The sequence below is a fragment of the Salminus brasiliensis genome, chromosome 20 (genome assembly GCF_030463535.1).
Source record: "Salminus brasiliensis chromosome 20, fSalBra1.hap2, whole genome shotgun sequence".
Lineage (NCBI taxonomy): Eukaryota > Metazoa > Chordata > Actinopteri > Characiformes > Bryconidae > Salminus > Salminus brasiliensis.
Genome location: NC_132897.1, coordinates 28,843,319 through 28,915,407, shown reverse-complemented (window position 1 = coordinate 28,915,407; position 72,089 = coordinate 28,843,319). Strand labels below are relative to the sequence as shown.

Below are 72,089 nucleotides of genomic sequence, written 5' to 3'. Positions count from 1 at the left end.
AATCGCTAGATATTTATTGTATATATAAAATTATTATATGTAAAATGTGAGACATGCTGAAGGACTGATCTACAGACTAGTACTCACTTACGTGTTCTGTCCTTCTTCATGTCTCGAGTCTCGGTTTCCATGACCTTTCCTTCGTTCACACTAGTTGCAGTGGAAATGATCCAACCCTTATTACTATTTAGGTTGATTGAATCGGGAGAAAGCACTCATTATATTTGCTAATACACCTAATTGGATTATCAATGGGGGTTTTGATTAGAATCTGGAACGTAGGAAAATCCAATGAAAAGTCAAATCAAGCTGTGTCTTTCACTAATTAACCCTTTAATGACATATTTTTGGTCACATGAACTGAACTGCTTCTGGCAATTTTTAGTCTCTAATTAAGAACCGGAAACCAGTAAGTAAAGGTACAACAATTCCCATAAAGATTTATTTTTAGAAAACTGAAGCTCTTCCACCTGCAGTGTTTCTCCACTCTGGAGTCCAAACCCATTCAACACCAACACCATCCAAACTCCACCCTAACCAGCTGTGCTACACAAGTCATTGACCAAACAGCCAATCATGTTAGCTAATTATCTAATCAGCCAATCAAGTCAAGTCAAGTCAAGTCAAATTTATTTGTATAGCGCTTTTTACAACTGTTGTCGTCACAAAGCAGCTTTACATAATTAGTACTTAATAAAGAACAGAGACAGAGAAGAAAGAAGGAATAACATGAAGCGTCAAAGACCCCCGTGAGCAAGCCAACGGCGACAGTGGCAAGGAAAAACTCCCTCAGAGCTGGAGGAAGAAACCTTGGGAGGAACCAAGACTCACAAGGGGGACCCATCCTCCTCTGGCCAGACTGTTTTAAACATTAATGATAAAAATTACCAAAGCAGATACAACAGAAAGTTAATAGTGGTGATATTAATAGTGTCAGACAGGCACGAGTCCATCTAGGTTTCAGCACGGCCACCAAACAGGCAGCAGCGGCTGGCGGGTGAGCCATGGGTGGTGGCGGGTTGGGGGGGGGGCCCGCTGGCCGGACTGGTAGGTGGCAGCTGGTTAGATGCAGGTAGAGGGGACCTCAGCGGGCAATCTTCCTGCAGATCGGGCTGGGTGGCCATTTACTCGGGGAAGGTAAAGAGAGAGAAGTTAGTTCTAAGAGGAATTTTATGGAGTGCAGAGAATGTTGAGAATCAGCATCTGGGTATGTCTGATGACTCCGGCAGGTCTGATTATCACAGCATAATTAAAAGGAGAGAGCCAGAAGGTAACACGGACACGGGCGTACCCTGAGAACACCAGCATCTATCTGCTCCACCATCAACAAACCTGAGTGATCGCGTGTAAGCAGCGAGACGACAGCTCCAGCATCTCAGTGTACTACAATTCCCTGGGTCCGCGAACCCCTGGACCTGCAGCCCTTATCTAAGAAACATTAATTACCAAAAGCTAAACTAAACATATAAGTTTTCAGCTTAGATTTAAAGATTGAGACTGTGTCTGAGTCCCGAACATTATCTGGAAAGTTATTCCAGAGCTGGGGGGCTTTATAGGAAAAGGCTCTTCCCCCTGCTGAGGTTTTCTGAATTTTGGGAATGCGCAAGAGGCCAGCACCCTGAGAACTAAGTCTTGATGGTTCGTAATATACTATAAGATCCTGCAGGTACTCAGGAGCGAGGCCATGTAGGGCTTTATATGTTAATAAAAGAATTTTGTATTCAATACGGAATTTAACTGGGAGCCAATGAAGTGCTGATAGAACTGGACTGATATGGTCAAATTTTCTAGTTTTAGTAAGGACCCTGGCTGCAGCATTTTGCACCAGCTGAAGTTTATTGAGGTTCCTGCTGGAACAACCTGATAGTAATGCGTTACAATAATCTAGCCTTGAGGTAATAAAAGCATGTACTAGCTTTTCTGCGTCTTGTAGTGATAAGGAGTTTCTTAGTTTGGAGATGTTCCTAAGCTGCATAAAGGCTGTTCTACTAATATTAGCTATATGTTGCTCAAATGATAAATCTGAGTCGAATGTGACGCCAAGATTTTTAGCTGCTAAACCAGGAATGATGGGAGAATCAGCCAAGTCTAACATTAAGTCTGATAGTTTATTTCTAGAGTCTTTTGGACCTAAAAGGAGAACTTCGGTTTTGTCACTGTTGAGGAGAAGGAAGTTATGTGACATCCAGAGTTTTATATCCTTTACACAGTCCTCCATTTTCTGTAATCTAAATTTATCGTCAGGTTTGGCTGATATATAGAGCTGTGTGTCATCTGCATAGAAATGGAAATTAACGTCATATCTGCTTATAACTGAGCCCAGTGGTAATATGTATAGTGTAAATAATAGTGGTCCTAAAATTCAGCCTTGCGGAACTCCATATCTTACTTCTGCGTAGTTTGAAGATAAATAATTTATGTTTACAAATTGGAAGCGTCCCGTTAGATATGATTGGAACCATGATAGGGCTGTCCCTGTGATTCCAACCATTTTCTCTAATCTTTCTAGTAATATAGAATGATCTATTGTATCAAAGGCTGCACTAAGGTCTAGTAGGACTCATAAAGATACGTAGCCTTGATCAGAGGCAAGAAGGAGATCATTCATAATCTTCACTAGGGCTGTCTCTGTGCTGTGATTTAGTCTAAATCCAGACTGGAATTTCTCATACATGTCATTTTTACTCAGGTATAAGCAGAGTTGTTGGGCCACAGCTTTTTCTAATATCTTAGATACGAATGTTAAGTTTGAGATGGGTCTATAATGAGATAATACGCTAGGATCAAGATTTGTTTTTTTGATTAAAGGTTTTATAACTGCTATTTTAAGGGTTTGGGGTACATGCCCAAGGCTAAGGGATGAATTTACAATTGTTAAAAGAGGTCAGATTATAATTGGGAGAATTTCTTTTAGCAATTTAGAGGGAATTGGGTCGAGTGTACATGTTGTACAATTAGCTGAGGATATAATTTTTTCTAGTTCTGGCTGTGGAAGTGGGTAGAAGGCTTCCAGCCTTTGTTCTACAACTAAGTTTTGTTCTAAAGCAACTACATCAGGTGACGGCCATGTTTGATTTAATAAGCAGGGTTGGATTTGTTGTCTAATATTTTCTATTTTATTATTAAAATAGTCCATAAAAACATGACTAGTTAAAGATGTTGGGATCTGGGGTTGAGTATCTGCCTGGCTTTTAGTCAGTTTAGAGATCTCATTAAAAAGAACTCTGGGATTGCTTTTGTTTTTCTCGATCAGCGAGGCCAGATACACTGAGCGAGCTTTAATGAGTGCCTTTCTATATTGATTAAGGCTGTCCTTCCACGCAGAGTGGAACACCTCTAGTTTGGTCGTCCGCCATTTACGTTCTAGTTTCCGCACTGTTTGTTTTAAGGTACGAGTTTGATCACTGTACCACGGTGCGAGCCTTTTTTGCCTCATCATTTTATTTTTGAACGGTGCTACTTTGTCTAAGGTTGATCGAAGGGTATTCTCTAGATCGTTATTTAATTTGACGAGCTCCGTTTGGTCTGACGGAGTGTAAGCTAAGGTCGATAGGGGTGGGAGATTTTTAGTAAACTGTACAGCTGTCATTGGTGTTATTGTGCGTTTTAGGCAGTGTTGGGGAGAAGAATTTACATTTTGCCTTAGATGTAGCTCAAAGGAGATTAGATAATGGTCTGATATTACTGAGCTTTGAGGTAGAATATTTAGCTGATCAATGCTAACACCCAGGGTCAGGACTAAATCTAGGGTATGATTACAGTAATGTGTGGGTCCAGTTACGTTTTGTATAATGCCAACAGAATCTAAAATTGATACAAACGCCTTTGTTAATGGATCGTCTGCTTTTTCAAAGTGAATATTAAAATCTCCTACTATTATAACTTTGTCACTGCACACTGCCAAGTCTGCAGAAAAATTACTGAATTCTTTTAAAAATTCAGAGTAGGGCCCTGGAGGCCTATAAATATTAATCAGTGAGAAAACATTTTTATTTGTGGCCGGATTTGATATATTAATGTAGATAAGCTCAAAAGAGGTGAAGGTGTTACAGTGTTTTTGATTAATCTCTAGTGTATTCTGGTAGATTATACATACTCCACCTCCTCTGCCTGATAATCTAGGGCTATGTACATATTTATAGCCTGTGGGGGTGGCTTCATTTAGAGCTATATATTGATCAGGTCTAATCCAGGTTTCGGTTAGGCAGAAAACATGTAGTTTCTGATCGCATATCATTTCATTTACGATCACTGCTTTTGAGGATAGTGATCTAATGTTAAGTAGAACAAGCTTTAGGTCTCAGGTGCTGCTGTTATCGTTGAAATGAGAGATTTTAACACTGATCTTCAATCAGGAGAGGTGTTGGAAGGAGAGTGACCCTAAAGAGAAAGAGGAAGAAGAAGGGCTCCATGTTCAGGTAGGCTGCTCCTACATTATCAAACCTGCAACTGTTCATGATTTAAATGTTACTGTGGAAAATATGAGCACAACAACTCCATAGCTGCTAGCATACATGTTAGCAGTGTTAGCGTTAGCATCTTAGCTCTCTGTGGGATGACCAACAAACTCCAGATTTGTAAAGGAAATGTTCAGATCCCGCCAAACCATCCATCACTGCCTCCTGGAGGTCTGGTGTTGAAGAGCAGCCCTTCTTTCTTTCTTTGCTGTAGTTCTTGTGTTGGTGCTCCAGACAAAGATTCAGTTCTCCAGATTAGAACAGCAGTCCAGCAGTTGAAGCTCAGCAGTGTTTCTTGCAGCTAAAAGTGTTTAATTAGTGAAGAACTTCACCTGCTGCTTGTGACGTTTCTGACAGACACGCCCATTAATAGTGAGACACGTGGCTCTGCTCAACTGCATTAGCTCAAATACACTAACAGTGTTAGCATTAGCAAGAAAGCTAGCTAAGCTGCATGTCCAAATGTTTATGGACACACCTTCTAATGAATGTATTCAGCTACTTTAAGCTGCACCCATTGCTGACACAGATGTGCAAATGCACAGACAGCTTGTCTAGTTGAGCAAGAATGTGTGGAATGATTATTCAGTGTTTTGGGGATGAGTTGAGGAGTTGGGGATTATGAGGTAGGGTGGTGTTCATTCAGCATTCTGACCTAACTTACGCTCTTTTTGCTGAATGCAAGTAAATCCTCACAGCAATGCACCAGAATCTAGTAGAAAGCCTTCTTCCCTGGACAGTAGAGACAGTTTCTCTAACAAAAGCAGGGTAATCTCTTCTTAATACTACTGATTTCTGAAGAAACATTGAATCCATATAGTCCATATAGTGTAGCTCATTAGCATTAGAGATAGTATCTGCCTGCATGAGACTCGTCCACATAACTGCTGAGTGTGTTCAGACAGACTGCAGACAGTTTTAACTCAAGCACTGACCAGGTAACCCTATCTAACAGGTTTATCTTAGGCCAAGACAGGCTAACACTAGCTAACAGGTCTAACCCACGCTAACATTAGCTAATAGTGTGATAGTTCATAATGTCCATCTTATTCCACCACGTCCGCTTTCAAGAGTTTGCCTCTTCTGCCGGTCATTTAGTTTCTAGTGGTTTAAAGTCAGATTAAAAGTGAATGCAGTCTGAAGCCGGCTACTGCTGTGGACACTGATCATAAAGGACCATAATGTGACTAGCTGTGCTAACCCAACATTCAAACAGGCTATTTCATGTTATTTAGAGCTATTTAGAGCAGTGTTTCTTAACCCTGGTTCTGGAGACACACTGCTCTGCTCATTTTAGTGGACTTCTGCTTTAACATCACTGCAGCTCTAAAAGGGCTTGATAATGAGCTGATTAGCTTTATCAGGTGTTGGGTGTTGTGGGGTAGTAACCACTTTCAAAAAAGACAAGGACCTGCATCTGTGATTAAAGTCCCAAAGCTTAAACATCCACCCAAACATTTAAACGTCTGCTCTTAACATTTTGTGGAGGAGAAACGTGGTTATGATTTTCATTACATTTACAGCATTTAGCAGACACTCTAATCCAGAGCGACTTACAAAATGCTTCACTATTTACTCAAGAAAAACCTCAGCTAGTTTGAAAAAACTAAAAATTCAAAGATACCTCTAAGCTTAGACACTACTAAACACAAGTTAATATGGATAGCACTCTATGGTCTCCATATTGGTTATGATGTTCTGGTGAGGTAGATGTGTCGGGTATTTCTGAGACTATCAGGTAAGATGTTAGCCTAAAAGCTAATTCACTAAAGAACCTCACTAGAACCTCAGTTATTTCTCTGGGTAAGGATGTTCTGCCGGTTGTTTGTCCTCCACAAAATGGTAAGAGCAGATGTTCAGATGTTTGGGTGGATCCTTTAGATTCAGGTCCTTCAACCACAGAGGCAGGTCCTCTTCTCTAGAAGGTGTTGGATGGTTATATGGTGTCACACAGCACTCTGATCTCTTTGTGTTATGTTAATAACGGCTCTGTTCAAGCAAAGTTCTCCTCTTCTTCCAGTTACTGTAACACCCTTTAACTGAGTATATTACACGACCCTACTGTATGTTCATTATCACTGTGATAATAACAGGTTCAATATATCTATAGAAACTGTTCATGTTCTTTTCTGCAGATTGTGTTCCTGCCTGTTCACTGATGCTTGAACATCAACATAACTCTGCAAATTACTTCAGCTCATTAATCTCATTAATACTCCGACATAAAAAATATTCAGTTTTACAGGGTGTGGTGATTGAGATCTTCAGTCTTTCCAGCAGTTTTGATGACTCTAATGCTGCATTTCTGTTTCAGGAACCTGGTTCTCGGCTGGATCTGGGCTTCTGGATCTTCATCTGCTCCAAAGAGTCCAGTCTAGAAGATCAGCCTGAGAACTCCATTACCTGAACTGTCAGCCCACAATGCAAAGCATCCACTACCTTGTCCACATTTTCCTATTTGACACACCTTTTTTGAATACGTTTGCATATTTAATGAGAAAACAGCCAATCAGGAGCAGCAATTAACATGCGATGTGACCAGTGTTCTCGATCGCTCCAGAAGACTGGAGCCGCAGACTAAGTCTCAGCAACGTAACGGAAAACCTGCTAGAAACTGTTTAAAAAATGTGGTGATTTTTTTTTCTTTTCAACTGAAAAATCTAATGGTGTGGATTTCTTTCTGCCTTTCAGAGAGGAGCAGTATAGTGCCCACTGCCTTAGTGTCTCGTTCTCTGCCCGGCCTGGGTCACTCTCTGATCCACATAGGATCTGAAGGAACCTCTAGCCCTACCCACAGGGGGCAGAGATTGAGATTAGGTTAATCTGGGTTTGCCTTGCTACTGCGCCCTTCTCAGTGGGTGGAGAAGTAAAAGGCACGCCATACATGCAATCCTTTCCCTAAACCAACCCACCCACACTGAGGTGAGAACAAGGCAAACCGGAACGACCCAGACATATCAAATATATAAGAGTCAAAGCTGTGACTATTTTAAAGCAGGGTTTCACTTTGATGGTTACTTTTACTCAGCTCCTGATTGGGTAAGGTGGGAGCATGCTAATTATCAGACTTACCATCAACGTGAAGTCTAGAGCATCAGCCTAGATTAATTGGACAGGGGTTAAGCTCTGTTTGTCGCTATGGGAACAGATAGTTACCTGCTTTGATGATCATCTCAATTACAGTTCTGTTTTGTGTTTTAATCACAGCCAGCAGCAACACAACCCACTGCTGCTCAGTTCTGTGTGTAAAGCTCCACCCACACTACAAACTATGTTACTTTAGTATTAAAGACTCTGGGTCTGTTCTGAGAGCAGCAGATCTAAACAATATTTACTTCCAGTAGAACACAGAAACATCCAGAACACATCAGTAATGCAGAGCAGTGCTTTATACACACACACACACACACACACACACACACACCTTATCACTCCAGATCACTTCAGCTCTTCCCTCACCTTTACCCTCACAAACTTGTCTTGACTGCTGAAGGGTTTTTCTTCCAGACTAAGCTCTTTGTGTAAATGTGTGGTTAAGAAACGTACAGTCAGAATTGTTCACAGTGATTGTGTTTAGAAGCAGAAATCTGAGTTCTTACACAGAATGTCTCCCTCTGCTGGCCTCAGTGGAAAACTGCTATCAGGAGCGCTAACTCTTTATGTAGTCTACTTTGATAATCCTGTACTTTCCCACTGTCAGCTGTGATCATTCTGAGAGTCTCAATAAATCATAGCGTGCGCTCCATATGCTGAAGAGACTACTTAAGAAAACAAGACCCCAAACAAGCAACAGCTGAATATATCTCCATTGTAGTGCAATGGAGAAATATTGTATATTGTATATGTAGTATAGTGTAGAACTGTAGTGCACTACTCCACCTCCTGAAAACTTTTTTTCAGGAGGTGAAACGTTTTAGTCATAATGACTAAAACGTTATATTAAAATATTAATGTTGAAAAATGTTGGGATGTACTAGGCTGCCTGATTCAGCTGCATATCTGCCCATTGAAAATGAATGCATTATAGTAATATATTCAAGGAGCATCTATGCGCACTACTGAGCATGAATGTGTTTCATGGAGCAGAAAATATGATGAGTAGTTTCCTATAGATGAAAAAAGTTAAACTTTAGAGGCATGTGATCAATAACCTTTACTGGAATGTAAATGTGGTGCTTAGTTGGGACATTTCTCTCGAGTTCTCTTGAGTCTCTGCCACAGACATCTTCATACTAGGCTACATACGTCTGCTATGTGCTTGCTAGAGTGTGACGTGACCTGTGCAGGGGCAATGTATCGCTTACAAACCAGGAATGAAAACAAATGGAAATGATATAGGAGTAACGGGGCTGTTTTTAAAATGTAAGAAGTAGAAAGGAGTGGAAGTAAAAAGTCGTCTGAAAAATATTTACTCCAGTAAAGTACAGAAGTATTTGTACTTCGTTATTTGGCACCTACTTCATTATTTGGCACCAAGGAATGTGTAGTTTAATCATATCTGGTTGGTTTGATTTGAAATGTTAAACTGTGCTTAAAGCAAACAAGGCAGGTGTTTGAGTACCTGCAGCTCCCCACACATGTGAACACACAACAAATGACAAGTGAAAAATTCCTGCATTTCTTTTATTGAGACAAAGATACACTGCTCTAAAAAAGTGCTGTTCTCTGATTCTCCCTGTTTCTCTGTTTCAGTTCAGTTCAGTACATTACAGTTCAGTTCAGCTCTGGTTCAGTACAGTTCAGTACAGTACAGTTCAGTACAGTTCAGTTCAGTTCAGTTCAGTTCTATTCTGGTTCAGTTCTGGTTCAGTTAGCCTACTTCCTATTGGACCATGCTGTTCTGATGTTTCGGGCCATAGACTTTAAAGAACTAAAGAATCTGAAGAGCTTTGAGGTTAAGGAGGGTTTCTTTGGCTTTTTCTCTGATGAAACGTCGCTCTTTGAATTCTTCTTCAGTTTCAGTATCTTGCTGATAAAAGGGAATTTCCTTTTCTTGGTTTTGCTGGTGTTGATCTCCACTCTAGACTCTAAGCATGTCCCACAGTAATTTGTTGTAATGGTCATGTCTACACCTTCCTGTTCCAGTTCCTTAGTCAGAGATCTCATGAGGATACAATCAAATGTAGAATCCTGAGCCCTCATGACTTCCCGGAGTAGCTGAGTTTCTCCAAATATGTCTGTCAGATTTTTATAAATGGTTTGACAGATCTGATGAGTCTTTACATCTTGTCCATCTTGAGCAGAGTCACCTGAGCACATGGAGAGGAACCGATGGAGGAGCTCATGTGCTTTGTGTGAGAGGTCAGGGCAGCTGTCCAGATACTGTTTATGGATTTTGGTCAGCAGCTGCACAATGAGAACATTCAACAAGTCAGTGTGCTCATCATCCTCAGCATCCACTGGAAGGACAGGAGGAGCAGAAAAAATGCTCCCACTCCTTTGTGAGCTGGGCAGAGCCACCATGTTCCTGGCTTTCAGTGCTAACTACAGGCATCTGCAGGTCTGAAAGTGCTGATGGAGATCCACTGGAATTGGTTTTCCCCAAGCTTTCCTGAGTTTCCATTTCACTGCTGGTAGAAGTTGCAGAGTTCTGTCTATCATGGCTAGACAGAGATGAAGGCTGGCAGATATTATTGTTATTGTTGTTATATCTTTTAAGTTCTCTTAAGTGTCTTACTTTTATTATTATACAATAATAATAGTAATTGTAATTAAAATAATAAAAAAATATATTTCCTGTTATTGTGGTTCTTTTGTTGCCTTGTATGTTAATACAATAAAAAAAAACCATCATTTAGCCATCATTTAGTTTCCTTTTCTTCCCACTTGTAATCTAATGTGTTCCTACAGAAATATTACAATTATTAGTTAATAAACAGGATTAAGAACACTGAAAACCGTTAGATGTCCATGTCATTGTAAAAGTTGTGATGATAAATGATCATTATAAATACAATGACTTTAAGGCAGAAGCAGCATTTCATTTAGTTCAACATAAACCCATATTTTTAACATATGAACTTACTTTCAGTTTTTCACTCTAAATACATTACTATATTCATCATTATTTTAATATGCTACTGTTTTTGTTATGATTTATGATTTACTTTATTAAATATCATCAGATTTTGGTCGAAACTCAGAAACTAGTGTGTAGAAATAGTTCAAACCCAGCGTCTGAAAATAAAACCTCCATCAGTTCATTATAACACAGAGCTGTTCCTGAAAGACCCCGAGTCCGACCTGTGGAGGTGGGCTTGGAGCACTGTGCTCTTCAACACGGGGGTCTTTATCCATCAGTGTCAGATCAGCATGAGGAGGTGGTCGGACAGACCATCGTGAGCGCGGGTCTCCGTGTGGAATTTAGCTCGAAGCTTTAGAGTCGACTCTCGATTCCCAAATTACTTGAATCCAAGAATCGACTCTTTGAGCGCCATCTACTGGCGAGTTCTGGTTTCAAATCTCTGCTTTTAGCTTCAAAGAAAACGATTTTTAACAACAACAGAATCAAATAAATATCAGTAGTAAAAGAACTGAGCTGATAAAGACTCCTTCAGCCGAGTCAGAAGAACAGATGTGGAAGTGGTTCTTTTTATGGAAATGTGGTTCTTATCAGTTCTGGATATGCCACTGCTGGACCCTAGAGGAACTGGCATGGACTAAGAGGACCTACATTGTAGCCTCAGGTCCTGATGTTTTCTGGGAACTAAATACGTACATTCTTAAATATTTGCGACTGTATGTGAACAGGGCTTGGATGTTATGTGGACTATATTTGTAATAAAATGCTCTGTGATCCATAGTGTTCTGCTGTATGGAAGTCTGGCCTAGCTTAAGCTTTTTAATTAAGCTTAATGTAGGGATTTTGTGACATACAATGTGATCTCATTTCATAGGAGAGAGAAGTATGGTAACACTACTGTATGTGGGAATGATCAAAGGCTTTAAGGTAAGACAGGTGGTAAGAGGCAGATGTGTGAGAGGGAAAGTGAAGAGTTTTTGACTGTGTCTAAGTGGCAGCTCCGCAGGCAGCATTTCTACAAGAAGGAACTATCCAAAGAAAAACTCACCCATTAAGATCTACAGACTGAGCTGAACTAAGATGTGCATAAATACACAGTGGAAATAAATGGAATTATTTTTGGATGCTAAAATATACATGCATCTTTCTCCAACTTTCTCCAAGAACAGCTTTCATCACAGATTTTAAACACTGCAAAAAAGATTTCCAGTTATCATTCACAATTTGTCTTTAGCACACACACACACACACACATTTACTGCTTAGCATTCCATAAACCACTGTGCACGGACACCTCTCACACCTACAGAAGAGACTTATATTATATAGCAACGACCTGTGTTAGCTTAATCACAGAAATTCAGCCTGTTTCTTTAAAGCCCACTCACCATGTTATGTTAGAATGACATGATAAGGACAGGGTTAGTAAAGTGACAAACGATACAGACAACACAAGCAATATCCCATACGTTTTTCCTAATGGGTAAAAAAATTACAAGAAACCTAATTAATATTTAACTACTTACTTCTAAACAACAGAATATAAGAAATAGGTTCCATCTGTGTTCAAGTGCAAAGAACTATTTATAGAACTTTTTTTGGCCTTGCAAAAAGATTTTTACTAACTTTTTACAACAATTCTTTTTTTGTTTTGTTTTGTTTTTTGGTGTTCCAATGAACTGCAACTTTTTTTTATATGAATTTTGGTGCCGCCCCAGTACTCCATTCCAACAGATCCATCTGGCCTACCCGCCTAACCCTAAGGTCATACCAGGCCCCACCAGTAATATTAATGCGTACTCAGTGCTGCTAGTGTGTAACCTCTACAAGCAAGTAAACAATGCATGGGTTTGCACTTCTTGACAGCTGATTTTCATTCATTTTCATTTCATCATCCATATTTTTCAGGAAATTATATAGCTCAGAGGTCTATGAACAGCAACAATGCTGACTCAGATGGGAGCTGTAATTCCATATCGTAACACCCTGCAGCCTTTAGGTGGCTTTTTACATACACTGCAACACCACCACTTTTCTGATTAGCCAAGTCTAAAAAATTGCTGCAAGAGACATTCCTGTTGTGTTTATACATGTTATAGCCTTCGAGTTGGAGATCCTCAGGAACAGCAGATCCAAACATGTGTGTTTCTGTGGGACATAAGACATCACCACGTTACAGTGTATCACAAAAGTGAGTACACCCCTCACATTTCTGCAGATATTTAAGTATACCTTTTCATGGGACAACAATGACAAAATGACACTTTGACACAATGAAAAGTAGTCTGTGTGCAGCTTATATAACAGTGTACATTTATTCTTCCCTCAAAATAACTCAATATACAACCATTAATGTCTAAACCACCGGCAACAAAAGTGAGTACACCCCTAAGAGACTACACCCTTAAATGTCCAAATTGAGTTTGCTTGTCATTTTCCCTCCAAAATATCGCGCGTTGGTCGTCCAAAGAAGCTGAGTGCACGTGCACAGCACCCAAATGCTGTCTTTGAAAGATAGGCGCAGAAGTGCTGTCAGCATTGCTGCAGAGATTGAAGCCAGCTCCGTGATGTCGTCATGGAGGAGTGGAAAAGCATTCCAGTGGCAACCTGTGAAGCTCTGGTAAACTCCATGCCCAGGAAAGTTAAGGCAGTTCTGGAAAATAATGGTGGCCACACAAAATATTGACACTTCAGGAACTTTTACTAAGGGTTGTACTCACTTTTGTTGCCGGTGGTTTAGACATTAATGGCTGAATATTGAGTTATTTTGAGGGAAGAATAAATTTACACTGTTATATAAGCTGACAGACTACTTTTTATTGTGTCTAAGTGTCATTTTTTCATTGTTGTTCCATGAAAAGATATACTTAAATATCTGCAGAAATGTGAGGAGTGTACTCACTTTTGTGATACAGTGTATGTGCAAGCCTTACTACTGAGAACTACACTAGAACACTAGAACACAGGAAATGTGTTCAAAAGGACACATACTGTGTAGATTTTAACACATTTAGCGAGTGTGCTTCGACACATGTTGTGTTGATTTAGACACATTAAGTGCGTCATCCATTTTTAAGGTGCACGTATTCGTCACTGTACAGTGTGGACTGTACAGCGAAATGTGTCCTCCGCATTTAACCCATCTGGTAGTGAACACACACTCACACACACACACGTGTTAGGGGCAGTGAGTACACACACACACCCAGAGCGGTGGGCAGCCAACTCCAGCGCCCGGGGAGCAGAGAGGGTAAAGGGCCTTGCTCAAGGGCCCAACAGTGGCAGCTTGCCGAGCCCGGGAATCGAACCCACAACCCTGTTATCGATATCCCGGCGCACACACCAACTGTGTCAGGCCAAGGAAGAAATGTGTCATTTTTTGCAAAAGTGTGTTGATCGTGTGTAATCAGGATAATTATGGTTTAATAAAGCAAATTTCCTTTAAAAAAAGTTGTTATTTAATAGTTATTACAAAAACAGAAGACATTCTTTTTTAAAGTATAAACAGTATAAAACAGTATAGCAATAAACATGTCTAAAAGTTAATTTTTTTTATGATACAAATGAAGACATAAGGCACATATACAAGGCTAAACTTCTAAAGCTATACAATCTTATATCTTGGATTAATAAGAGCTTAAATCAACTTTGGCTGCAAATGAGAGTGAAGTCCAGTCCCTCTGACAATGCATGTGTTTCACGAAGATGACAAATTAGTTTCTTTACATGTGAGTTGCGACTGTCAACATTCGGGGCATGTGTACATTATGCTGTGAATTAATGTACACCTTTGAGCTTGGAAATGAGGTTCAGTACCTTGGCATTCCTGCTAGTTAAGATGGGTATGTTGTAGTTGTGTTCAAAGAAGAACACAGAGCTACGTTGAGGCAGAGAAGACAGGTTGCACACACAGTAGAGCTTGAATAGCTTGTCCACAGCACAGGTCAGTGCCTCTTCAATATATATAATATATACACACATACACACACACACACACACACACACACACAGCTCAAAAAAATAAAGGGAAGACTAAAATAACACATTCTAGATCTCTATGAATGGAATATTCCAGTTGACAATCTTTATTCATTACACAGTGGAATGCTTTGAGAACATATATAACAAAAAATATCAATGTAAATCAAAATGATTATCCCATTATGGTTTAGATATGGAATCATACTCTAAATAAAACTGGAAAATCAAATTACAGGCTGATCCAACTTCAGTGGAAAAATTACTCAAGACAAGTTGAGACATGAGGCTCAGGCTTCCCTACAACCCCTGTGCATGGTCCGGATGAGGTGGTGGATGTTCTCCTGAGGGATCTCCCCCCAGACCTGGATTAAAGCATATAGCAAGTTATAGCAAGTTGGTGGATGGAACCAGACATGATGTCCCAGATGTGCTTGATTGGTTTCAGGTCTGGAGAATGGGTAGGCCAGTCCATAGCATCAATGTCTTAGTGTTTTCTTATAACTACTGTTGACTCGCTAATTTTACTGAAACCTCAAACCTTTGAGCAGAATAATGTTGGCAAATGAAAGCACTTTGGCAACGCTCCTTAAGCTTCGCCTTCTTACTGCCACTACTGGTCTGCTTTTACCTCCGTCTACATGCAGCCATTGGTCAAACTGGTTATTTAGTTTGACTTTATCTGATCATAATGTAAAAGAAGGTAAAAGTAAAACTTTGCTTTTCTATTATTGTACCTGAGAGACACTCAGGCTGAAACTAAAAGGAGATGATTTGGCCATATGGGCTATTAAGGCTCTTGGTAAATGATAAATGTTTATGTATTAATGTTCATTAACAAATTTTCCAAATTTTTAGAGATATTCAACTCCTTCCTACTCTTACACACATACACTGCCATGATCCAACATCTTAGGTCTACTTGAAGCCCTCCCATCCACAACATCCTAACCACAGTGTGAAGCTTTAAGAAATTTGACATTAGGAAAGAAAAAAGATTATTCAACCACTGACACCATACTTTTAGAATTGGAAAAAGAAAGAGTTTCAGACAATATGGCGATAGTGTCTATCTTCAGACAAGTGTCTGACTAAAAAAAAAGCTCCTCCAGCATCAACATTCCATCAGCCCAGAATCCAGCATGATCCAGCCAGATGAATCATCAGCACCCACTGTCCACTGTACTGAGGAGAGTGAGGACTCCCTCTGCAGCTCACATCACTCCTGTCCAGTTATTTACTCTCCTGAGGTGAAGAGTGAGACGGCCAGGAAACAGTTTAAACACAAACTGCTGAGAGAGAAGCCGGAGAGCCTGTTCTCAGACCTGTATAAGACGGGAGAAATTAGCAACCTTGTCTTCTACACAGATAGTCCAGGATCATGGCACAGGGCTCTAACATCTTACTACTTTCTATCTGTGAAAAAAGAGGGCATCTGTAATGGGTGGAAACTGACATATAAAAGACCCCTCTGACCACCATCAACATCTATAAAAATGGAACACTCACAAAAACTAATTCAGTTGCCTGAGAGAAGCAGCAGAAGAGGAAAGAATCAGAGACAACACTCTGCATGAGGAAGCGCCACCAACAGAGCACAACCATGCAGTCCCCAGCTCAGGAGCAGAAGGACAGTGAACAGGACCAGTTCACCCCACTCCACATCTCAATCACTCTCATACAGGGGCCTTTCACATGCCTGGAGGGAGAGGTGGTCCAGCTTCGAGAGATGATTCTTCAACTGCAAACCAACACCGATCAGATTCAGGAGAGGGAGGACTACAGAAAAGAGCCGACTGCACTGAGTAAACAACTAAAGATTCTTTAGATAGAGAGAGAGTCTGAAAGAACAGCTACACGATGGAAGAAAGACGGAATGCAGATCATATAGACATTGCATTACTAATCGACTCCAATGGGAAATTCATTGATGAGAAAAAACTCTTCCCAAGACACAGAGAGTGGCTAAGATCTGGTGCCCTTCCTCACAGAAAGCACTGCAGCTACTCACAGAAGCAAAACTAGGGTCACCAAGCCACATTGTCATCCACATGGGCACAAATGACCTCAGAACACAGCAAGAAAGAGTGTCCATGTCCCTAAGAGAAGTGATGGAAAAGGCCAGTTCAAAGATTATAATCTCCACCTTCATGCTCGAAAAGACTTCCACCCATACACCATCCAAACATCACAGAGTTCTCCAGTTTGCCAAGAAGTTAAAGGACATTACTTTATCCCAGGTTGTCATCCCAACGAAACACTGGACGTATCCCTAAAACCAGAGATGGAGCTCCTACACCAGACTACCCAGCAAAACTCAACAGACAGAGTCGTCGTCATGAAAACCCTGGCCCAGAGCACCAACAACTCACAGATACCCAGGCTTCAATTCTGCCTCAGGGCCTAGCATCATCACCCCTGGACCCACAGACCAGGCCAGGAACACTAACCTATGCTCAGGCCCTCAGCAGAACAACAAATACTACTGCATCAGAACTCAGAGACAATGTTAAACCTCATCTGCTCACATCTGATGGGACATTCTTTGTGGTAAGATACCTATATTACCACTGAGGTGACAATCAAATGATGATTAATCATTTATTTTATCAGTAATTTAACTATACCAAACTACCATTAACTAATTTCATAATCCTTTTTCATGTTTATTGTTATTACTCTGTGTTAGTAGCAATCTAGGAAAGGTCTCCTGCAGCATCCTCAACAAAAGAATAACTGATTTTATTACTCAACACAATGTCCTTAACAAATGTCAGATTGGGTTCCTCCCTAATTATAGAACATCAGACCATATTTTCACCCTCCACACCCTTATTAATAAATACATCACCCAAAATAAACAGAAAATTATCACTTGTTTTGTTGATTTTCATAAAGCATTCGACTATTACTATTACAACATACTGAAAATGGAGTGGGAGGGAAAGTTTATGATATCGTCAAATCAATGTACACAACTAGCAAATGTGCAGTGAAAGAGGGCTCTTTAAGATCTGATTTCTTCACACAGTCGCGAGGAGTCCCACAATGTTTAATATCTATATAAATAAACTGTCTGAAACGTTAGACAGACGTGATGATATTCCTTGCCTCTCTCTCCATGATCCTGTGAGCAGGCAGCATGTACCGCCAGCCGCCAGCAGGGGGCCCGGCCAGCAAAGTAGGAAAGCTGGTGGGGTTGGAGCAAAGAACTCCAAGCCCCAGAATTCCCAGCGGTAATCAACGCTGACCAGGCCCACCTGTGTGGCACGGTATAAATATATCCAGCCAAACACACTTCCCGTCGCACCTTTGTAGAGGGGCGAACGGTAACAGTAGGTTTATGGTGACAACAGACAACAGACAACAGACAACAGACAACAGAACAGAGAACAGTTGTGAACAGAAAAGAGAAAAGTTTAAGTTGGTAACAGTGAAAAGAGAAAAGCATTTGAGTTGTTGTCTTTAGTTTGAGTTAACATCACTCCTGGTTTTCCTTTGTTTGTTTTCCCGCCGTTTTTCTGTGTGGCTTATGATCAGTGTTTATACTGCCACCCCTCACAGTAGAAATTTCCATTTACTCATAATAAAACAAACTTAAACTGCACTTGAGTCCAAACCCCACACCACACCGTAACAGATCCAGTCATAAAATGTCTCCTCTACGCAAACGACTTAGTCCTGCTATCCCCCACTAAAGTTTAGACCTTCTACAAACGTTCTGTGAAACATTGTCCCTGACCAAAAAACACAAAATATTAATATTTCAGAACAAATCTAAAAATAACCGCAACAATCATGCTTTTACAATTAATAACACTAATATTGAACAAACAAATAGATATACTTATCTGGGCATAACAGTCACCTCTACAGGAAGTTTTGGCTTGGCTGTAAAGGAACTTCAAGAAAAAGCAAGAAGAGCACTTTGTGCCATTAATAAATCTATCAAATTTGATATACCAATCAAAATTAGGCTGAAAATATTTAAAACTGTAATAGAGCCTATTGCACTCTGCACAGCAGTGAGGTATGGGGGCCCCTAATGCAAAATGACTTCCCAGATCCTGCACACACAGTTCTGCAGAAATACCCTGCATGTGCAGAGGAAAAGCCCAAACAATGCCTGCAGAGCTGAACTGGACAGTACCCCCTAATATTAAGCATCCAAAAAAGAGCTCTTCTATAAGCACATCAAGAACATTGAGAAGAGTCCCCTCAACCAACTAATCCTAAACATCACCAACCCACTCAAACCCACTGACATCACACACTCCACACACCCCCATCACACACTCACCCAAAACATCAGACCCAACCAAATCATAACCCAACTAAAAGAACAGTGAGAGAGAGAGAGGAAAAGAAGAAGGCGGAAGGAAAGAGAAAAGAGGTGGAAGGAGAGAAAAAAGGTGAAAGGAGAGAGAGGGGAAGTGGAATCAGACCGAAGAAGTTGAATGAGAAAAACAAAAGAAGGGTGAGGGGGAAGGAGAGAGAGAGAAGAAATTGAAGGGGAAAGAGAAGAGGTGGAAGGAGAGAGAAAACAGAAGGAGGGAGAGAGAGAGAGAAGAGGTGGAAGGAGAGAGAAAGCTCTGCAGTACCAAGAGTTGAGCAAAGACAACAGTCCCCTCACACTCAACAAGCTCAGCACCAGAACATCCCTAAAACAATCAGAATAAACCAAATTACAGCTCACCTAAGAGACAAATATAACACCTATTGGGAAATTCAAACACAATCACAGAGTAAAATGCAGTGTTATCTGACCCTAAAACGCCAGTACACTCTGGCAGAGTACCTGAGCAGAGAGACTGATCTGAAACTGAGGACCAGGTACAGACTCAGACTCAGTCAGCACAGCCTGGCTATAGACTGGCAGACACAAGAGACCCTGGGTTCCTCAGGAGAAGAGAACATGCCAGCAGTGCCAACTCAACAGAATAGAGACAGAGCTGCACTTCCTGACAGAATGCCCCAAACACACCAAGACCCGCCAGCAATTCTACACCAAAACCAGCCACAAATACCCCAAATTCCTCAGCCTGTCCGACCCAGAGAAACTGCCCTATCTGCTAGTAGAGCGTTCTGCTCACTTGCAGCTCAGTGCACCCTCGCCTGCTACCGTCAGAGAGACAGTGAGTGACCATATTCACCTTCTACACACTGACACACACGCTGACACACACACACTGAAACACACACTGACACACACACTGAAACACACACTGACACACTTTTTTTTGATGGTAATAGTTAAAACTGTTCAGTAATGTTTAATCTGTTCACATTTCTCAACTTTCCTGTAACCTGTACAAATGTACAAATGTAGCTCTATTTGTCATGCCAATAAAGCCCACTGAATTGAATTGAATTGAACTGAAAAGGTGGAAGGAGAGAGAGAAGAAATAGAAGGAGAGAGAGAAAAGGTGGAAGGAGAGAGAGAAGAAAGAGAAGGAGAGAGAAAATAGTTCTGTACATTAATAGCTGTTTATTATTACTGTTGATTGTTTTATTTTTCACTGTTAATTTATTAATTTTATTTTTGATATTTTGTTCTTATTTAATTTTGTGTGCTTTGGCAACATTGTTGATGAGACAGTCATGCCAATAAAGCCCCCTGAATTGAATTGAATTGAACTGAACTGAAAAGGTGGAAGGAGAGAGAGAAGAAATAGAAGGAGAGAGAGAAAAGGTGGAAGGAGAGAGAGAAGAAAGAGAAGGAGAGAGAGAATAGTTCTGTACATTAATAGCTGTTTATTATTACTGTTGATTGTTTTATTTTTCACTGTTAATTAATTAATTTTATTTTTGATATTTTGTTCTTATTTAATTTTGTGTGCTTTGGCAACATTGTTGATGAGACAGTCATGCCAATAAAGCCCCCTGAATTGAATTGAATTGAATTGAACTGAAAAGGTGGAAGGAGAGAGAGAAGAAATAGAAGGAGAGAGAGAAAAGGTGGAAGGAGAGAGAGAAGAAAGAGAAGGAGAGAGAGAATAGTTCTGTACATTAATAGCTGTTTATTATTACTGTTGATTGTTTTATTTTTCACTGTTAATTAATTAATTTTATTTTTGATATTTTGTTCTTATTTAATTTTGTGTGCTTTGGCAACATTGTTGATGAGACAGTCATACCAATAAAGCCAACCTGAATTAAATTGAATAAAATGACAAGAGGTGTAATGAGAGAGAGAAAAGAGTTGGAAAGTGAAAGAGAAGAGAATCAGCTCTTTTGATGTACAGAGGCGATTATTTTATTATCATCATTAATAATAATAATAATAATAATAATAATAATAATAATCATTTAAATGTGCCTGTAATATCTTACATATTATTGTTGTTGCAGTTATTTATGTCACTGATGTTAAATTTACTTTCTTTTATTATTATTATTATTATTATTATTATTATTATTATTATTGTTGTTGTTCCCTTGTTGTTATTTTTATGTTAATAAAACTAAAAGAGAAAAATAGAAACCTTCAGATCAGCACGAGGAGGGGTATTCCCCCCATAGTGGAATTTAGCTCGAAGCTTTAGAGTCGACTCTAAAATGAGATTCACTTTGAGCGCCATCTACTGGCGAGTCCTGGTTTAAAATCTATGCTTTTATCTTTAAAGAAAACGATTTTTAACAACTACAGAATCAAATAAATATCAGTAGTAAAATAATTGAGTTGATAAAGACTCCTTCAATCGAGCCAGAAGAACAGATGTGGAAGTGGTTCTTTTTATGGAGATGTGGTTCTTATTAGTTCTGGATATGCCACTGCTGGACCCTAGAGGAACTGGCATGGACTAGTCCATTAATGAGCACAGCTCCAGTCTGCCAGTGTGGTCAGCATGCAGATCATGTAAAGCTCTAAAGTTCTTATAATCAGACATGGAAATGAGTCAAGTATCAACACTAGTACAAACACACTGAGATTAATCTTTTTTGCTTTGCATTACTATGGTTTTTAATAATATTACATATAATTGATTAAAAAGCTATATTTCCAACACCTGATTATGGATGCTAATATTGGTCTGCAACCTGATCAGATTTATACATGGCATCTGCTCCTCTATTTCAGAAACTTCAGATTCTTACTGTTTATGATGTTAATGTTGATCAAATATGTGTTTTTATTTATAATATATGCTCAAATAAAAATATTCCAGAGCAGTTCATTAATTACTTTACATCAGATTTAGATCTTCCTCCTCAATTTCTCACTTCTAGAGGTCATTTTATAAAAGATGCTTAAAAGACCATTTGACCAATGTGGTGTAACCTTTTCCCTATTGTCTGTAAATCTGTTTACTTTTATTTTTATTGTGGTGTTTTTGTTTAGGAGTTAGCATGTGTACATTAACTAACAGCTACGACGAGTGAGGCGTTCAGCAGAGTGAATCACTAGGATGGAGTTTCCTGACCTGCAGTCCATCTACAAGAAGCGGTGTTGGACCAAGGCCAAGAAGATTGTGAAGGACCCCAGTCATCCCAACAATGGACTGTTTTCTCTGTTGCCCTCGGGGAAACGCTTAAGAACCCTGAAGGCTAACACAGAGAGAATGAGGAGGAGGTTCTTTCCACAAGCCATCCGTGCCCTGAATGGGGACAGGGACTAGGACACTAAATTAAAATATCTACATACACAAACTGGACCCTCACTCACTACAATACACAACCATGGCTCGCGGAAAACACACTACGGACAATAACGAAAATATTTCTTTTTAACTCACACATACACTCACATACAGATAAATATGTACATATGTATACATATATATATATATATATATATATATATATATATATATATATATATATATATATATATATATACACACACACACACACAGACAAGCATTTCATCTGTGTATATATATTTGTATTTTTATTTATTTTTTGCTTATATTTCTATATTTCTATATTTTCATTTTTTATATTTTATTTTTTTATATTAACTTAAATGTAACTTATTCTATTTTTATTTTTTTATTTTATTTTTATTTTGCACTTTTGCACTTTACTTCATTAAGTTAAGGTTTAGTTAAGTTTAAATGTAGATCTTTATTGTATAGCTTTGATGTGGGCAGACATAAAAGCATTTCACTGCAAGTTATACTGTGTATGACTATGTATGTGACAAATAAAATTTGACTTGATTTGATTTGAGATGAACGTGATTATTATTCTTGCATACATATGCATGAAGATGAGTTCACACACAAACACAGTGCATATATATGTATACACTCTTCACACCAACTAATATTCATTTATTCACATTGATATTTCACAGTGTCTGTGCACAACTCTGTGTCATTGTTTTGTGATATCCTACGAAGTTGTATTTCCTAGTGCACCATCTCAAATATACAACCTTCAGATGAGCTTTCAAACGCAGTGCATTTACTTTGTAACATTGTAAAAAAAAAAATATATGAGCTTTCCCTTCATAACTAACGTAACTCAAACTAATATTCATTTGTTTTGAACTACAGGGTGAATTGTAATAATATTCTCAGTTTATGGATTTAAAGCATCATATGTTCATTATTAAGGTACATCATTTCCTGTAAAGATTTACTTTTAGAACTTTCAGAACCCAAAACACACTGTTCCCTCCCCAGTTCATTTAGTGCACTGTGTGGAAAGAACAGGGCAGTGTTTTCTAATAAAGTGGCCAGAGAGTGGAAGCACAAGGGAGCTGTTTCCACAAACTTTTAAACACGTATCATTAATCAAAATATTCTCTAAACCATGAAAACTGAATCTCTTCCACCTGCAGTGTTTCTCCACTCTGGAGTCCAAACTCAACACCAACACCATCCAAACTCCATCCTAACCAGCTGTGCTACAGGAGTCATTGACCAAACAGCCAATCATGTTAGCTAATTAGCAAATCATCCAATCAGGAGAGGTGTTGGAAGGAGAGTGACTCTAAAGAGGAAGAGGAAGAAGAAGGGATCCATGTTCAGGTAGGCTGCTCCTACATTATCAAACCTGGGAAAATATAAAGATACAAGAACTTCAGCACTAGAGTCGCTCACAGCTTCATTTCTAAACCTCTGGAGCTGCAACTGTTCATGATTTAAATGTTACTGTGGAAAATATGAGCAAAACAACACCATAGCTACTAGCATACATGTTAGCAGTGTTAGCATTAGCATCTTAGCTCTCTGTGGGATGAACAACAAACTCCTGATTTGTAGAGGAAATGTTCAGAATCCTCCAAACCAACCATCACTGCCCCCTGGAGGTCTGAAATTAAAAATCAGCCCCTCTTTAAATTCTGTAGTTCTTGTGTTGGTGTTCCAGACAAAGAGGAGAGGACTTCATCTCTCCAGATTAGAACCATCAACACTTCCGTCTTCCACCTGAGGTCTGTGGAAGCTCTGCTTCAGTCCAGCAGTTGAAGATTAGCAATGTCCACATAACTGCTGAGTGTGTTCAGACAGACTGCAGACAGTTTTAACTCAAGCAATGACCAGGTAACCCTATCTAACAGGTTTACCTTAGGCCAAGACAGGCTAACACTAGCTAACAGGTCTAACTCGGACTAAGACAGGCTACCATTTGCTGCCAGATTTAACTCAGGCTAACCCTAGCTAAGAGGTTTAACCCAGGCTAACGATAGCTGATAGTGTGATAGTTAATAGTGTCCACCTTATTCCACCACCCACTTTCAAGAGTTTGCTTCTTCCACCTCTGTGTTGGATTTCCCGGTCATTTCATTTCTAGTGGTTTATGGTCATATCGGATTATAAGTGAATGCAGTCTGAAGCCGGCTATTGCTGTGGACACCAAAATATGGCTAGCTGTCCTAACCCAGCATTCAAACAGGCTATTTCATGTTATTTAGAGCTATTTAGAGTAGTGTTTCTTGACCCTGGTCCTGGAGACACACTGCTCTGCTCATTTTAGTGGACTTTCACAGCTCTAAAAGGGCTTGATAATGAACTGATTAGCTTTATCAGGTGTTGGGTGTTGTGGGGTAGCTACCACTTTCAAAGAAGACGAGGACCTGCATCTGTGATTAAAGTCCCTAAGCTTAAACGTTTAACCAAACGTTCAGACGTCTGCTTATACCATTTGTGGAGGAGAATTTTCATTATGAGGTTCTGCTGAAGTAGATGTGTAGAAGGTTTTATTCGTTATTCGTTATGTCATTAACCTAAAAGCTAATAGTAAAGAACCTCATTAGAACCTCACTAAAACCTATTTTTTTTTCCCCCGGAACATATGCATGTACGGGTTTCTTGTGGCCTTTCAGTCAGGAACAGTGTCATTCTCCAGCTGCCTTAAGCACTCTCTGACCTACACAGGATCAGAAAGACCCTCAGGCTCCACCTACAGTAAGCAGAGAATGAGGTGCCCAACTATTTCGCCTCCCCTCTCAGTGGAAGGAGAACCAGAAGGCGCACCATACAAGCAGTCCCATCCCTAAACCCACCCACACTGAGTGTAGAACAAGCCAGATTGGGCCAACCCAGATTTATAACATACAAAAGATCCACAGCTGTGACTATTTTGAAGCAGAGTTTCACACTGATGGTTACTTTTACTCAGCTCCTGCTTGGGTAAGGCGGTAATATGCTAATTATCAGACTTACCATCAACGTGAACTCTAGAGCATCAGGCTAAGATTAACCAGACAGGGGTTTGGTACTATTTGCCACTATGGGAACAGATAGTCACCATTTTCAGCTTTGATGATCATCTCAATCTCAGTTCTGTTGTGTGTTTTAATCACAGCCAGCAGCAACTCAACACACTGCTGCTCAGTTCTGTGTGTAAAGCTCCACCCACACTACAAACTACTCACTACACACACTGACCCAGAGCTGCAAGTTTGCTGCTTATTTTGAAATTGTATGAATTTCAGTGCTGGTTTGCTAGTTCATGGTAAGTGCTCCTGATTCCCAGATAATTACAAACAGCTGTTCTGAAAATTAGATGTAAAATTCCTCAAAAAAAAGTTCTTCTGTTTATTAAAAAAAAAACAGTTAAGAGTAGAAATTTTATTTTAGGGGGGAAAGCTTTCTTTTTCACTGGACTACTTTAAGAGTATGAGCATTGTGAGACTAGTTTTCACAATGAGGGTACCTGAAATATGCTGAATCTGAGGTCTGGAATATCAGAAAAAACAGTCTGGAAATTTGGGGAATTTACACTGCTGGACCCATACTGAAGATAAATTTGCGATATTTGTTCAAAGGTTTGTGGACACTACTTCTCAATAGCTAACCCAATCAAGTAGCTTTAGGTGAGTTGTGTAACAGGACACTCCACCTAATGCTGGGTTTTTGGAATGACTGTAGAAGGTTTGTCCTTCGTTGCTTTATCATCTAACTTCCTAGAGCTGCAGTTCAGAAAGGTCTGCCAGTTACTTTATAGTAATGCTGTTCAGTCTCTAGTTTATAATATTGGTGAGAATCCTACCTGGTGCTTCCAATCTCTGACTAGACACAACATTTCAAGTAAAGAAGAAGTACCAAAAAAAAACAGGACTCTCTGAAGCAGATAAATATGGACCTATTGGTGCCATACATGGGCTAGAAGGGTATAAAGCCCCCCAGCTTTGAACAGTAGAACTGTGTTCTCTGGAATGATGGTGATCCATCTAATCCTTTTGGGATGGGTTGGGGATGATGAGGTGGGGTGGTGCCAATCTAACATCCTGCACCAGAATCTAGTAGAAAGCTTTCTTCACTGGACAGTAGAAACAGTTACTCCAACAAAAGCAGGATAAGGTTTTCCGACTCCCGGGTTCAAAGATCAATTTGATATATATTGCTCATAGAGAGGACATATCAGATATTAAACTGACTTTCTTACAATTTCATTTCATTTTATTTCATGGCTTACAATTATATTTTCATTTTGCAGTAAAAAAAAAAACTCATAAAACCAAAACACACACAAGAAACATTTTCTTCATCAAAGTCAGTAAAAACAATAAAATCAGGCATTAAAAGCTTTCGTGTGTGTGTGTAAAAGTCCGGTTTGGTTTTCTTTAAAAAAAAAAAACAATTAAAAGCCTTTACATGGTTCAATAAATAAATGGAATAATTAAGACAATAAATAAATAAATAAACAAATAAATATTCATCAAATAAAACCAGTTCAGAATAAAAGTCTTTACTAAAACAGTCTCTTTGTGCAGGACCGGGGTGAGCCACTATCAAGCTGGCACCACCTCGCTCCCCAGAAGTCACGATGCTTCAGTGTCAGGGCTCAGCGGAGATCCTCCCCTGTGCCCGCTGCTCCTTTCGTGAATTCGGTCTTGCCGGGTGCATCTACGGGAGCCAGCGACCGTGATGGTCTGGACCCCCCTGCGTGTGACCCTGGCCCCCTCCTCCGAATGTTGATGTGCGGTGACCCCTGCAGTGATGATGGAACCATTGCAGACAGTGTGTGCAGGGGCACAGTCACTCGTTTCCCCACCTGCAGGTTGCGGGCAGCTGGTAGTTTCTCAACGGCCTACCCCGTTTACCGCTAGCCGGTAAACCGACGTCTGGACCTCCCCTGCTAACAGGCTCGGGCATTTCAGGGGACCGGTTATGGCCCACAGGTCCCTCGCCACACTGCACTCCCAGAGCACATGCCGAACGGTCTCGGGTTCGCCACACACAGGCCGTGGGCATGTGGGGTTGGACGCCATTCCCCGAGAGTGCATCACAGCCCTGACAGGGAGGATCTCATGAGCCGCCATCCACGACAGGTCCTTATGCTTGTTCTGGAGAGCGGGGTGGGCTGCGTTCCTCCAAACCGTCTTGGCCTCACTTAGTGTAAGGCCGGGAACTGGGTTCACCTCTTCCCGGTCCTGCAAAAGAGAGACAAGTGAGTTCACATTTATTAAAACAGTAAAATCTTCTTTTTCTAAATTATATTTTCTTAAAAACTTTCTAATAAAATCATATTCTTTTGGCTGGTTAAAGGAGACTGGTGTTCTTAAATCAAGTTATAAAATCTTTAAGCATCGCAAGTATGACCCCATTCAGAACTTTGCCATTGCGGCGGTCTTGTTGTCTCTGGAGGGGTTCGTCGCATACTTTATGTGTAAAGCAGCGAACTTGCTTCCTAAAAACAGGTGGAGGTCTGGGAGCCCTTTCCCTCCGTTCTCCTTCCTCTTCTTCACCACCGTTCTCCTTAGTCTCTCCCACTTGGACCCCCACAGGAAATAAAACACTGCAAAAACTTTGTGGGACTAAAAACAGAACACAACAGTAAAAGCAAAGGTAAAATAACAGCTTTGATAATTAAAACCTTGCCCTCTATTGTCAGCTGTCTTAGTCCCCAAAAACCCAACCGTTGCCTGACTTTCCCTAGCGCGTCAGTCCAGTTGCCCCGTCCACCACCCTCTTCGTCGAATTTAATACCTAAAATTTTTATATCTTTGTCTTTAAAATCCAAATCCAAGTCTATGTTTTATGTTTTTTTTTTATGTTTTTAAAATCTATGTTTCCCCAAGGTCCAAAGAGCTGGGTCTTGGATTTGCTCCTATTGAGCTTAGCGCCCGAGGCCCCTCCATACCAGTCAGTCAAGTCCAGTGCTCTTTGGACCGATAAAACGTCGGAACATAAAAGCGTAACGTCGTCCATGTACAAAGTACAGGTTGCCATCAGTCTGCCTGGCAAGGCCAGTCCTTTGGTCCATTTGTCCTTTCTCAAGATCTGCGCCAATGGCTCAATGCACGCAATGTACTTGAGCACTTGGGGAGCGAGCCATCAGACCCACTCCCCTTCGGCACCGTGATCAGGAAGGAAGTACTTTCTTTTTCCTCTTGCTGCTGCTGCCCAACCATTTCCTTTTCCTGTGCTATTTGGGAGGGGGTGGCCTCCAGTTCCTGCTCTGACTCCGCCTGGATGTTAGCTCCACCCTCTGTTTCTTGGCCAATCCCTGGGGCTGGCTGGGGATTCAAATCTCCCGCCAAAAGCCCAGGGACCGCCCCCTCCTCCTCCCTTTCTTTCTCCTTCTCCTTCTTGTCTTGACCATGCTGCCTGGTGGCCATTTTGCTTGCCTTTAGCTTGTTGGCAAAAGATTTGGGGTAATCTCTGTAGAGATGGGTTGATTCTCCACAAAGATTGCACCGTCTGCCATTGGGACACTCCTCAAAAATGTGCCCAATTTCTCTGCTCTTCCCGCAAACTATTTCTTGGCATGCTTCAGCTAGATGCCCAAACTTGCCGCACTTGCGAAGGAGTTTGGGCATCCCTTGGTAATATATGTAGCCCTGATTTTCACCCAAAACTATCATGGACGGTATTTGCCTCAGGCTTAGGTAACTGCTTGGGTCTTCCCATTGTTTAATTGAAACTCGCCACGAGCAGTTCCAATTGCCGTCCTCGTCCAATACCTTGACAGGTGGGCTTTTGACGGTGCAAAATCTAGCCAGCCATGTCACAATGTCCTCTCCAGTTACAGTTTCATTGAACATTCTGACAATCACCACCTTGTGGGAATTGTCAAAGTTTTTCCACCTTAAACATGGAGAACTGTTCTTTAACAGTTTCAAGCCTTGTCCAGTAATCTTTTAACAGAGAAGCCGAGCAAAAGCTAACATCAAATCCTTTATTACCGGGCAGAGTCAAGAGGCAGTTAAGATCAGTTGGTTTAAAAGAGAGAGTTTTTTGGATAAGCTTCCTAGAGAAGTCCAAACGAGACATCCCCAGGAGCTTTCAATCAACTTCTCGAAATAAAAGGCGCACGCTGTGGTGCCTCCGCATGCCGGCACGAACAGCCAACATGCTTGGAGGCACCTAGTGGCCGATAAAACCCTTAAAACAATAAATACAAATAAATAGATAAAAACACTAAAACCAGCAAAGAAGAAAAAAAGATTGTACTTACCTTAAATGCATTGATAAATGAGCCCTAGAGCCAGACACAGAGAGTCTACGGTCAAAGACTCATGCAGCAAAAACCAGGGAGCCGTACAATCTACTCTCTAGAGTGAAGGACCAGGGTCACAAAGACCAAGATCTCGGGACGTGAGAGAGCCGACCGCTGTCTTAGCCAAAAGGCCGAGAAGCGATAACCCGAACAGGCCACCCCGTGCGAAGCCACCCTACCGTTAGTAGCTAGCTACTACACGGTCACGCCGTATAGTACACGGTCACGCCGTACAAACACTAGCAAGCCATCAGAAGCGTTCCACCACCCCACAGCTTGGCGAAAAGGAGCAGCCTTCCACTACTACTACAACTACTACTACTACTACTACTACAACAGACACAGATCTGACTTTCAAACATCAAGAGAAAGAGCAGCTCTGCTAAAAGCAGAGCCTTCCAAAAATAGGCAAAACTCAATCAGAAGTCAATGCAGAAGATGGAGGAGGCAGATCTGCATAAAAAGAAGATGCAGAGAAAGCAAAAGGAGCAGCTGCTTCAGAGTCCGGTAAATCATTCAGCATTGAGCTTTACGTGTATCAGAGGAAACTTCCGCTGGCCCTTGCCCACCGAGCTAGGTAGTATTATGCAGTGGGGGGGAGGGGAGATCTGATTAGAGAGGGAAATCAGACATGAATAATTTGGAAAGAAAATCAGGTAAAATAAATCCTTTCCACAAGTGTTTCTTTTCTACAATGATGTGTCTAAACTGTAGCGCTGTTTCCATCTCCTACAGGCAGAGTATTTTCACCAGCTCAGACTGAAATATCAACAGTCTGACAACGCTGACTTCCTCGAACCGAAAGAGGTCTGCACAAGCTTGTTTATAACCCCGCCCGCCTCAATGCATCTATTTATTAATCATCTTTACAGTGTGATAAAAAAAAACTACATCACCTCCAGCCCATGTAGATGTGTGACTTTATGGTGCTAACATTATCATAATAACGTGTGTGTGTGTGTGTGTGTGTGTAGGCTGAATCAGATCTCTGACGATGCTCTTCGTATCCAGCGTGAACTCCTGGAGCTGGACCTGGAAGAGCAGCGAGGAATGTCCCTGCTGGATCAAAGCCAGGACTCCAGAAAGGGAAAGCTAAAAGCGCTTGGCGTTTGGTAATGGCTGCAAAAAAGTTTGCTAAACAACACCGTAGCAAACGCCACTGAAGCAGCAGCAGCATCTTCTTAACAAATCCCGTAGGACAGCATAGAACTATGTGACACAGCTCAACTTCCACCAACATTGTCACCAAGCAGCTTTAAAGAGCATAGCAACCACGTATAACTGCATAGCAATGATGTGGAACAGCAGAGCAATACCCTAGTGAGCGCATTCCATCCACTTCTGAGACCAAAACAACTGCTTGGCAACAGCATTGCAACTGCCTCTTGGTGAGTGTAATGTGACCTCACTAGCGGGTAAGGAGCTATGAGCTGGTGCGGAAGGTTGAGAGATAGCAGCTGTATATAGCATATAGTTCTGTTCGCCTTCGCTCGCAGTCTAGGCTCCGCAACTAAACTCCTGAGTAGAAGATGGTCTCTCTCCTACTCAGAAGTTGCCCCGGGGTGAGAAGTGCCGGGTGGGTGCGGGGATACTCGCGTGTATCTGGTCTGCAGCCGCTCATTTGAAGTTTGTTCCGGTAGGTGGAATTCCGGAGAGTTCCACGTACTGACTTCATTCTTCTGCTGGGTGAACGGCTCCGGGAGCGGATGAGATTTGCCCAGAGTTGCTGAAGGCTCTGGACATTGAGGGTCTGTCTTGGCTGACACGCCTCTTCAATGTAGCATGAATCCTGGGAGCAGTGTCTCTGGATTGGCGAACCGGGGTGGTGGTTCCCAGCCTCTCTCAGAAAGTCTTTTCCAGGGTACCTCCAGGATTTGAACTATTCCTCTGATGGATAGTGGATGCGGAGTCCATCCTGCCCGTGGAACAGCAGAGCAGCTCTTCTCTCTCCGTCAGGTAGTTGAAGGAACGTGAGGATTTGCCGACCCGGTCTTCATGTGTTTTCTACACTCTGAGAAGGCTTATGATCGTGTTCCCCGAAACATCCTGCGGGAGGAGCTCTAGGAGCACAGGCTTGGCGGGTTTGCTAACGCGAGCCGCTCGTTCCTCGTACTCCCGGTGTCGGAGCTGTGTCTGCCTGGCTTCCACGTGCGGAGGCCTTCGGCGTGCACTTGAACTGTTTACCGGGCATCAGCGACTTTGGATGAGACCCCGAGGATGACCCAGGGCCCGCTGGATGGATTGTATTTCCTGGCTGGCCTGGAAGCATCTAGGGGTCCTGAAGAGGAGCTGGTAGAAGTGCCTGGGGACAGGGATGCCTGGGTCGCTTTGCTTGCCCTATTGCCTCTGCGGTCCTAAATTGGACTAAGCGGATCAGAAGATGAGAATAACGAATCACACATCTAATTCATGTGATTCATTCAATACTTCTGGGCAGTATTAGGCTCTCGTCTATGTATCCCTTAGTTATTTCTTTCATTGCATGCTTTTGTTGCGTGGTTTTGCTCTCCCGTGTCAACCAAAGGAGGATGGTTCCCCCTTTTGAGTCTTGGTTCCTCTCAAGGTTTCTTCCCCTCCATCTGAGGGAGTTTTTCCTTGCCACTGTCGCCGTTGGCTTGCTCGCTTGGGGCTTGGACCCGGATGTCTGCTGGTTTGTGACCATGCTTGTGCAGCTCTTAATGGCCTAACGACCGCATGGCAACCACCAAGAAACACCCTCGCAACCACATAGAAACACCAAAGCAGTTACAGAACCACCACCTAGGAATTGTTTCAGGAATTCTTTAGGAATCACTCAGTCACTATATTTATTAAAATTCAGTTATTGGACCATGAGGAACTGAAGGAAAATCGTGTGCCTTTTAGTCTTATTAATAGAACTCATAATAAATATTAAAGACATTCTTACCATGTCAGTACCATGCTCACGGATTATAGGGAGTAAAGGGTCAATCCCGGGTCTGTTATTATTGAATGTTCTTATGCTGCCGCTGGGTTAAAATAGTCTGGAAGCATGGTATCGACTTTAATTGCTATGCTAATGACACCTGTACTTCCAACAAGACCATTTGTCTCCAGAACAGAACAGGCTGTCCTAAAGACATAAAGAACTGGATGCCCCACAACTTACGGTTTGCTTAATCCAGGTAAAACAGAGGTATTACTTATTGATTCAAAGATGGGTAAATCTATTTATATTGCTCTAAATTTAGATGGATTCTCAGTCATAACCAGCACTACTGTAAGACACTTTAAATTCTGTCTCTCTAATCTACTTCTTTTACAGGAGGTACATCAGTCTATTCAAACTCCAAAACACTTCTTAATTTTCTCCTTTCTTTTCTCTCCCCATGTGCCGAGCTGCTCCCTGCTAGCCGCTGACGCCAGACCATTTGTGGTTGGATGCTCCTGTCTACCCATGGGATCCTGTCCTGCTGTATAAACCCCACAGATCATGTTGCTGCTCTCCTCCTGACCCCTTGTGTTTTTTCCTCCTTTCTGTTTTCTTTCTCTCTCTTTTCCATGTAATGAGATGCTCAGTTCCAACTGTTCCATCCCGGTACCGCCAGACCTGGCTCTCCACCACCCTGCTGCCTGATGTGCTGCTCTGGGGCCCAGCATTGATCCCTCCTCACCTCACCTCACTGCATGACTATGCAGTGATTATGAAATAAATTTGAATTGAACTGAAAGGAGAATTGAGTTGTGTAAGGTCTTGGCTTTGGGTTTGTTCTTCAGCTGGGTTCATGTACACTGATATCAGTAAACACTGATTGTGGTGTTAGCTCAATAATGCTGGGAGAGTTTGCAATAGGCAGACACATGTTTGTGGTAAATATGGACACATTTCATCAATGCTCAAGCTATTACTTTACTGTAAATCTGTAGTGATGAAGTAGATCTAATATGGTAGTCCTGCGAGTCTTGAAAAAGTTCAAATAATGAAAGTAAAAATGTAAATACTTGGGTTCTTTGACTCACAAACTGAAAACAGGCAGATATTAAATAGTCATTTTATTCTTTAAACATCTGGTTTATGATCTCACCAAACAGTTTATTAGGAACACCTTATGCAGTTCTCTTTATTAGCAGTGCAGGGTATAAAATCATGTAAAGACAGGCCAGCGGCTTCAGGTAATGTTCGTATCAACCTTCCCAATGAGGAGTAATAATAAAAGTAATCTTTGTGATTTTCAGCATAGTGTGGTTTTGTTGGGGTTACATGGGCTGGTTTTTGAGTTATTCTAGAACTGAGGAGATTTTCATGTGCAACACTCTCTAGAGCTCACTCCGATTGGTGCAATAAAGAAAACCCATCCAGTGAGTCGCAGTTCTACAGATGGATACACACCTTGTTGAGGAGCTGAAGACTACAGTACAACTGTGTACAAGTGTGTTGAGCAGAAAAGCCTCCGAAACCGCACAACACGCTGAACTGTGAGGCAGATGCACTACAACAGCAGACGAGCGTGTCGGCTTCCACTTCTGACAGACACATAAAGAAGGCTTAGACCAGACTATCTATTAGACTATGGAGTTTGACATGTTTCAAATGTGGACGATTAAAAAACAAGTGAAGTACATCATCCTGAGGGACACACACCAAACATCCCTGCAATATGTTGCATCATCATGCTTGTGTATTGATTTAGCTGTTTGTGCTCGGTCAGTCCGTTAAAAATAATAAAAATAAATAAATAAATAGACATAGATGGCTCGATGCAAGAACGTTTATTCAAACAAGGCTACACTCAGGAAGAGGCAGCAAAGGTACAGGGCCAAAGGATAAACCAAACAACAGGGACAAAGTAACGTGGGCAAAGCAAAGACACACACCTGAGGCTGGAGGGAATCCTGGAGCTAGGCTAGCGTACCGGGACTGAGAGGGATGCGCAACGATAACCAAGACCTACAGGCAGCGCCTGGGGAAACTGGGGGAAAGCAAAGCTGCGCTCGTCAGGCGCTAGGGAACTTACGTGACGTGAGAACGAGAGCTGAGAGATCAGCTGCAGAACCCAAAAGGTGAGTGAAAACAAGACAAACAATTCGGCTCAAACAGAAAAACATACTAATCCACAATAGTAGAGACAGTCAGCAGGAAAATAGATCTAAATAAAGCTAAATCTTTGCTCAAACTTCGCTAGGGAGTATAGGTATGCGTCTGCAACTGGGGGGTGGGGGTCCGTACACGTGGGTGTAGGAGTGTGTACGTGTATGCATGTGTGTGTGTGTGTTTACGAACGCGCGCGTCTGGCGCGCCGAGAAGAAAGGAGAGGTGTGAGGAGCGGCGGAGCTTTAGCGACTGTCCTTTGTAACCCAGTGATGTGTGTATGATCTCAAAAGGTGCGAGGCTTTATCCAACTCACGTGGCAGAGTGGAACAAAAGCCAAGCCCTCGGAGGGAGATTTAAACACACGGGATGGCGAGAAGAATCCACGAGCAATAGTAACCACGCAGCTCAGGCTAGAGAAGCGCGTCCACAGCTCCGCGAGGGGATCTAGCAGTGAGTTGGTCTAAAATAAGGCTTCTTAAGGGTCAGAGTCCCTTTAGATCAAAGCTCACCAAAGTCATTCGAAATCAAATGCTACAACCAAGTTAGTCGCGTGAGATAGGAGGACAAGAAAAGGCTGATCAAACGCTGTACTTCCTTTAGTCTAATCAGCGTAAACAACAACAACAATCCTACAATCTAGTGGATCACTGTTTTCAAGAGCACCAACATCCAATAATCTACTGAGTGCCTCCAACACTGCCCCGATTCACAGTCTTACTTTTAGAGGAGAGTCCGGCTCGCAGCTTGAGGAATTTCTCAGAGCGAAAGTTCCGACGAAACGCGTCTCCTGAAGGTCTCAGGCGTGCGGTCCGTAGTCGGAGGTTAAATCCCTGATCCCTCGTAGTTTGTCCCGGGGATGATTCTGGAGCTCCGGCCGTCAGCGATGTTCCGAGGTCAGCTGTTTTGGGTACAGATGAGGAAACTTGGCTAGCATCCAACACAATAACGCGTTGAAATGAGTGGCCCCCTTCTCTTGCGGCTACCACCAAGTGGGCGACGTGCCAGAAAAAGGGAACAATGGGTGGTCGAGGGATTTAAAGGTTTCACCTGGGTGACGTAGTACTGTAGGTACGTCCGGTTCTGTACAGTATCGGAAGGGAGCCCCCTGTCTGTGGAGGCAGAGCACTGACACGTTTAAAATGTCTGGATTATTTGCACGTTATGATCCAGCTCGTCAGGAGCCGGTAACACACCGCTCAGAGAACACTGCACGCTTTAGAGGAGAAGCCTGCGTGTTTTCCCTGCTGCAGCCTGGTGTAGAGCTCCATACATCAACATGGACTTCAGGGTTTACAGTAGTTCTATGTAAAAATGTAATAGATCTAATTGCTGTTCGTTGTCCATAGCAACACAAAGTACAGCAACATAACTATTATACAGGAGATGTAGAACATGGACTTTAAAGGGACTTGAAAGATGTGCAGCTCTTCCTCCAGGGGGAATTGTTGCTCATCTGTCTGGGACGCCGGGACTGGGGAGAAGAATTCAAGTGATTGCACAAAGAAATGGAGTTCTTGTTTTGTGGGCTGGTTCTTCAGCAGAGTGTGATGTAGAAATGAAAGGGTGGTTTCTAGCTGTGCAGCACACAGTTCAGCCTCGGGCGATTCCGAGCCGCCGCCCACATACGGCCCAAATAACGACTTCCGCCTTGTTTGGTTCTTTTCATGTGTATCGGTTCGTGATTCATGTTCATTTGTGTTCATGTTTGGTTCATTGTGTCGATTCAGTGGCTCGTTTCATGTTCACGTGTTTCGCCTGAGGCTGGGGGTACTTCAGGAGCCTCGACGCTTCGTTCGAGGCCGAGAATTGCGTGTTTGGAAGCTTGGGTAGCCCGAGAGGTTCCCGTTACTGCTCACGGTGTGTGTTTAGGCCAGCTTCGGCTCGACACCCTCGTTCGCGAGCTGGCCACCCGGCCATTCAAGGATTCAGCAAGGCTCGCTCGCCAAGATAGACCCGCGCTCACGCAGCAGTGCCAGGTTTGGTCGGCCTAGACGTTTTTGATTCTGCAGCTGGTCCCTCAGCTCTCTCTCTCCCCCCCCCCCCCCTTGTTAGTAGCCTCAGCGCCGGTCCAGCGCGTCGCTAGTTCTCCCCTGGTTAGCCCAGGCTCTGCCTGCAGGTTCTCGTTAGCTTCCCGCCCTTCTCACAAGCTCAGCTCCCAGAGTCCCCCAGTCTCAGGTGTGTTTTGTTGTCGCCCTCTGGTTTGTCAGGTTTGTGTTGTGTTCACATGTGTTGCCCTGTAGCTGCTGCTGCTGCTGCTGCTTTTGCCTTATTTTGCCCCCTTGTATTATCTTGGGTTGTGTTAATAAACTACTTGCATTGGACCCATTTCTGCGAGTGTTCTTTGTGTCCGGCCTAACCTGCCATGACAGACCCCCAATACTGAACAGGGGCAATCAAATGATGCTTCTTCCACTGCCTCTTACTAGGAGTGGAGTTGCTTGGACATTCAAAGCTAAAAAGAATGTACCATAGTCAACTTATTTACACAGAAAAGTGCACATAACGGCCGTAAAATGGCACCGAATGCAAAAAAGGGCAAAAAAGATGGAGAAACCACCAAATGTGTAAAAACGCATCAGGTGCGACAAAACGCACAAACCACGTTGCCAGAAAGTTACAAAAACGCACAGAATGCATTAAAACACATGTAGGGAAGTCCCTGGTAGTTGACTCCTCAGCAGCCCACACACAATAGAGATGGTCACTGAGCATGTTACTTACCTGGTGATCCTGGGAGAACGAGAGCGCTGGTGAGTGGGCCTTCTTCTTGGAGCCGACAAGATCCGTGGTTAACCTAGAGTGGGGAAGAGACACAGCCAATAACCCCAGGATAGTGCAAATAGTTATCGTTGCTTATCTTACCGGTATACATCAACATAGCCATAAACAAGACGTGTAAATAATACTGGTATAGAAGAGTGTAAATACTGTCTGTATGTTATCGTTCGTATTGTCATTGTTTATGTGATGACCCCTGTAGTAGACACAGCTAACATGCTTCAAGCGTACCCGTTGTAAATGATTGATCGTGTAAGCTTATGTACTTGTGTCGTTTAGGATCTGCTGCATCCTTGCCAGATCTAACCCTCTCTTTATTCCTGATGTGAAGACCCGCAGGGAGAGCTTTTATGGCAAAGCTCAGTTCTGTGAGGTGTTCAGAAAGGTTCAGAGACTATACGATAGGTCTCTAATCATTAAATGAATGGATGAGAGTAAGTGTAAAGATCATCACTCTTTATGTTTATTAAACACAACAAAGGCTTCCAACTCCAGTAACACTACATAGGTGATTTAGGTGAAAATGTTCTATAAACTATTTAATAAAATATAATTGGCCATAAATTACAACTTATTAAAAGATGACTTTTACAACAATATCTTAAAAAAAAAATAATTAAAAAAAAGCTAAATGAATGAATTTAAATGTGTGATATTTGATATTTACCTTCTATGAGACGTGCTGTCTGTATTCAATAAATCTACATTTATTATATTTGTGTGCAAAATTGTAGTGTTTGTGGGAAATACTGTTACCGTTCCCCTGACAACCCTTTTGATCGTCATACTGAATCAAATGAAGTGCTTTAGAGTGAATCGCCATGAAGCAGTGTCACCATTCTCACAGCTGAGCGCATTCCGGCCAGTGTGATGTCATAATGGTTCTGATTCTGGTCGTCATGGTGATGTGAATAAAAAGCCTGCGTCAAGGCTGGAAGACCACAGACAGGGAGACGTCGAGATGGAGGACAGAGGGGAACTGACCTCCAGCTCCAGAATGTAAAACTTCTACATTTTCTTGATGGATATTCTTTTCTATTTCTGCATCTTGTGCATTCTGCTTGAACAACACCAACTCTGCTGCTCTGTTGCGTCTTTGTTTGTGTGCAGGAGTAGACTTGGGTGTTATTTTAGGGCCTTCATGGTTCTAGTGGTCGTGCTGGACGCCGCGTTCATGGGTCTGGAAACAGACCGTGAACTTAAAGCTGCGTATTCAGCGTTGTTCGAGGTGAGTGAACTGAAGAAATTCCACGTAACCTAATTTTACGACATTTTATAGAGGAGAGAGGGAAGGAGGGCAGAGAGCATGTATGTGTGTGTGTGTGTGTGTGTGTGAGAGACTGGATCACAGTGCGTTTATTGTGCTTAATCTGTTCCTCAGGGGGCTGATGTGTTTTACTTGGTGGTCTTCATCTTGGAGTTCATGGTGAAGGTGTACACGGAGCCGTGCGGTTTCTGGGGAAGTGGAGCCAACATCTGCAACACCGGGTTCCTGCTGCTGTCGCTGATCTCCAGGGCAGACGGGTCATACTGGGTCTTCCGGATCCTCAGGGCTTTCCGGATCCTGAGAATCATCTTTATCATCCCCAGTATCCAGGTAAAGTGCATGATGGGAATGAAGGGTAGACAGTAGAAAGTTACTCAAACAAAAGCAGAATAGAAAGTCCACAAACATTTGGACATAAAGTGTATAATAGCACTTGTTTTCCATAATTCTAGGTTATTGATTATTATCATGTGCCATTAAGAAAACAGAAGACACATTTCCGATACTCTGACCGGTAGTGTAAAGACATGATGTGCTGTTTTCCAGGACCTGGTCTTGATTCTGTTCCAAGGCCTGAAGACAGCTGCGTACGTGACGGCCATGATTTTCTTCATCTTGCTCGTCTTTGCCGTCGCCGGAGTGCAGCATTTCGGGACCGCGGACCCCGAGAACTGGGGGGATATGGGTGTTGCGTTGCTCTCCACCTTGAGCGTAGTCACAGTGAGTCAAACACAGTCAGCTGCATTTACAGATACTGAACATCCAGAACATGCATACGTCTACATACGCTCACGGAGCACATTATTAGGAGCCAACTTGGACACCTGCTCATTCATGCCAGAAATGTACACGCACGCACTAGGCAAGAGACTTTCACGCTCACCTTTTCACAACAATCCACACATTTCACATTAGTCCAATTAGGGGATGAACTTTATTTCCACCATTATTACCATTAACGTTATTGCTCTATTGTAGATTTCAGGCTGGCTGGAACACCAGGACAGACTTCATAGTCTAGGGATTGCCTACAGTGAGCTGTTTTTCATCATCCTGATCCTGATAGGCAACTTCATGTTCCTTAACATGTTCACGGGATTGGTCATGGTAAGTCTCTCTTTTGTGGAGTTGTTTGACTTGTCGTTTACAGTCATTTGTTGTCTAGAACGTCTAAGGTCCAGATACCCAGATTAAGCCAAAGCATAGACAGAAGAGCCTTTTTAACAGTGAAGCATCAGTGATGATACAGTTTAGTTCAAGACGATTCACTGTCATCTTAGAATATTCTGAGTGAAAACATGCTCTTTAATGCTTGAGGTGTCGAACACATCGTTGGAAGAGAAGAGTCTTTCAAAGGGTTTTTTTTTTGTTCCGAAACTAATGGTATGTTCTGAGAAAAGCTTTAGCTTTAGTCTTTGTCATCATTCATGAACTGTTTATTCTCTCTAATTTCAAACAGCAAACATCTAAGCATATAAAGATGCAGAAGATGGAAGAGGAAGATCTGCAGAAAAAGAGGATGCAGAGAAAGCGAAAGGAGCAGCTGCTTCAGAGTCCGGTAAGTCATTCAGCATTGAGCTTTACGTGTAACTTCCGCTGGCCCTTACCCACCGAGCTAGGTAGTATTATGCAGTGGGGGGGAGGGATCTGATTAGAGAGGGAAATCAGACATGAATAATTTGGAAAGAAAATCAGGTAAAAAAAAAATCCTTTCCACAAGTGTTTTTTTTCTACAATGATGTGTCTAAACCGTAGCGCTGTTTCCATCTCCTACAGGCAGAGTATTTTCACCAGCTCAGACTGAAATATCAACAGTCTGACAGCGCTGACTTCCTCGAACCGAAAGAGGTCTGCACAAGCTTGACGTGGATCAACCTGTATCTGACCACGTTAGAGAAGCAGGAGGAAGACATGAGAAAGTAGGCAATTGGAGAGCATACACACAAATATATACACACACACACACACACACACACACTCATTCAGGTTTAATAGATGTTTTGGTTTTTTAAAGTGAGGATTTGTTTGGATCTTTGATATTTTAGAAGGTAAAACTGTCTCTATTCTATTATAGTGATCTGATAAAACAGTGGAAATGAACTCTGAACAATACAACACCAGATAAACTGCACTAGATGTGTAAATTACCCCACAACCCTGCACCCACTCTGCTCTGATAGAATACATCCATGTTTATACACTCCAACCCCCTCACTCTGATAGGTTGTAGGCATGTTTATAACCCCGCCCACCTCAATGCATACATTTATTAATTATCTTAAAAAAAAAAACTACATCACCTCCAGCCCGTGTAGATGTGTGACTTTATGGTGCTAACATTATCATAATAACGTGTGTGTGTGTGTGTGTGTGTAGGCTGAAGCAGATCTCTGACGATGCTCTTCGTATCCAGCGTGAACTCCTGGAGCTGGACCTGGAAGAGCAGCGAGGAAGAGCAGCGAGGAATGTCCCTGCTGGATCAAAGCCAGGACTCCAGAAAGGGAAAGCTAAAAGCGCTTGGCGTTTGGTAATGGCTGCAAAAAAGTTTGCTAAACAACACCGTAGCAAACGCCACTGAAGCAGCAGCAGCATCTTCTTAACAAATCCCGTAGAACAGCATAGAACCATGTGACACAGCTCAACTTCCACCAACATTGTCACCAAGCAGCTTTAAAGAGCATAGCAACCACGTATAACTGCATAGCAATGATGTGGAACAGCAGAGCAATACCCTAGTGAGCGCATTCCATCCACTTCTGAGACCAAAGCAACTGCTTGGCAACAGCATTGCAACTGCCTCTTGGTGAGTGTAATGTGACCTCACTAGCGGGTAAGGAGCTATGAGCTGGTGCGGAAGGTTGAGAGATAGCAGCTGTATATAGCATATAGTTCTGTTCGCCTTCGCTCGCAGTCTAGGCTCCGCAACTAAACTCCTGAGTAGAAGATAGTCTCTCTCCTACTCAGAAGTTGCCCCGGGGTGAGAAGTGCCGGGTGGGTGCGGGGATACTCGCGTGTATCTGGTCTGCAGCCGCTCATTTGAAGTTTGTGCCGGTAGGTGGAATTCCGGAGAGTTCCACGTACTGACTTCATTCTTCTGCTGGGTGAACGGCTCCGGGAGCGGATGAGATTTGCCCAGAGTTGCTGAAGGCTCTGGACATTGAGGGTCTGTCTTGGCTGACACGCCTCTTCAATGTAGCATGAATCCTGGGAGCAGTGTCTCTGGATTGGCGAACCGGGGTGGTGGTTCCCAGCCTCTCTCAGAAAGTCTTTTCCAGGGTACCTCCAGGATTTGAACTATTCCTCTGATGGATAGTGGATGCGGAGTCCATCCTGCCCGTGGAACAGCAGACCAGCTCTTCTCTCTCCGTCAGGTAGTTGAAGGAACGTGAGGATTTGCCGCCCCGGTCTTCATGCGTTTTCTACACTGAGAAGGCTTATGATCGTGTTCCCCGAAACATCCTGCGGGAGGAGCTCTAGGAGCACGGGCTTGGCGGGTTTGCTAACGCCAGCCGCTCGTTCCTCGTACTCCCGGTGTCGGAGCTGTGTCTGCCTGGCTTCCACGTGCGGAGGCCTTCGGCGTGCGCTTGAACTGTTTACCGGGCATCAGCGACTTTGGATGAGACCCCGAGGATGACCCAGGACCCGCTGGATGGATTGTATTTCCTGGCTGGCCTGGAAGCATCTAGGGGTCCTAAGGAGGAGCTGGTAGAAGTGCCTGGGGACAGGGATGCCTGGGTCGCTTTGCTTGCCCTATTGCCTCTGCGGTCCTAAATTGGACTAAGCGGATCAGAAGATGAGAATAACGAATCACAGATCTAATTCATGTGATTCATTCAATACTTCTGGGCAGTATTAGGCTCTCGTCTATGTATCCCTTAGTTATTTCTTTCATTGCATGCTTTTGTTGCGTGGTTTTGCTCTCCCGTGTCAACCAAAGGAGGATGGTTCCCCCTGTGAGTCTTGGTTCCTCTCAAGGTTTCTTCCTCTCCATCTGAGGGAGTTTTTCCTTGCCACTGTTGCCGTTGGCTTGCTCGCTTGGGGCTTGGACCCGGATGTCTGCTGGTTTGTGACAATGCTTGTGCAGCTCTTAATGGCCTAACAACCGCATGGCAACCACCAAGAAACACCCTCGCAACCACATAGAAACACCAAAGCAGTAACAGAACCACCACCTAGGAATTGTTTCAGGAATTCCAGGAATTCTTTAGGAAGTCACTATATTTATTAAAATTCAGTTATTGGACCATAAGGAACTGAAGGAAAATCGTGTGCCTTTTAGTCTTATTAATAGAAATCATAATAATTATTAAAGACATTCTTACCATGTCAGTACCATGCTTACGGATTATACGGAGTATAAGAAGGGTCAATCCCGGGTGTGTTATTACTGAATCTTCTTATGCTGCCGCTGGGTTAAAATAGTCCGGAAGCATGGTATCGACTTTAATTGCTATGCTAACGACACCTGTACTTCCAACAAGACCATTTGTCTCCAGAACAGACTGTCTTAAAGACATAAAGAACTGGATGCCCCACAACTTACGGTTTGCTTAATCCAGGTAAAACAGAGGTATTACTTATTGATTCAAAGATGGGTAAATCTATTTGTAGTGCTCTAAATTTAGATGGATTCTCAGTCATAACCAGCACTACTGTAAGACACTTTAAATTCTGTTTATCTAATCTACTTCTTTTACAGGAGGTACATCAGTCTATTCAAACGCCAAAACACTTCATTTTCTCCTTTCTTTTCTCTCCCCATGTGCCGAGCTGCTCCCTGCTAGCCGCTGACGCCAGACCATTTGTGGTTGGATGCTCCTGCCTACCCATGGGATCCTGTCCTGCTGTATAACCCCACAGATCATGTTGCAAAAACCCCTTGTGTTTTTCCCTCCTTTCTGTTTTCTTTCTCTCTCTTTTCCATGTAATGAGATGCTCAGTTCCAACTGTTCCATCCCGGTACCGCCAGACCTGGCTCTCCACCACCCTGCTGCCTGATGTGCTGCTCTGGGGCCCAGCATTGATCCCTCCTCACCTCACTGCATGACTATGCAGTGACTATGAAATAAATTTGAATTGAACTGAAAGGAGAATTGAGTTGTGTAAGGTCTTGGCTTTGGGTTTGTTCTTCAGCTGGGTTCATGTACACTGATATCAGTAAACACAGATTGTGGTGTTAGCTCAATAATGCTGGGAGAGTTTGCAATAGGCAGACACATGTTTGTGGTAAATATGGACACATTTCATCAATGCTCAAGCTATTACTTTACTGTAAATCTGTAGTGATGAAGTAGATCTAATATGGTAGTCCTGCGAGTCTTGAAAAAGTTCAAATAATGAAAGTAAAAATGTAAATACTTGGGTTCTTTGACTCACAAACTGAAAACAGGCTGATATTAAATAGTCATTTTATTCTTTAAACATCTGGTTTATGATCTCACCAAACAGTTTATTAGGAACACCTTATGCAGTTCTCTTTATTAGCAGTGCAGGGTATAAAATCATGTAAAGACAGGCCAGCGGCTTCAGGTAATGTTCGTATCAACCTTCCCAATGAGGAGTAATAATAAAAGTAATCTTTGTGATTTTCAGCATAGTGTGGTTTTGTTGGGGTTACATGGGCTGGTTTTTGAGTTATTCTAGAACTGAGGAGATTTTCATGTGCAACACTCTCTAGAGCTCACTCAGATTGGTGCAATAAAGAAAACCCATCCAGTGAGTCGCAGTTCTACAGATGGATACACACCTTGTTGAGGAGCTGAAGACTACAGTACAACTGTGTACGAGTGTGTTGAGCAGAAAAGCCTCCGAAACCGCACAACACGCTGAACTGTGAGGCAGATGCACTACAACAGCAGACGAGCGTGTCGGCTTCCACTTCTGACAGACACATAAAGAAGGCTTAGACCAGACTATCTATTAGACTATGGAGTTTGACATGTTTCAAATGTGGACGATTAAAAAACAAGTGAAGTACATCATCCTGAGGGACACACACCAAACATCCCTGCAATATGTTGCATCATCATGCTTGTGTATTGATTTAGCTGTTTGTGCTCGGTCAGTCCGTTAAAAATAATAAAAATAAATAAATAAATAGACATAGATGGCTCGATGCAAGAACGTTTATTCAAACAAGGCTACACTCAGGAAGAGGCAGCAAAGGTACAGGGCCAAAGGATAAACCAAACAACAGGGACAAAGTAACGTGGGCAAAGCAAAGACACACACCTGAGGCTGGAGGGAATCCTGGAGCTAGGCTAGCGTACCGGGACTGAGAGGGATGCGCAACGATAACCAAGACCTACAGGCAGCGCCTGGGGAAACTGGGGGAAAGCAAAGCTGCGCTCGTCAGGCGCTAGGGAACTTACGTGACGTGAGAACGAGAGCTGAGAGATCAGCTGCAGAACCCAAAAGGTGAGTGAAAACAAGACAAACAATTCGGCTCAAACAGAAAAACATACTAATCCACAATAGTAGAGACAGTCAGCAGGAAAATAGATCTAAATAAAGCTAAATCTTTGCTCAAACTTCGCTAGGGAGTATAGGTATGCGTCTGCAACTGGGGGGTGGGGGTCCGTACACGTGGGTGTAGGAGTGTGTACGTGTATGCGTGTGTGTGTGTGTTTACGAACGCGCGCGTCTGGCGCGCCGAGAAGAAAGGAGAGGTGTGAGGAGCGGCGGAGCTTTAGCGACTGTCCTTTGTAACCCAGTGATGTGTGTATGATCTCAAAAGGTGCGAGGCTTTATCCAACTCACGTGGCAGAGTGGAACAAAAGCCAAGCCCTCGGAGGGAGATTTAAACACACGGGATGGCGAGAAGAATCCACGAGCAATAGTAACCACGCAGCTCAGGCTAGAGAAGCGCGTCCACAGCTCCGCGAGGGGATCTAGCAGTGAGTTGGTCTAAAATAAGGCTTCTTAAGGGTCAGAGTCCCTTTAGATCAAAGCTCACCAAAGTCATTCGAAATCAAATGCTACAACCAAGTTAGTCGCGTGAGATAGGAGGACAAGAAAAGGCTGATCAAACGCTGTACTTCCTTTAGTCTAATCAGCGTAAACAACAACAACAATCCTACAATCTAGTGGATCACTGTTTTCAAGAGCACCAACATCCAATAATCTACTGAGTGCCTCCAACACTGCCCCGATTCACAGTCTTACTTTTAGAGGAGAGTCCGGCTCGCAGCTTGAGGAATTTCTCAGAGCGAAAGTTCCGACGAAACGCGTCTCCTGAAGGTCTCAGGCGTGCGGTCCGTAGTCGGAGGTTAAATCCCTGATCCCTCGTAGTTTGTCCCGGGGATGATTCTGGAGCTCCGGCCGTCAGCGATGTTCCGAGGTCAGCTGTTTTGGTGACAGTTGAGGAAACTTGGCTAGCATCCAACACAATAACGCGTTGAAATGAGTGGCCCCCTTCTCTTGCGGCTACCACCAAGTGGGCGACGTGCCAGAAAAAGGGAACAATGGGTGGTCGAGGGATTTAAAGGTTTCACCTGGGTGACGTAGTACTGTAGGTACGTCCGGTTCTGTACAGTATCGGAAGGGAGCCCCCTGTCTGTGGAGGCAGAGCACTGACACGTTTAAAATGTCTGGATTATTTGCAGCCTGGTGTAGAGCTCCATACATCAACATGGACTTCAGGGTTTACAGTAGTTCTATGTAAAAATGTAATAGATCTAATTGCTGTTCGTTGTCCATAGCAACACAAAGTACAGCAACATAACTATTATACAGGAGATGTAGAACATGGACTTTAAAGGGACTTGAAAGATGTGCAGCTCTTCCTCCAGGGGGAATTGTTGCTCATCTGTCTGGGACGCCGGGACTGGGGAGAAGAATTCAAGTGATTGCACAAAGAAATGGAGTTGTTGTTTTGTGGGCTGGTTCTTCAGCAGAGTGTGATGTAGAAATGAAAGGGTGGTTTCTAGCTGTGCAGCACACAGTTCAGCCTCGGGCGATTCCGAGCCGCCGCCCACATACGGCCCAAATAACGACTTCCGCCTTGTTTGGTTCTTTTCATGTGTATCGGTTCGTGATTCATGTTCATTTGTGTTCATGTTTGGTTCATTGTGTCGATTCAGTGGCTCGTTTCATGTTCACGTGTTTCGCCTGAGGCTGGGGGTACTTCAGGAGCCTCGACGCTTCGTTCGAGGCCGAGAATTGCGTGTTTGGAAGCTTGGGTAGCCCGAGAGGTTCCCGTTACTGCTCACGGTGTGTGTTTAGGCCAGCTTCGGCTCGACACCCTCGTTCGCGAGCTGGCCACCCGGCCATTCAAGGATTCAGCAAGGCTCGCTCGCCAAGATAGACCCGCGCTCACGCAGCAGTGCCAGGTTTGGTCGGCCTAGACGTTTTTGATTCTGCAGCTGGTCCCTCAGCTCTCTCCCCCCCCCCCCCCCCTTGTTAGTAGCCTCAGCGCCGGTCCAGCGCGTCGCTAGTTCTCCCCTGGTTAGCCCAGGCTCTGCCTGCAGGTTCTCGTTAGCTTCCCGCCCTTCTCACAAGCTCAGCTCCCAGAGTCCCCCAGTCTCAGGTGTGTTTTGTTGTCGCCCTCTGGTTTGTCAGGTTTGTGTTGTGTTCACATGTGTTGCCCTGTAGCTGCTGCTGCTGCTGCTGCTTTTGCCTTATTTTGCCCCCTTGTATTATCTTGGGTTGTGTTAATAAACTACTTGCATTGGACCCATTTCTGCGAGTGTTCTTTGTGTCCGGCCTAACCTGCCATGACAGACCCCCAATACTGAACAGGGGCAATCAAATGATGCTTCTTCCACTGCCTCTTACTAGGAGTGGAGTTGCTTGGACATTCAAAGCTAAAAAGAATGTACCATAGTCAACTTATTTACACAGAAAAGTGCACATAACGGCCGTAAAATGGCACCGAATGCAAAAAAGGGCAAAAAAGATGGAGAAACCACCAAATGTGTAAAAACGCATCAGGTGCGACAAAACGCACAAACCACGTTGCCAGAAAGTTACAAAAACGCACAGAATGCATTAAAACACATGTAGGGAAGTCCCTGGTAGTTGACTCCTCAGCAGCCCACACACAATAGAGATGGTCACTGAGCATGTTACTTACCTGGTGATCCTGGGAGAACGAGAGCGCTGGTGAGTGGGCCTTCTTCTTGGAGCCGACAAGATCCGTGGTTAACCTAGAGTGGGGAAGAGACACAGCCAATAACCCCAGGATAGTGCAAATAGTTATCGTTGCTTATCTTACCGGTATACATCAACATAGCCATAAACAAGACGTGTAAATAATACTGGTATAGAAGAGTGTAAATACTGTCTGTATGTTATCGTTCGTATTGTCATTGTTTATGTGATGACCCCTGTAGTAGACACAGCTAACATGCTTCAAGCGTACCCGTTGTAAATGATTGATCGTGTAAGCTTATGTACTTGTGTCGTTTAGGATCTGCTGCATCCTTGCCAGATCTAACCCTCTCTTTATTCCTGATGTGAAGACCCGCAGGGAGAGCTTTTATGGCAAAGCTCAGTTCTGTGAGGTGTTCAGAAAGGTTCAGAGACTATACGATAGGTCTCTAATCATTAAATGAATGGATGAGAGTAAGTGTAAAGATCATCACTCTTTATGTTTATTAAACACAACAAAGGCTTCCAACTCCAGTAACACTACATAGGTGATTTAGGTGAAAATGTTCTATAAACTATTTAATAAAATATAATTGGCCATAAATTACAACTTATTAAAAGATGACTTTTACAACAATATCTTAAAAAAAAAATAATTAAAAAAAAGCTAAATGAATGAATTTAAATGTGTGATATTTGATATTTACCTTCTATGAGACGTGCTGTCTGTATTCAATAAATCTACATTTATTATATTTGTGTGCAAAATTGTAGTGTTTGTGGGAAATACTGTTACCGTTCCCCTGACAACCCTTTTGATCGTCATACTGAATCAAATGAAGTGCTTTAGAGTGAATCGCCATGAAGCAGTGTCACCATTCTCACAGCTGAGCGCATTCCGGCCAGTGTGATGTCATAATGGTTCTGATTCTGGTCGTCATGGTGATGTGAATAAAAAGCCTGCGTCAAGGCTGGAAGACCACAGACAGGGAGACGTCGAGATGGAGGACAGAGGGGAACTGACCTCCAGCTCCAGAATGTAAAACTTCTACATTTTCTTGATGGATATTCTTTTCTATTTCTGCATCTTGTGCATTCTGCTTGAACAACACCAACTCTGCTGCTCTGTTGCGTCTTTGTTTGTGTGCAGGAGTAGACTTGGGTGTTATTTTAGGGCCTTCATGGTTCTAGTGGTCGTGCTGGACGCCGCGTTCATGGGTCTGGAAACAGACCGTGAACTTAAAGCTGCGTATTCAGCGTTGTTCGAGGTGAGTGAACTGAAGAAATTCCACGTAACCTAATTTTACGACATTTTATAGAGGAGAGAGGGAAGGAGGGCAGAGAGCATGTATGTGTGTGTGTGTGTGTGTGTGTGAGAGACTGGATCACAGTGCGTTTATTGTGCTTAATCTGTTCCTCAGGGGGCTGATGTGTTTTACTTGGTGGTCTTCATCTTGGAGTTCATGGTGAAGGTGTACACGGAGCCGTGCGGTTTCTGGGGAAGTGGAGCCAACATCTGCAACACCGGGTTCCTGCTGCTGTCGCTGATCTCCAGGGCAGACGGGTCATACTGGGTCTTCCGGATCCTCAGGGCTTTCCGGATCCTGAGAATCATCTTTATCATCCCCAGTATCCAGGTAAAGTGCATGATGGGAATGAAGGGTAGACAGTAGAAAGTTACTCAAACAAAAGCAGAATAGAAAGTCCACAAACATTTGGACATAAAGTGTATAATAGCACTTGTTTTCCATAATTCTAGGTTATTGATTATTATCATGTGCCATTAAGAAAACAGAAGACACATTTCCGATACTCTGACCGGTAGTGTAAAGACATGATGTGCTGTTTTCCAGGACCTGGTCTTGATTCTGTTCCAAGGCCTGAAGACAGCTGCGTACGTGACGGCCATGATTTTCTTCATCTTGCTCGTCTTTGCCGTCGCCGGAGTGCAGCATTTCGGGACCGCGGACCCCGAGAACTGGGGGGATATGGGTGTTGCGTTGCTCTCCACCTTGAGCGTAGTCACAGTGAGTCAAACACAGTCAGCTGCATTTACAGATACTGAACATCCAGAACATGCATACGTCTACATACGCTCACGGAGCACATTATTAGGAGCCAACTTGGACACCTGCTCATTCATGCCAGAAATGTACACGCACGCACTAGGCAAGAGACTTTCACGCTCACCTTTTCACAACAATCCACACATTTCACATTAGTCCAATTAGGGGATGAACTTTATTTCCACCATTATTACCATTAACGTTATTGCTCTATTGTAGATTTCAGGCTGGCTGGAACACCAGGACAGACTTCATAGTCTAGGGATTGCCTACAGTGAGCTGTTTTTCATCATCCTGATCCTGATAGGCAACTTCATGTTCCTTAACATGTTCACGGGATTGGTCATGGTAAGTCTCTCTTTTGTGGAGTTGTTTGACTTGTCGTTTACAGTCATTTGTTGTCTAGAACGTCTAAGGTCCAGATACCCAGATTAAGCCAAAGCATAGACAGAAGAGCCTTTTTAACAGTGAAGCATCAGTGATGATACAGTTTAGTTCAAGACGATTCACTGTCATCTTAGAATATTCTGAGTGAAAACATGCTCTTTAATGCTTGAGGTGTCGAACACATCGTTGGAAGAGAAGAGTCTTTCAAAGGGTTTTTTTTTTGTTCCGAAACTAATGGTATGTTCTGAGAAAAGCTTTAGCTTTAGTCTTTGTCATCATTCATGAACTGTTTATTCTCTCTAATTTCAAACAGCAAACATCTAAGCATATAAAGATGCAGAAGATGGAAGAGGAAGATCTGCAGAAAAAGAGGATGCAGAGAAAGCGAAAGGAGCAGCTGCTTCAGAGTCCGGTAAGTCATTCAGCATTGAGCTTTACGTGTAACTTCCGCTGGCCCTTACCCACCGAGCTAGGTAGTATTATGCAGTGGGGGGGAGGGATCTGATTAGAGAGGGAAATCAGACATGAATAATTTGGAAAGAAAATCAGGTAAAAAAAAAATCCTTTCCACAAGTGTTTTTTTTCTACAATGATGTGTCTAAACCGTAGCGCTGTTTCCATCTCCTACAGGCAGAGTATTTTCACCAGCTCAGACTGAAATATCAACAGTCTGACAGCGCTGACTTCCTCGAACCGAAAGAGGTCTGCACAAGCTTGACGTGGATCAACCTGTATCTGACCACGTTAGAGAAGCAGGAGGAAGACATGAGAAAGTAGGCAATTGGAGAGCATACACACAAATATATACACACACACACACACACACACACACTCATTCAGGTTTAATAGATGTTTTGGTTTTTTAAAGTGAGGATTTGTTTGGATCTTTGATATTTTAGAAGGTAAAACTGTCTCTATTCTATTATAGTGATCTGATAAAACAGTGGAAATGAACTCTGAACAATACAACACCAGATAAACTGCACTAGATGTGTAAATTACCCCACAACCCTGCACCCACTCTGCTCTGATAGAATACATCCATGTTTATACACTCCAACCCCCTCACTCTGATAGGTTGTAGGCATGTTTATAACCCCGCCCACCTCAATGCATACATTTATTAATTATCTTAAAAAAAAAAACTACATCACCTCCAGCCCGTGTAGATGTGTGACTTTATGGTGCTAACATTATCATAATAACGTGTGTGTGTGTGTGTGTGTGTAGGCTGAAGCAGATCTCTGACGATGCTCTTCGTATCCAGCGTGAACTCCTGGAGCTGGACCTGGAAGAGCAGCGAGGAAGAGCAGCGAGGAATGTCCCTGCTGGATCAAAGCCAGGACTCCAGAAAGGGAAAGCTAAAAGCGCTTGGCGTTTGGTAATGGCTGCAAAAAAGTTTGCTAAACAACACCGTAGCAAACGCCACTGAAGCAGCAGCAGCATCTTCTTAACAAATCCCGTAGAACAGCATAGAACCATGTGACACAGCTCAACTTCCACCAACATTGTCACCAAGCAGCTTTAAAGAGCATAGCAACCACGTATAACTGCATAGCAATGATGTGGAACAGCAGAGCAATACCCTAGTGAGCGCATTCCATCCACTTCTGAGACCAAAGCAACTGCTTGGCAACAGCATTGCAACTGCCTCTTGGTGAGTGTAATGTGACCTCACTAGCGGGTAAGGAGCTATGAGCTGGTGCGGAAGGTTGAGAGATAGCAGCTGTATATAGCATATAGTTCTGTTCGCCTTCGCTCGCAGTCTAGGCTCCGCAACTAAACTCCTGAGTAGAAGATAGTCTCTCTCCTACTCAGAAGTTGCCCCGGGGTGAGAAGTGCCGGGTGGGTGCGGGGATACTCGCGTGTATCTGGTCTGCAGCCGCTCATTTGAAGTTTGTGCCGGTAGGTGGAATTCCGGAGAGTTCCACGTACTGACTTCATTCTTCTGCTGGGTGAACGGCTCCGGGAGCGGATGAGATTTGCCCAGAGTTGCTGAAGGCTCTGGACATTGAGGGTCTGTCTTGGCTGACACGCCTCTTCAATGTAGCATGAATCCTGGGAGCAGTGTCTCTGGATTGGCGAACAGGGGTGGTGGTTCCCAGCCTCTCTCAGAAAGTCTTTTCCAGGGTACCTCCAGGATTTGAACTATTCCTCTGATGGATAGTGGATGCGGAGTCCATCCTGCCCGTGGAACAGCAGACCAGCTCTTCTCTCTCCGTCAGGTAGTTGAAGGAACGTGAGGATTTGCCGCCCCGGTCTTCATGCGTTTTCTACACTGAGAAGGCTTATGATCGTGTTCCCCGAAACATCCTGCGGGAGGAGCTCTAGGAGCACGGGCTTGGCGGGTTTGCTAACGCCAGCCGCTCGTTCCTCGTACTCCCGGTGTCGGAGCTGTGTCTGCCTGGCTTCCACGTGCGGAGGCCTTCGGCGTGCGCTTGAACTGTTTACCGGGCATCAGCGACTTTGGATGAGACCCCGAGGATGACCCAGGACCCGCTGGATGGATTGTATTTCCTGGCTGGCCTGGAAGCATCTAGGGGTCCTAAGGAGGAGCTGGTAGAAGTGCCTGGGGACAGGGATGCCTGGGTCGCTTTGCTTGCCCTATTGCCTCTGCGGTCCTAAATTGGACTAAGCGGATCAGAAGATGAGAATAACGAATCACAGATCTAATTCATGTGATTCATTCAATACATCTGGGCAGTATTAGGCTCTCGTCTATGTATCCCTTAGTTATTTCTTTCATTGCATGCTTTTGTTGCGTGGTTTTGCTCTCCCGTGTCAACCAAAGGAGGATGGTTCCCCCTGTGAGTCTTGGTTCCTCTCAAGGTTTCTTCCTCTCCATCTGAGGGAGTTTTTCCTTGCCACTGTTGCCGTTGGCTTGCTCGCTTGGGGCTTGGACCCGGATGTCTGCTGGTTTGTGACAATGCTTGTGCAGCTCTTAATGGCCTAACGACCGCATGGCAACCACCAAGAAACACCCTCGCAACCACATAGAAACACCAAAGCAGTAACAGAACCACCACCTAGGAATTGTTTCAGGAATTCCAGGAATTCTTTAGGAAGTCACTATATTTATTAAAATTCAGTTATTGGACCATAAGGAACTGAAGGAAAATCGTGTGCCTTTTAGTCTTATTAATAGAACTCATAATAAATATTAAAGACATTCTTACCATGTCAGTACCATGCTTACGGATTATACGGAGTATAAGAAGGGTCAATCCCGGGTCTGTTATTATTGAATGTTCTTATGCTGCCGCTGGGTTAAAATAGTCCGGAAGCATGGTATCGACTTTAATTGCTATGCTAACGACACCTGTACTTCCAACAAGACCATTTGTCTCCAGAACAGACTGTCTTAAAGACATAAAGAACTGGATGCCCCACAACTTACGGTTTGCTTAATCCAGGTAAAACAGAGGTATTACTTATTGATTCAAAGATGGGTAAATCTATTTGTAGTGCTCTAAATTTAGATGGATTCTCAGTCATAACCAGCACTACTGTAAGACACTTTAAATTCTGTTTATCTAATCTACTTCTTTTACAGGAGGTACATCAGTCTATTCAAACGCCAAAACACTTCATTTTCTCCTTTCTTTTCTCTCCCCATGTGCCGAGCTGCTCCCTGCTAGCCGCTGACGCCAGACCATTTGTGGTTGGATGCTCCTGCCTACCCATGGGATCCTGTCCTGCTGTATAACCCCACAGATCATGTTGCAAAAACCCCTTGTGTTTTTCCCTCCTTTCTGTTTTCTTTCTCTCTCTTTTCCATGTAATGAGATGCTCAGTTCCAACTGTTCCATCCCGGTACCGCCAGACCTGGCTCTCCACCACCCTGCTGCCTGATGTGCTGCTCTGGGGCCCAGCATTGATCCCTCCTCACCTCACTGCATGACTATGCAGTGACTATGAAATAAATTTGAATTGAACTGAAAGGAGAATTGAGTTGTGTAAGGTCTTGGCTTTGGGTTTGTTCTTCAGCTGGGTTCATGTACACTGATATCAGTAAACACAGATTGTGGTGTTAGCTCAATAATGCTGGGAGAGTTTGCAATAGGCAGACACATGTTTGTGGTAAATATGGACACATTTCATCAATGCTCAAGCTATTACTTTACTGTAAATCTGTAGTGATGAAGTAGATCTAATATGGTAGTCCTGCGAGTCTTGAAAAAGTTCAAATAATGAAAGTAAAAATGTAAATACTTGGGTTCTTTGACTCACAAACTGAAAACAGGCTGATATTAAATAGTCATTTTATTCTTTAAACATCTGGTTTATGATCTCACCAAACAGTTTATTAGGAACACCTTATGCAGTTCTCTTTATTAGCAGTGCAGGGTATAAAATCATGTAAAGACAGGCCAGCGGCTTCAGGTAATGTTCGTATCAACCTTCCCAATGAGGAGTAATAATAAAAGTAATCTTTGTGATTTTCAGCATAGTGTGGTTTTGTTGGGGTTACATGGGCTGGTTTTTGAGTTATTCTAGAACTGAGGAGATTTTCATGTGCAACACTCTCTAGAGCTCACTCAGATTGGTGCAATAAAGAAAACCCATCCAGTGAGTCGCAGTTCTACAGATGGATACACACCTTGTTGAGGAGCTGAAGACTACAGTACAACTGTGTACGAGTGTGTTGAGCAGAAAAGCCTCCGAAACCGCACAACACGCTGAACTGTGAGGCAGATGCACTACAACAGCAGACGAGCGTGTCGGCTTCCACTTCTGACAGACACATAAAGAAGGCTTAGACCAGACTATCTATTAGACTATGGAGTTTGACATGTTTCAAATGTGGACGATTAAAAAACAAGTGAAGTACATCATCCTGAGGGACACACACCAAACATCCCTGCAATATGTTGCATCATCATGCTTGTGTATTGATTTAGCTGTTTGTGCTCGGTCAGTCCGTTAAAAATAATAAAAATAAATAAATAAACAGACATAGATGGCTCGATGCAAGAACGTTTATTCAAACAAGGCTACACTCAGGAAGAGGCAGCAAAGGTACAGGGCCAAAGGATAAACCAAACAACAGGGACAAAGTAACGTGGGCAAAGCAAAGACACACACCTGAGGCTGGAGGGAATCCTGGAGCTAGGCTAGCGTACCGGGACTGAGAGGGATGCGCAACGATAACCAAGACCTACAGGCAGCGCCTGGGGAAACTGGGGGAAAGCAAAGCTGCGCTCGTCAGGCGCTAGGGAACTTACGTGACGTGAGAACGAGAGCTGAGAGATCAGCTGCAGAACCCAAAAGGTGAGTGAAAACAAGACAAACAATTCGGCTCAAACAGAAAAACATACTAATCCACAATAGTAAAGACAGTCAGCAGGAAAATAGATCTAAATAAAGCTAAATCTTTGCTCAAACTTCGCTAGGGAGTATAGGTATGCGTCTGCAACTGGGGGGTGGGGGTCCGTACACGTGGGTGTAGGAGTGTGTACGTGTATGCATGTGTGTGTGTGTTTACGAACGCGCGCGTCTGGCGCGCCGAGAACAAAGGAGAGGTGTGAGGAGCGGCGGAGCTTTAGCGACTGTCCTTTGTAACCCAGTGATGTGTGTATGATCTCAAAAGGTGCGAGGCTTTATCCAACTCACGTGGCAGAGTGGAACAAAAGCCAAGCCCTCGGAGGGAGATTTAAACACACGGGATGGCGAGAAGAATCCACGAGCAATAGTAACCACGCAGCTCAGGCTAGAGAAGCGCGTCCACAGCTCCGCGAGGGGATCTAGCAGTGAGTTGGTCTAAAATAAGGCTTCTTAAGGGTCAGAGTCCCTTTAGATCAAAGCTCACCAAAGTCATTCGAAATCAAATGCTACAACCAAGTTAGTCGCGTGAGATAGGAGGACAAGAAAAGGCTGATCAAACGCTGTACTTCCTTTAGTCTAATCAGCGTAAACAACAACAACAATCCTACAATCTAGTGGATCACTGTTTTCAAGAGCACCAACATCCAATAATCTACTGAGTGCCTCCAACACTGCCCCGATTCACAGTCTTACTTTTAGAGGAGAGTCCGGCTCGCAGCTTGAGGAATTTCTCAGAGCGAAAGTTCCGACGAAACGCGTCTCCTGAAGGTCTCAGGCGTGCGGTCCGTAGTCGGAGGTTAAATCCCTGATCCCTCGTAGTTTGTCCCGGGGATGATTCTGGAGCTCCGGCCGTCAGCGATGTTCCGAGGTCAGCTGTTTTGGTGACAGTTGAGGAAACTTGGCTAGCATCCAACACAATAACGCGTTGAAATGAGTGGCCCCCTTCTCTTGCGGCTACCACCAAGTGGGCGACGTGCCAGAAAAAGGGAACAATGGGTGGTCGAGGGATTTAAAGGTTTCACCTGGGTGACGTAGTACTGTAGGTACGTCCGGTTCTGTACAGTATCGGAAGGGAGCCCCCTATCTGTGGAGGCAGAGCACTGACACGTTTAAAATGTCTGGATTATTTGCACGTTATGATCCAGCTCGTCAGGAGCCGGTAACACACTGCTCAGAGAACACTGCACGCTTTAGAGGAGAAGCCTGCGTGTTTTCCCTGCTGCAGCCTGGTGTAGAGCTCCATACATCAACATGGACTTCAGGGTTTACAGTAGTTCTATGTAAAAATGTAATAGATCTAATTGCTGTTCGTTGTCCATAGCAACACAAAGTACAGCAACATAACTATTATACAGGAGATGTAGAACATGGACTTTAAAGTGACTTGAAAGATGTGCAGCTCTTCCTCCAGGGGGAATTGTTGCTCATCTGTCTGGGACGCCGGGACTGGGGAGAAGAATTCAAGTGATTGCACAAAGAAATGGAGTTGTTGTTTTGTGGGCTGGTTCTTCAGCAGAGTGTGATGTAGAAATGAAAGGGTGGTTTCTAGCTGTGCAGCACACAGTTCAGCCTCGGGCGATTCCGAGCCGCCGCCCACATACGGCCCAAATAACGACTTCCGCCTCGTTTGGTTCACGTGTTTGGTTCTTTTTCATGTGTATCGGTTCGTGATTCATGTTCATTTGTGTTCATGTTTGGTTCATTGTGTCGATTCAGTGGCTCGTTTCATGTTCACGTGTTTCGCCTGAGGCTGGGGGTACTTCAGGAGCCTCGACGCTTCGTTCGAGGTCGAGAATTGCGTGTTTGGAAGCTTGGGTAGCCCGAGAGGTTCCCGTTACTGCTCACGGTGTGTGTTTAGGCCAGCTTCGGCTCGACACCCTCGTTCGCGAGCTGGCCACCCGGCCATTCAAGGATTCAGCAAGGCTCGCTCGCCAAGATAGACCCGCGCTCACGCAGCAGTGCCAGGTTTGGTCGGCCAAGACGTTTTTGATTCTGCAGCTGGTCCCTCAGCTCTCTCCCCCCCCCCCTTGTTAGTAGCCTCAGCGCCGGTCCAGCGCGTCGCTAGTTCTCCCCTGGTTAGCCCAGGCTCTGCCTGCAGGTTCTCGTTAGCTTCCCGCCCTTCTCACAAGCTCAGCTCCCAGAGTCCCCCAGTCTCAGGTGTGTTTTGTTGTCGCCCTCTGGTTTGTCAGGTTTGTGTTGTGTTCACATGTGTTGCCCTGTAGCTGCTGCTGCTGCTGCTGCTTTTGCCTTATTTTGCCCCCTTGTATTATCTTGGGTTGTGTTAATAAACTACTTGCATTGGACCCATTTCTGCGAGTGTTCTTTGTGTCCGGCCTAACCTGCCATGACAGACCCCCAATACTGAACAGGGGCAATCAAATGATGCTTCTTCCACTGCCTCTTACTAGGAGTGGAGTTGCTTGGACATTCAAAGCTAAAAAGAATGTACCATAGTCAACTTATTTACACAGAAAAGTGCACATAACGGCCGTAAAATGGCACCGAATGCAAAAAAGGGCAAAAAAGATGGAGAAACCACCAAATGTGTAAAAACGCATCAGGTGCGACAAAACGCACAAACCACGTTGCCAGAAAGTTACAAAAACGCACAGAATGCATTAAAACACATGTAGGGAAGTCCCTGGTAGTTGACTCCTCAGCAGCCCACACACAATAGAGATGGTCACTGAGCATGTTACTTACCTGGTGATCCTGGGAGAACGAGAGCGCTGGTGAGTGGGCCTTCTTCTTGGAGCCGACAAGATCCGTGGTTAACCTAGAGTGGGGAAGAGACACAGCCAATAACCCCAGGATAGTGCAAATAGTTATCGTTGCTTATCTTACCGGTATACATCAACATAGCCATAAACAAGACGTGTAAATAATACTGGTATAGAAGAGTGTAAATACTGTCTGTATGTTATCGTTCGTATTGTCATTGTTTATGTGATGACCCCTGTAGTAGACACAGCTAACATGCTTCAAGCGTACCCGTTGTAAATGATTGATCGTGTAAGCTTATGTACTTGTGTCGTTTAGGATCTGCTGCATCCTTGCCAGATCTAACCCTCTCTTTATTCCTGATGTGAAGACCCGCAGGGAGAGCTTTTATGGCAAAGCTCAGTTCTGTGAGGTGTTCAGAAAGGTTCAGAGACTATACGATAGGTCTCTAATCATTAAATGAATGGATGAGAGTAAGTGTAAAGATCATCACTCTTTATGTTTATTAAACACAACAAAGGCTTCCAACTCCAGTAACACTACATAGGTGATTTAGGTGAAAATGTTCTATAAACTATTTAATAAAATATAATTGGCCATAAATTACAACTTATTAAAAGATGACTTTTACAACAATATCTTAAAAAAAAAATAATAAAAAAAAAGCTAAATGAATGAATTTAAATGTGTGATATTTGATATTTACCTTCTATGAGACGTGCTGTCTGTATTCAATAAATCTACATTTATTATATTTGTGTGCAAAATTGTAGTGTTTGTGGGAAATACTGTTACCGTTCCCCTGACAACCCTTTTGATCGTCATACTGAATCAAATGAAGTGCTTTAGAGTGAATCGCCATGAAGCAGTGTCACCATTCTCACAGCTGAGCGCATTCCGGCCAGTGTGATGTCATAATGGTTCTGATTCTGGTCGTCATGGTGATGTGAATAAAAAGCCTGCGTCAAGGCTGGAAGACCACAGACAGGGAGACGTCGAGATGGAGGACAGAGGGGAACTGACCTCCAGCTCCAGAATGTAAAACTTCTACATTTTCTTGATGGATATTCTTTTCTATTTCTGCATCTTGTGCATTCTGCTTGAACAACACCAACTCTGCTGCTCTGTTGCGTCTTTGTTTGTGTGCAGGAGTAGACTTGGGTGTTATTTTAGGGCCTTCATGGTTCTAGTGGTCGTGCTGGACGCCGCGTTCATGGGTCTGGAAACAGACCGTGAACTTAAAGCTGCGTATTCAGCGTTGTTCGAGGTGAGTGAACTGAAGAAATTCCACGTAACCTAATTTTACGACATTTTATAGAGGAGAGAGGGAAGGAGGGCAGAGAGCATGTATGTGTGTGTGTGTGTGTGTGTGTGAGAGACTGGATCACAGTGCGTTTATTGTGCTTAATCTGTTCCTCAGGGGGCTGATGTGTTTTACTTGGTGGTCTTCATCTTGGAGTTCATGGTGAAGGTGTACACGGAGCCGTGCGGTTTCTGGGGAAGTGGAGCCAACATCTGCAACACCGGGTTCCTGCTGCTGTCGCTGATCTCCAGGGCAGACGGGTCATACTGGGTCTTCCGGATCCTCAGGGCTTTCCGGATCCTGAGAATCATCTTTATCATCCCCAGTATCCAGGTAAAGTGCATGATGGGAATGAAGGGTAGACAGTAGAAAGTTACTCAAACAAAAGCAGAATAGAAAGTCCACAAACATTTGGACATAAAGTGTATAATAGCACTTGTTTTCCATAATTCTAGGTTATTGATTATTATCATGTGCCATTAAGAAAACAGAAGACACATTTCCGATACTCTGACCGGTAGTGTAAAGACATGATGTGCTGTTTTCCAGGACCTGGTCTTGATTCTGTTCCAAGGCCTGAAGACAGCTGCGTACGTGACGGCCATGATTTTCTTCATCTTGCTCGTCTTTGCCGTCGCCGGAGTGCAGCATTTCGGGACCGCGGACCCCGAGAACTGGGGGGATATGGGTGTTGCGTTGCTCTCCACCTTGAGCGTAGTCACAGTGAGTCAAACACAGTCAGCTGCATTTACAGATACTGAACATCCAGAACATGCATACGTCTACATACGCTCACGGAGCACATTATTTGGAGCCAACTTGGACACCTGCTCATTCATGCCAGAAATGTACACGCACGCACTAGGCAAGAGACTTTCACACTCACCTTTTCACAACAATCCACACATTTCACATTAGTTCAATTAGGGGATGAACTTTATTTCCACCATTATTACCATTAACATTATTGCTCTATTGTAGATTTCAGGCTGGCTGGAACACCAGGACAGACTTCATAGTCTAGGGATTGCCTACAGTGAGCTGTTTTTCATCATCCTGATCCTGATAGGCAACTTCATGTTCCTTAACATGTTCACGGGATTGGTCATGGTAAGTCTCTCTTTTGTGGAGTTGTTTGACTTGTCGTTTACAGTCATTTGTTGTCTAGAACGTCTAAGGTCCAGATACCCAGATTAAGCCAAAGCATAGACAGAAGAGCCTTTTTAACAGTGAAGCATCAGTGATGATACAGTTTAGTTCACTGTTCAGACGATTCACTGTCATCTTAGAATATTCTGAGTGAAAACATGCTCTTTAATGCTTGAGGTGTCGAACACATCGTTGGAGGAGAAGAGTCTTTCAAAGGGTTTTTTTTTTGTTCCGAAACTAATGGTATGTTCTGAGAAAAGCTTTAGCTTTAGTCTTTGTCATCATTCATGAACTGTTTATTCTCTCTAATTTCAAACAGCAAACATCTAAGCATATAAAGATGCAGAAGATGGAAGAGGAAGATCTGCAGAAAAAGAGGATGCAGAGAAAGCGAAAGGAGCAGCTGCTTCAGAGTCCGGTAAGTCATTCAGCATTGAGCTTTACGTGTAACTTCCGCTGGCCCTTACCCACCAAGCTAGGTAGTATTATACAGTGGGGGGGAGGGATCTGATTAGAGAGGGAAATCAGACATGAATAATTTGGAAAGAAAATCAGGTAAAAAAAAAATCCTTTCCACAAGTGTTTTTTTTCTACAATGATGTGTCTAAACTGTAGCGCTGTTTCCATCTCCTACAGGCAGAGTATTTTCACCAGCTCAGACTGAAATATCAACAGTCTGACAGCGCTGACTTCCTCGAACCGAAAGAGGTCTGCACAAGCTTGACGTGGATCAACCTGTATCTGACCACGTTAGAGAAGCAGGAGGAAGACATGAGAAAGTAGGCAATTGGAGAGCATACACACAAATATATACACACACACACACACACACACACACACACTCATTCAGGTTTAATAGATGTTTTGGTTTTTTAAAGTGAGGATTTGTTTGGATCTTTGATATTTTAGAAGGTAAAACTGTCTCTATTCTATTATAGTGATCTGATAAAACAGTGGAAATGAACTCTGAACAATACAACACCAGATAAACTGCACTAGATGTGTAAATTACCCCACAACCCTGCACCCACTCTGCTCTGATAGAATACATCCATGTTTATACACTCCAACCCCCTCACTCTGATAGGTTGTAGGCATGTTTATAACCCCGCCCACCTCAATGCATACATTTATTAATTATCTTAAAAAAAAAAACTACATCACCTCCAGCCCGTGTAGATGTGTGACTTTATGGTGCTAACATTATCATAATAACGTGTGTGTGTGTGTGTGTGTGTGTAGGCTGAAGCAGATCTCTGACGATGCTCTTCGTATCCAGCGTGAACTCCTGGAGCTGGACCTGGAAGAGCAGCGAGGAAGAGCAGCGAGGAATGTCCCTGCTGGATCAAAGCCAGGACTCCAGAAAGGGAAAGCTAAAAGCGCTTGGCGTTTGGTAATGGCTGCAAAAAAGTTTGCTAAACAACACCGTAGCAAACGCCACTGAAGCAGCAGCAGCATCTTCTTAACAAATCCCGTAGAACAGCATAGAACCATGTGACACAGCTCAACTTCCACCAACATTGTCACCAAGCAGCTTTAAAGAGCATAGCAACCACGTATAACTGCATAGCAATGATGTGGAACAGCAGAGCAATACCCTAGTGAGCGCATTCCATCCACTTCTGAGACCAAAGCAACTGCTTGGCAACAGCATTGCAACTGCCTCTTGGTGAGTGTAATGTGACCTCACTAGCGGGTAAGGAGCTATGAGCTGGTGCGGAAGGTTGAGAGATAGCAGCTGTATATAGCATATAGTTCTGTTCGCCTTCGCTCGCAGTCTAGGCTCCGCAACTAAACTCCTGAGTAGAAGATGGTCTCTCTCCTACTCAGAAGTTGCCCCGGGGTGAGAAGTGCCGGGTGGGTGCGGGGATACTCGCGTGTATCTGGTCTGCAGCCGCTCATTTGAAGTTTGTGCCGGTAGGTGGAATTCCGGAGAGTTCCACGTACTGACTTCATTCTTCTGCTGGGTGAACGGCTCCGGGAGCGGATGAGATTTGCCCAGAGTTGCTGAAGGCTCTGGACATTGAGGGTCTGTCTTGGCTGACACGCCTCTTCAATGTAGCATGAATCCTGGGAGCAGTGTCTCTGGATTGGCGAACCGGGGTGGTGGTTCCCAGCCTCTCTCGGAAAGTCTTTGCCAGGGTACCTCCAGGATTTGAACTATTCCTCTGATGGATAGTGGATGCGGAGTCCATCCTGCCCGTGGAACAGCAGAGCAGCTCTTCTCTCTCCGTCAGGTAGTTGAAGGAACGTGAGGATTTGCCGCCCCGGTCTTCATGCGTTTTCTACACTGAGAAGGCTTATGATCGTGTTCCCCGAAACATCCTGCGGGAGGAGCTCTAGGAGCACGGGCTTGGCGGGTTTGCTAACGCCAGCCGCTCGTTCCTCGTACTCCCGGTGTCGGAGCTGTGTCTGCCTGGCTTCCACGTGCGGAGGCCTTCGGCGTGCGCTTGAACTGTTTACCGGGCATCAGCGACTTTGGATGAGACCCCGAGGATGACCCAGGACCCGCTGGATGGATTGTATTTCCTGGCTGGCCTGGAAGCATCTAGGGGTCCTAAGGAGGAGCTGGTAGAAGTGCCTGGGGACAGGGATGCCTGGGTCGCTTTGCTTGCCCTATTGCCTCTGCGGTCCTAAATTGGACTAAGCGGATCAGAAGATGAGAATAACGAATCACAGATCTAATTCATGTGATTCATTCAATACATCTGGGCAGTATTAGGCTCTCGTCTATGTATCCCTTAGTTATTTCTTTCATTGCATGCTTTTGTTGCGTGGTTTTGCTCTCCCGTGTCAACCAAAGGAGGATGGTTCCCCCTGTGAGTCTTGGTTCCTCTCAAGGTTTCTTCCTCTCCATCTGAGGGAGTTTTTCCTTGCCACTGTCGCCGTTGGCTTGCTCGCTTGGGGCTTGGACCCGGATGTCTGCTGGTTTGTGACAATGCTTGTGCAGCTCTTAATGGCCTAACGACCGCATGGCAACCACCAAGAAACACCCTCGCAACCACATAGAAACACCAAAGCAGTAACAGAACCACCACCTAGGAATTGTTTCAGGAATTCCAGGAATTCTTTAGGAAGTCACTATATTTATTAAAATTCAGTTATTGGACCATAAGGAACTGAAGGAAAATCGTGTGCCTTTTAGTCTTATTAATAGAACTCATAATAAATATTAAAGACATTCTTACCATGTCAGTACCATGCTTACGGATTATACGGAGTATAAGAAGGGTCAATCCCGGGTCTGTTATTATTGAATGTTCTTATGCTGCCGCTGGGTTAAAATAGTCCGGAAGCATGGTATCGACTTTAATTGCTATGCTAACGACACCTGTACTTCCAACAAGACCATTTGTCTCCAGAACAGACTGTCTTAAAGACATAAAGAACTGGATGCCCCACAACTTACGGTTTGCTTAATCCAGGTAAAACAGAGGTATTACTTATTGATTCAAAGATGGGTAAATCTATTTGTAGTGCTCTAAATTTAGATGGATTCTCAGTCATAACCAGCACTACTGTAAGACACTTTAAATTCTGTTTATCTAATCTACTTCTTTTACAGGAGGTACATCAGTCTATTCAAACGCCAAAACACTTCATTTTCTCCTTTCTTTTCTCTCCCCATGTGCCGAGCTGCTCCCTGCTAGCCGCTGACGCCAGACCATTTGTGGTTGGATGCTCCTGCCTACCCATGGGATCCTGTCCTGCTGTATAACCCCACAGATCATGTTGCTGCTCTCCTCCTGACCCCTTGTGTTTTTCCCTCCTTTCTGTTTTCTTTCTCTCTCTTTTCCATGTAATGAGATGCTCAGTTCCAACTGTTCCATCCCGGTACCGCCAGACCTGGCTCTCCACCACCCTGCTGCCTGATGTGCTGCTCTGGGGCCCAGCATTGATCCCTCCTCACCTCACTGCATGACTATGCAGTGACTATGAAATAAATTTGAATTGAACTGAAAGGAGAATTGAGTTGTGTAAGGTCTTGGCTTTGGGTTTGTTCTTCAGCTGGGTTCATGTACACTGATATCAGTAAACACAGATTGTGGTGTTAGCTCAATAATGCTGGGAGAGTTTGCAATAGGCAGACACATGTTTGTGGTAAATATGGACACATTTCATCAATGCTCAAGCTATTACTTTACTGTAAATCTGTAGTGATGAAGTAGATCTAATATGGTAGTCCTGCGAGTCTTGAAAAAGTTCAAATAATGAAAGTAAAAATGTAAATACTTGGGTTCTTTGACTCACAAACTGAAAACAGGCTGATATTAAATAGTCATTTTATTCTTTAAACATCTGGTTTATGATCTCACCAAACAGTTTATTAGGAACACCTTATGCAGTTCTCTTTATTAGCAGTGCAGGGTATAAAATCATGTAAAGACAGGCCAGCGGCTTCAGGTAATGTTCGTATCAACCTTCCCAATGAGGAGTAATAATAAAAGTAATCTTTGTGATTTTCAGCATAGTGTGGTTTTGTTGGGGTTACATGGGCTGGTTTTTGAGTTATTCTAGAACTGAGGAGATTTTCATGTGCAACACTCTCTAGAGCTCACTCGGATTGGTGCAATAAAGAAAACCCATCCAGTGAGTCGCAGTTCTACAGATGGATACACACCTTGTTGAGGAGCTGAAGACTACGGTACAACTGTGTACAAGTGTGTTGAGCAGAAAAGCCTCCGAAACCGCACAACACGCTGAACTGTGAGGCAGATGCACTACAACAGCAGACGAGCGTGTCGGCTTCCACTTCTGACAGACACATAAAGAAGGCTTAGACCAGACTATCTATTAGACTATGGAGTTTGACATGTTTCAAATGTGGACGATTAAAAAACAAGTGAAGTACATCATCCTGAGGGACACACACCAAACATCCCTGCAATATGTTGCATCATCATGCTTGTGTATTGATTTAGCTGTTTGTGCTCGGTCAGTCCGTTAAAAATAATAAAAATAAATAAATAAATAGACATAGATGGCTCGATGCAAGAACGTTTATTCAAACAAGGCTACACTCAGGAAGAGGCAGCAAAGGTACAGGGCCAAAGGATAAACCAAACAACAGGGACAAAGTAACGTGGGCAAAGCAAAGACACACACCTGAGGCTGGAGGGAATCCTGGAGCTAGGCTAGCGTACCGGGACTGAGAGGGATGCGCAACGATAACCAAGACCTACAGGCAGCGCCTGGGGAAACTGGGGGAAAGCAAAGCTGCGCTCGTCAGGCGCTAGGGAACTTACGTGACGTGAGAACGAGAGCTGAGAGATCAGCTGCAGAACCCAAAAGGTGAGTGAAAACAAGACAAACAATTCGGCTCAAACAGAAAAACATACTAATCCACAATAGTAAAGACAGTCAGCAGGAAAATAGATCTAAATAAAGCTAAATCTTTGCTCAAACTTCGCTAGGGAGTATAGGTATGCGTCTGCAACTGGGGGGTGGGGTCCGTACACGTGGGTGTAGGAGTGTGTACGTGTATGCATGTGTGTGTGTGTGTTTACGAACGCGCGCGTCTGGCGCGCCGAGAACAAAGGAGAGGTGTGAGGAGCGGCGGAGCTTTAGCGACTGTCCTTTGTAACCCAGTGATGTGTGTATGATCTCAAAAGGTGCGAGGCTTTATCCAACTCACGTGGCAGAGTGGAACAAAAGCCAAGCCCTCGGAGGGAGATTTAAACACACGGGATGGCGAGAAGAATCCACGAGCAATAGTAACCACGCAGCTCAGGCTAGAGAAGCGCGTCCACAGCTCCGCGAGGGGATCTAGCAGTGAGTTGGTCTAAAATAAGGCTTCTTAAGGGTCAGAGTCCCTTTAGATCAAAGCTCACCAAAGTCATTCGAAATCAAATGCTACAACCAAGTTAGTCGCGTGAGATAGGAGGACAAGAAAAGGCTGATCAAACGCTGTACTTCCTTTAGTCTAATCAGCGTAAACAACAACAACAATCCTACAATCTAGTGGATCACTGTTTTCAAGAGCACCAACATCCAATAATCTACTGAGTGCCTCCAACACTGCCCCGATTCACAGTCTTACTTTTAGAGGAGAGTCCGGCTCGCAGCTTGAGGAATTTCTCAGAGCGAAAGTTCCGACGAAACGCGTCTCCTGAAGGTCTCAGGCGTGCGGTCCGTAGTCGGAGGTTAAATCCCTGATCCCTCGTAGTTTGTCCCGGGGATGATTCTGGAGCTCCGGCCGTCAGCGATGTTCCGAGGTCAGCTGTTTTGGTGACAGTTGAGGAAACTTGGCTAGCATCCAACACAATAACGCGTTGAAATGAGTGGCCCCCTTCTCTTGCGGCTACCACCAAGTGGGCGACGTGCCAGAAAAAGGGAACAATGGGTGGTCGAGGGATTTAAAGGTTTCACCTGGGTGACGTAGTACTGTAGGTACGTCCGGTTCTGTACAGTATCGGAAGGGAGCCCCCTGTCTGTGGAGGCAGAGCACTGACACGTTTAAAATGTCTGGATTATTTGCAGCCTGGTGTAGAGCTCCATACATCAACATGGACTTCAGGGTTTACAGTAGTTCTATGTAAAAATGTAATAGATCTAATTGCTGTTCGTTGTCCATAGCAACACAAAGTACAGCAACATAACTATTATACAGGAGATGTAGAACATGGACTTTAAAGGGACTTGAAAGATGTGCAGCTCTTCCTCCAGGGGGAATTGTTGCTCATCTGTCTGGGACGCCGGGACTGGGGAGAAGAATTCAAGTGATTGCACAAAGAAATGGAGTTGTTGTTTTGTGGGCTGGTTCTTCAGCAGAGTGTGATGTAGAAATGAAAGGGTGGTTTCTAGCTGTGCAGCACACAGTTCAGCCTCGGGCGATTCCGAGCCGCCGCCCACATACGGCCCAAATAACGACTTCCGCCTTGATTGGTTCTTTTCATGTGTATCGGTTCGTGATTCATGTTCATTTGTGTTCATGTTTGGTTCATTGTGTCGATTCAGTGGCTCGTTTCATGTTCACGTGTTTCGCCTGAGGCTGGGGGTACTTCAGGAGCCTCGACGCTTCGTTCGAGGCCGAGAATTGCGTGTTTGGAAGCTTGGGTAGCCCGAGAGGTTCCCGTTACTGCTCACGGTGTGTGTTTAGGCCAGCTTCGGCTCGACACCCTCGTTCGCGAGCTGGCCACCCGGCCATTCAAGGATTCAGCAAGGCTCGCTCGCCAAGATAGACCCGCGCTCACGCAGCAGTGCCAGGTTTGGTCGGCCTAGACGTTTTTGATTCTGCAGCTGGTCCCTCAGCTCTCTCTCCCCCCCCCCCCCCCCCCCCCTTGTTAGTAGCCTCAGCGCCGGTCCAGCGCGTCGCTAGTTCTCCCCTGGTTAGCCCAGGCTCTGCCTGCAGGTTCTCGTTAGCTTCCCGCCCTTCTCACAAGCTCAGCTCCCAGAGTCCCCCAGTCTCAGGTGTGTTTTGTTGTCGCCCTCTGGTTTGTCAGGTTTGTGTTGTGTTCACATGTGTTGCCCTGTAGCTGCTGCTGCTGCTGCTGCTTTTGCCTTATTTTGCCCCCTTGTATTATCTTGGGTTGTGTTAATAAACTACTTGCATTGGACCCATTTCTGCGAGTGTTCTTTGTGTCCGGCCTAACCTGCCATGACAGACCCCCAATACTGAACAGGGGCAATCAAATGATGCTTCTTCCACTGCCTCTTACTAGGAGTGGAGTTGCTTGGACATTCAAAGCTAAAAAGAATGTACCATAGTCAACTTATTTACACAGAAAAGTGCACATAACGGCCGTAAAATGGCACCGAATGCAAAAAAGGGCAAAAAAGATGGAGAAACCACCAAATGTGTAAAAACGCATCAGGTGCGACAAAACGCACAAACCACGTTGCCAGAAAGTTACAAAAACGCACAGAATGCATTAAAACACATGTAGGGAAGTCCCTGGTAGTTGACTCCTCAGCAGCCCACACACAATAGAGATGGTCACTGAGCATGTTACTTACCTGGTGATCCTGGGAGAACGAGAGCGCTGGTGAGTGGGCCTTCTTCTTGGAGCCGACAAGATCCGTGGTTAACCTAGAGTGGGGAAGAGACACAGCCAATAACCCCAGGATAGTGCAAATAGTTATCGTTGCTTATCTTACCGGTATACATCAACATAGCCATAAACAAGACGTGTAAATAATACTGGTATAGAAGAGTGTAAATACTGTCTGTATGTTATCGTTCGTATTGTCATTGTTTATGTGATGACCCCTGTAGTAGACACAGCTAACATGCTTCAAGCGTACCCGTTGTAAATGATTGATCGTGTAAGCTTATGTACTTGTGTCGTTTAGGATCTGCTGCATCCTTGCCAGATCTAACCCTCTCTTTATTCCTGATGTGAAGACCCGCAGGGAGAGCTTTTATGGCAAAGCTCAGTTCTGTGAGGTGTTCAGAAAGGTTCAGAGACTATACGATAGGTCTCTAATCATTAAATGAATGGATGAGAGTAAGTGTAAAGATCATCACTCTTTATGTTTATTAAACACAACAAAGGCTTCCAACTCCAGTAACACTACATAGGTGATTTAGGTGAAAATGTTCTATAAACTATTTAATAAAATATAATTGGCCATAAATTACAACTTATTAAAAGATGACTTTTACAACAATATCTTAAAAAAAAAATAATTAAAAAAAAGCTAAATGAATGAATTTAAATGTGTGATATTTGATATTTACCTTCTATGAGACGTGCTGTCTGTATTCAATAAATCTACATTTATTATATTTGTGTGCAAAATTGTAGTGTTTGTGGGAAATACTGTTACCGTTCCCCTGACAACCCTTTTGATCGTCATACTGAATCAAATGAAGTGCTTTAGAGTGAATCGCCATGAAGCAGTGTCACCATTCTCACAGCTGAGCGCATTCCGGCCAGTGTGATGTCATAATGGTTCTGATTCTGGTCGTCATGGTGATGTGAATAAAAAGCCTGCGTCAAGGCTGGAAGACCACAGACAGGGAGACGTCGAGATGGAGGACAGAGGGGAACTGACCTCCAGCTCCAGAATGTAAAACTTCTACATTTTCTTGATGGATATTCTTTTCTATTTCTGCATCTTGTGCATTCTGCTTGAACAACACCAACTCTGCTGCTCTGTTGCGTCTTTGTTTGTGTGCAGGAGTAGACTTGGGTGTTATTTTAGGGCCTTCATGGTTCTAGTGGTCGTGCTGGACGCCGCGTTCATGGGTCTGGAAACAGACCGTGAACTTAAAGCTGCGTATTCAGCGTTGTTCGAGGTGAGTGAACTGAAGAAATTCCACGTAACCTAATTTTACGACATTTTATAGAGGAGAGAGGGAAGGAGGGCAGAGAGCATGTATGTGTGTGTGTGTGTGTGTGTGTGAGAGACTGGATCACAGTGCGTTTATTGTGCTTAATCTGTTCCTCAGGGGGCTGATGTGTTTTACTTGGTGGTCTTCATCTTGGAGTTCATGGTGAAGGTGTACACGGAGCCGTGCGGTTTCTGGGGAAGTGGAGCCAACATCTGCAACACCGGGTTCCTGCTGCTGTCGCTGATCTCCAGGGCAGACGGGTCATACTGGGTCTTCCGGATCCTCAGGGCTTTCCGGATCCTGAGAATCATCTTTATCATCCCCAGTATCCAGGTAAAGTGCATGATGGGAATGAAGGGTAGACAGTAGAAAGTTACTCAAACAAAAGCAGAATAGAAAGTCCACAAACATTTGGACATAAAGTGTATAATAGCACTTGTTTTCCATAATTCTAGGTTATTGATTATTATCATGTGCCATTAAGAAAACAGAAGACACATTTCCGATACTCTGACCGGTAGTGTAAAGACATGATGTGCTGTTTTCCAGGACCTGGTCTTGATTCTGTTCCAAGGCCTGAAGACAGCTGCGTACGTGACGGCCATGATTTTCTTCATCTTGCTCGTCTTTGCCGTCGCCGGAGTGCAGCATTTCGGGACCGCGGACCCCGAGAACTGGGGGGATATGGGTGTTGCGTTGCTCTCCACCTTGAGCGTAGTCACAGTGAGTCAAACACAGTCAGCTGCATTTACAGATACTGAACATCCAGAACATGCATACGTCTACATACGCTCACGGAGCACATTATTAGGAGCCAACTTGGACACCTGCTCATTCATGCCAGAAATGTACACGCACGCACTAGGCAAGAGACTTTCACGCTCACCTTTTCACAACAATCCACACATTTCACATTAGTCCAATTAGGGGATGAACTTTATTTCCACCATTATTACCATTAACGTTATTGCTCTATTGTAGATTTCAGGCTGGCTGGAACACCAGGACAGACTTCATAGTCTAGGGATTGCCTACAGTGAGCTGTTTTTCATCATCCTGATCCTGATAGGCAACTTCATGTTCCTTAACATGTTCACGGGATTGGTCATGGTAAGTCTCTCTTTTGTGGAGTTGTTTGACTTGTCGTTTACAGTCATTTGTTGTCTAGAACGTCTAAGGTCCAGATACCCAGATTAAGCCAAAGCATAGACAGAAGAGCCTTTTTAACAGTGAAGCATCAGTGATGATACAGTTTAGTTCAAGACGATTCACTGTCATCTTAGAATATTCTGAGTGAAAACATGCTCTTTAATGCTTGAGGTGTCGAACACATCGTTGGAAGAGAAGAGTCTTTCAAAGGGTTTTTTTTTTGTTCCGAAACTAATGGTATGTTCTGAGAAAAGCTTTAGCTTTAGTCTTTGTCATCATTCATGAACTGTTTATTCTCTCTAATTTCAAACAGCAAACATCTAAGCATATAAAGATGCAGAAGATGGAAGAGGAAGATCTGCAGAAAAAGAGGATGCAGAGAAAGCGAAAGGAGCAGCTGCTTCAGAGTCCGGTAAGTCATTCAGCATTGAGCTTTACGTGTAACTTCCGCTGGCCCTTACCCACCGAGCTAGGTAGTATTATGCAGTGGGGGGGAGGGATCTGATTAGAGAGGGAAATCAGACATGAATAATTTGGAAAGAAAATCAGGTAAAAAAAAAATCCTTTCCACAAGTGTTTTTTTTCTACAATGATGTGTCTAAACCGTAGCGCTGTTTCCATCTCCTACAGGCAGAGTATTTTCACCAGCTCAGACTGAAATATCAACAGTCTGACAGCGCTGACTTCCTCGAACCGAAAGAGGTCTGCACAAGCTTGACGTGGATCAACCTGTATCTGACCACGTTAGAGAAGCAGGAGGAAGACATGAGAAAGTAGGCAATTGGAGAGCATACACACAAATATATACACACACACACACACACACACACACTCATTCAGGTTTAATAGATGTTTTGGTTTTTTAAAGTGAGGATTTGTTTGGATCTTTGATATTTTAGAAGGTAAAACTGTCTCTATTCTATTATAGTGATCTGATAAAACAGTGGAAATGAACTCTGAACAATACAACACCAGATAAACTGCACTAGATGTGTAAATTACCCCACAACCCTGCACCCACTCTGCTCTGATAGAATACATCCATGTTTATACACTCCAACCCCCTCACTCTGATAGGTTGTAGGCATGTTTATAACCCCGCCCACCTCAATGCATACATTTATTAATTATCTTAAAAAAAAAAACTACATCACCTCCAGCCCGTGTAGATG

At 43.6% G+C, this 72,089-nt stretch overlaps 2 protein-coding genes across 2 annotated transcripts; both read left to right on the top strand.

Annotated features, from left to right (window-relative positions):
- Positions 1-37,102: 37,102 nt before the first annotated feature.
- On the top strand, positions 37,103-42,038 carry LOC140541857 (cation channel sperm-associated protein 3-like). The gene is made up of 10 exons (XM_072664654.1): positions 37,103-37,155; positions 37,463-37,588; positions 38,294-38,411; positions 38,565-38,780; positions 38,997-39,170; positions 39,429-39,557; positions 39,910-40,008; positions 40,227-40,369; positions 40,827-40,977; positions 41,928-42,038. Exons 1-10 carry the CDS (start codon positions 37,103-37,105, stop codon positions 42,036-42,038), a joined length of 1,320 nt encoding a protein of 439 aa, XP_072520755.1.
- A 5,461-nt stretch (positions 42,039-47,499) lies between these two features.
- LOC140541856 (cation channel sperm-associated protein 3-like) lies at positions 47,500-52,435 on the top strand. The gene is made up of 10 exons (XM_072664653.1): positions 47,500-47,552; positions 47,860-47,985; positions 48,691-48,808; positions 48,962-49,177; positions 49,394-49,567; positions 49,826-49,954; positions 50,307-50,405; positions 50,624-50,766; positions 51,224-51,374; positions 52,325-52,435. Exons 1-10 carry the CDS (start codon positions 47,500-47,502, stop codon positions 52,433-52,435), a joined length of 1,320 nt encoding a protein of 439 aa, XP_072520754.1.
- Positions 52,436-72,089: the final 19,654 nt, after the last annotated feature.

Coding starts and splice junctions, on each gene's coding strand:
- LOC140541857 (XM_072664654.1), top strand. CDS start 37,103: ATGGTCACTGAGCATGTTACTTACCTGGTGATCCTGGGAGAACGAGAG. Junction 38,412..38,564: donor CGTATTCAGCGTTGTTCGAG/GTGAGTGAACTG, acceptor TCTGTTCCTCAG/GGGGCTGATGTGTTTTACTT. Junction 39,171..39,428: donor CCACCTTGAGCGTAGTCACA/GTGAGTCAAACA, acceptor GCTCTATTGTAG/ATTTCAGGCTGGCTGGAACA.
- LOC140541856 (XM_072664653.1), top strand. CDS start 47,500: ATGGTCACTGAGCATGTTACTTACCTGGTGATCCTGGGAGAACGAGAG. Junction 49,178..49,393: donor TTATCATCCCCAGTATCCAG/GTAAAGTGCATG, acceptor GCTGTTTTCCAG/GACCTGGTCTTGATTCTGTT. Junction 49,568..49,825: donor CCACCTTGAGCGTAGTCACA/GTGAGTCAAACA, acceptor GCTCTATTGTAG/ATTTCAGGCTGGCTGGAACA.